This window comes from Saccostrea cucullata, unplaced genomic scaffold, assembly GCF_032062105.1.
Source record: "Saccostrea cucullata isolate Sc308-1 unplaced genomic scaffold, CSIRO_AGI_Scuc_v1 ctg1944, whole genome shotgun sequence".
Lineage (NCBI taxonomy): Eukaryota > Metazoa > Mollusca > Bivalvia > Ostreida > Ostreidae > Saccostrea > Saccostrea cuccullata.
The window spans coordinates 97,007-169,095 of record NW_026922325.1 but is presented as its reverse complement, the minus strand read 5'-3'; the positions used below and the strand labels follow the sequence as shown (position 1 = coordinate 169,095).

Below are 72,089 nucleotides of genomic sequence, written 5' to 3'. Positions count from 1 at the left end.
TCCAGGTAAGTAGTTTTTCTTTTAATCTCAAATTAAGAATTTAACTAGGATTTTGTCATCAGAGATTTTTGAGACGTATGCTTAATAAAACCCAGCCATGTTAATTAGGCCTAGGAATGTCCAAATTTCTTCCAACTCTTAAATGCAAAAATATTGATTTGTGGAAGCAATTTTGTACATTTATCTGGTAAATTGTTTTTAAAAAGAATTCTTTAAAACCAAAATAAATATTAAGTGTAAATGGCTGTTTTTACTTTCAAAAAAGAGAAAAACCATGTGATCATGATAAAAGGATTTGAAAAAGGGTGTGAAAAAAAAATGCTCAAAACCAGATATCATGGAAATGTGTCAAATCACTTACTCGTCGCACAGCGTTTTCTTATAATGTTCCCATTTAATTAGTCTGTTATGGACAAAATACACGTAAATGTCAATAGAAGTTTTAATAAAAGGAACATCTGCATCAAAAGCTCTACTAACGTAATTACCGATATTCAAAGACTTGGCCTCGTATAGTCGAGCCATTTTAAAACTGTCAAACATTAGAGTTCTATCATTCATTAATGGGTACATTGATCAAAACCACATCGACTTCAGCTTTAACATTAAGCCAGCTACACAAAGGAGCTAGTTTAGCCTCATTTATGGTATTTTAATTCATGTTAGCGGGAAGGCCAACAAGCATATGTTATTTGTTAAGGGCACCCAAAGATGTATTCGCCGGAAATTAAGATGTGCAGACGTTTCCCCAAAAGCAAAAAAGTGATAAAATTAATTATGCTATCCCTAGAAGCAAATCCGCGTCAGAAGTACGTTTATTTGTAATTAATTGAATACTTTCTAGATAACAGCGAATTATTTTGTCATAATGGGGATTCAAGCAAAATCGCCAGGAATTTTGAATGTGGTTTATTGCACGAACAGGAGTGATGGTTGTGCTGGATTGTTTGCCAGTAAAATGATTCTTTTGAAATACCAGTAACTAGATAATTTTGTTCACATGACGTGATGATGTTCGTGATCGAAACAAAGCTTTTAGGGTGATAAGATGTATGATTTATTACAGGCATATTTTGTACCTAATAAATACCGACATGATTAACATTGGTAGCATTATGAACACGATGGAGGATATGTTAATAAAACAAGCGCTGCCCATAAATGTTACATTGACGTCTATGGGCAGCGCTTGTTTTATTAACATCTGGGTACTTGTTCATGGTCATTCTGAATCTCTTGGTTGTGTTCTGTTGTTAAGGTATATTAAATAAAGAGTATATGATTTATTACAGCCATGTTTTGTTCCTAATAAATACCGACATTAACCATGGTAGCATTTTGAAATTATGATACTCCATCAAAGGAATTTACAAAACTTTTGATTATTGTCCATTTAATTGGACTTTAAATTTTACATTGACGTCTATGGGCAGCGCTTGATTTATTAAGATATTATAAAAAGTAATATAAATTTCGTACAAATATCCTGGTGAAAATATACATTAAGCACTCTTATTAATGGCCCCTATAATATGAAATAAAATGAAAGAAATACCAGATATTTTGAAAAAAAATTAATATTTTCCTCTTTTTAATCAAGGGCAGATAACTCTTCAAAACATTTTCCGGTGCAAAATAATCAGCTTCTTATTTGTTATCAGAGATGTGAATTTGGTTCATCGTTATCTAGCAGTGTATTTTTAGCTTTAAAAATTATTCAAAATCCCTTCTTTGTACATTAAAAATTTTTAATTACACGTACAGTGTATTTTAATAAACAAGGTAATAAATGGACAAATCATGAACAAATGTAATGGTACATGAATTAAACTTTGAATTACATCATCACATAGACTTGTTCTTAATTACCTGTTTATTTAACAATTCAAATAGAAACATTGCCATTGTCATTTATTTTGTTAACAGTTACACAACAAAATAACGTCTGGAAAAAAAGGCCTTAAGGTCACCTCACTTGCCTGAGTATAAAACTTAACAAAGGATCCATACAATTTTTTATAGAGCAATTTCGATTTAGATGAATATATGTTGCTCAAGAGAAAGAGAGATAGGATGAAAGGTCTAGTACTTGGAAATAAATCATTTAAGAAGCCCAATTTACTTGCCATCACTATTTAAAATATATGAAACCTAAAACAGATAGAATATTAATAAACATTTTAGTAAATGCTAACATTGATCTCTCTTAGTCTAAGAATATTCATTGTATAAAGCTACAGTACATTAATTTTTGTGTTTTCTTAATAGGTCTACAGAGCCATTATAAAAGAAGGTGCTGGTATAAATTTTTGCTCCTGTAATAAAAAAATCGGGTCATAGAATTGAACCTTTTTTGAAAATATGCATACTAAATTCTTATAAAAATAAAAATATAGTGTTCATTGGTCTTTTAATCATATTATCTACTGTGATTAATTAACAGACGCGAATAATGAAAAATTTATTTTTCTCTTGAGAGTGCAAATTTCTTACCAAATCAAGAGCTCTTAAAATTGACAAAATGATCAAGAATATCACAGATCGGGTATAAATAGCATTATTCGATCATTACATTTTGAACCCTGTTTGCCGATGAGATGTCCAAGATCAGAGATTTTTAAAGGGCTAATATATTTTCAATATCAAAATAGTAAAGAATTACTCGAAACAATACAATGTGTGAACAAGACTTAAACATGCCTCCCCCTCAGAAGCTCCAGAGGTGAGATCAGATACCTCTGACGAGTAAGTATTTCATGATGACCAATCATGATAAAATAAAGTATTGTACTATTATATTTGAAACCAATTAGAGTCCAATGGTAACAAAAGAGCCTCTAAACCAGAGGGCATGAAATTCAAAATTTTGGAAGAGGCACCTCTTGAAGATTTGTCTTCATAACCATGCACTTAATATGTCTGCTTTGTAGCCAGAGATTGACAGCATGGGATTTCTCTCTTGAAAAAAACAAGACTGCAGAATTTATTTCTCAATTTAATACAGAATAAATAATCACATATATTAATACAAGTTAGTCTTTCATTGTATTATTCAGAATTTCTTTAAACATACAGAAAAATATTTACCGGATGCTTCGCTGCCTGCGGAAAAATCGAAATTACGTTATAAATACATGTTCTGACGACTGTCAAAAACAAAAGACATTACTGTTGTCTCGAATAAAAAAGAATTGATTTCACATTATGTCTGACATTTATATTCATCATCAGTTAAAAACATGAATAAAGACCAACGACGACCTTAAGTACTAGTATAAACTTAACGAAGTTCCAACGCTAGTTAGCCCAAGTTTTTTTTTTTCTTGGGTTATTTTCTGCATGATCTCTTGAAGGGAATAATTTAGACATATATATTTTTATTAGGGAAAGAAGATTTAAGTATGTGTTGAAGGTTTTATATCCATTTCAGGTTTTATTTGAAAACTATTTATTATGTTTGGACAGTAAGACGTCTTTTTGTTGTATCAATGAACGATACAAAATTTGGAAGGTAAGCATTCAACGATTCCTAAAACATCAGAGATGGAATCAGGTGCCAAAAAGAAGCAAACACTGGTCTCATCCGCCCTGTGTTCCTTGTCATGATCTATCAAAAGGAAAAATTCATCGATAATTCCGAGTGTAAACAAGAGATGTTTTTAAAAACAATGCCCCTTCCCAAAATAATTGGATTTTTTTAGTTCAATGGGCAAAACTCTGTCAAAAATAGCCCGATCGTACCAAAAACAGAACTTGAACTATTAGTATATATCTTAATGATAAATATGTATACCAAATTTCATTTCAATACGTGCAACCTCTAGAAAGAAAATGAACGGAAACTGCAAATAACTGGAATTTTTCTAAGTCCAATGGGCATTACCCTGTCCAAAATGGCCCGATCGTACTCAAAAAAGAACTTGACCTATACATTCTTATGATAAATCTGTTCACCAATTTCATCACAGTATGTATAACCTATGCAAAGAAAATGAACGGAAACTGATGGCGGACATACAGACAGACTGACCGACCGGCAGACAGAGGCAAAGCAATATGCTCTCCCTTCTTCGAAGGGGGGCAAAATAAAAGCTTTGCAGTTGATATGAAAAACAATAGTTACTGTTCAGCTTGTATTTGCCGACAATGTCATAGAATAGACCACAAAAACTGCAAATTATGTTTTCAATTAAGCGAGACTTTTGAGTTGTTTTTTTTTTTCAATAGCTTGTATCGTTTAAGAAATAGTAAGTACGTTGCTCATGCTCTTGCTTATCGAATCAGCTGGGAGACAGTGATCTGTGTGCAGGTAATTATAGTATATTGCTCTGTAAATAAAAAACGATAGAAAAGTTGAAATTAACATTAATGAAGTTACAAATACCGTGTTTTTTTAGTAAGAATAAATATATGAAGATAACGAACAATATTCAAGATCAAAAGTCCATAAAACAATTCAAAACAGGAGCAGAGCAAACACGGACCTCCCAAACATCAGAGGAGGGATCAGGTGCCATTAAGTAAAACATTAATTTCAGGCGGATTTGTCATTTTTTGCTATCTCTACCAAGATATGTCGAGTGGAAAGAATGGAAGTAGCTATTTTGTTTTATTTATGATGCAATCAGTATCTCTAATTCTCAATATGCCACAGCTTCCGTTTTCTTTAGCTTTATGATAGAGAGTAAGGATCCCTACATTATTAGGGGAAAATGAAATATACACTACGTTTGACTGACCTTCCATATAAATCAATGAGTGTATTTAGAATATGTAAAAGTGGTTTTTATTTAGACAAATCATGATAAAATGTGCGACGATTTTAAATAGAAAGATATTTCTGATATGGGATCATTTAAATGCATGCTATATCAGCATTTGGCTTATTTTGTTTGCAAGGCTATTTTGGGAAACTGTGCAAAAGCGAAAAGTGATAACTTGTTTTAGACATTCAGCACATTATAGATCGAAAGTAGATGGTAATGATAACTTAATAATGGTTATAGGAAATGTGATTGAAATGATATTGAAAATAAACTGTTTTTAGTCATTTATCCAGTTTTAGTTCACCTGAGCCGAAGATAAATCTAAACTAGGTAAAGGGAATTCAAGTGAGTACGTTCAAATAAAGGGTCACACCCTTTTTCGAAGGAGATAATTAAAAAATAGTAAAAGTTTGATGGTGAAATTTAATCATATTCATTCAAGAACGATTTGTATAATTATGTGAGAACTTTATTAGGAAAGATAGAAGGACGTTCTTTAATACATGACCCTAGTGGTCATAAGATGTAGTAAGAGTTGCTGTAAATTGTGCTTTATAAATAAAATTAATTTTATTACATACAGTGTTTTGGTAACGATCCCCTAATAAAACTAATATCCAAATAACTGTATATGTCCATTCTCAAGGATCCTGTAGGGCAACATGGGGCTTATACACTGTAGGTATTTGAAAATGAGACCTGCGCCAAAAACTTTTATTCAGCACCAAAAACTTTAACCTGCACCAAAACATTAACCTTGTCATTCTTTTGCTGAAATTGCAGCATCTGAAACCTTGACTGCTACAATGAAACACACTAAAAGCATCTTCCATGCATCTCCGAATAACCTAGGGATTAGAAGTACTTGAAAAAAAAAACTGCACCAAAAACATTAACCTGGGACGCCGAGGGTATTGCATAAGCTCCGCCACACTCGTTGAGATGAGCTAAAAACCGCTTTCCCCGTGTTAATACTACCACAAACAAGTCGGTCGATAGTAGACTAGTAGTTCACTAGAGACAAAATTATATAACGCCAATGAACCTAGAATAGAATGTAATTAGATTAAAATGCTTTATAATTAAAACTTACATTATTGTTCCCCTCCCTTACAAAAAAGTAATATGCTAAACAAACTAATTAACTATAGTTATGGTGGCTGGAGGGTCAACAAATTAACCATCAGCTATAACTTACATTTGTTAGATATGATAGCTTAAAGGGATATGGACACAGTTTCAACTGATTTTTTTTAAAACCAGTTTTAATGTTTACAATTCCTAATTAAGGGAATTCAAATGATCAGCAAAAGATTTGACCATCAATTGTTGATTCAAAAAGGAGATAAACTTAAAATCCTTAAAATTCTTTATAATGTTAACAAGGCTCGTGCCTTGTTTTTGTTTACATATAGAAAATGTCACACTTATAACAAATAAGATTACGCAAATTATTAGAAACTGTCTAATGGTATTTAGAATTAACTTCTTCATTGAACCAGAAGTCTCTGTCGAGAATACTCTACTGGTTTATACTAAAAAAAAAGGAAGAGAAAAGTTGCATTTGGGACTTGAAACTTTACAACAGCAATAAATAGAATAATGATCCTTGAAGGCTTGATCAAGTCTTTTGGTGGCAATATTGCAATAAGACTACAGCTGTAGGAGCAGCTTTTAATAAACTTTTCAAGAATTTTCAATTTTATTTACCATAGCAACACCGTTCATCGAAATAAATTAAAAAACAAAATAAAGACAATAATGTATCTTAGTGTAGTCTATCTGCATGCCACATTATATCATGATCAAACTAAAACTATATTATTTTTTGATAGTATTTTAAAATCATTTCACAGAAATTTCTATTTTTAGTAACTGCGGGAACACTGTTCATCGAAATCAAAAACCGAATGCGATGCACAGAATTATATATCATAGTATAGTCTACTTGTGTGCCAAGTTATATTGAAATCAGACCAAAACTGTAGGAGAAGTAGCATTAAAATTTTAAAAGCATTTCACAGAAATTTCTATTTTTAGTAACCACGGCAACACCGTTCATCTAAATTAAAAACCAATGCACAGAATTATGTATCTTAATATAGTTTACTTGTGTGTCAAGTTATATTGAAATCAGACGAAAACTGTAGGAGGAGTAGCATTTTAAAATCATTTCACAAAAATTTCTATTTTTAGTAACTACGAGAACACCGTTCACCGAAATCAAAAACCGATGCACAGAATTATTGCTAGCGCTCTCGAGCGCTATCAACTACGTTAGTCCAAATTCCTTGAATACGCATGCTCGGCTTCACGGTCGTGCATTCTGGGAAAACTGTGAAAACGACTATAGTTAGACCGTACGATAACAATTTCGTTGCACCATATATTGTGTAGCTTACACTTTAAAGATAACTACATGTTTGTAATACTTCAAATTTTTCGTTTTTTTTTTCTGAGGGAAAGGCCCGAGTCGTTATCTGATTGTTCTAAACAAAGACAAGGGAGTTTTTTTTCCGTCTAAGCAGGACCAAAGATCTAGACTCTCATTTCTGATTGGTCAATTCAGCTAATCATACAAATTTCAGAAACAAGAATTTACACACAAAAAAAAAAAAAAAAAAAAAAAACCCGAATAAATCCATTATTTATTAAAAATATAAAATAAATTCTGATGTGTATGACTTTTAACCTAACATGACCCAAAGGACCAAGCTCCTTCACAGCTTCACATTCGGAACTCTCTGGGTTTCTTTATACAACATACACTTTTGAGTTATTTTACATACATTCCTTTTAACTCCCCTGTATTTCCTTTGCTACATTGCCAAGAAATTCTATTCCTAAACCAGCTCATACGATGCTTCAATCGGCATCTTCTCCATATTATATAGAGCCCCCCTCTCCAGTAAAGGTCATAAATGTTCCGTTGCGCCAAAACTCCAATAGGTCAAAACCCCTCTCCCCGTTTCTTTACTTATGTGTCTATAAAATACACTTCACAAAGCAATTCAGTCACGTATAGCATCGTTTTTGAAAGTGGAGTGGGGGGGGGGGCAGCCTCAGAAATTTTTTTTTGACTTACCTGAAAAAGTTGACAAGCAAAAAACAAAAAACAAAATAAAAAAAAACAACGCGAAAATCCTTTTTGGTGGGGGGGGGGGGGGGGTTAAGAGGCAACTTTTTTTTCAAAGCCAACTTCTTCCAATACCAATTTTTCTGCTTTCTATGCTACATTTTCCTTGAATTAACTTAGTGTACTATAAGGTGGGGGGGGGGGCTGGCCCCCCTGTTGCTACATGCCTGCAATTTTAACTTTATCACTCTCCATCCTTGATAAAAATTAAAGAATTCTGCAAAATAAACCACTTGATCACGGACTCTTCTTTCTGTGTTTAAAAATTGCTACAGCGCTAGCTCACCTATCTTTTTTAAAAGATAATCTTGTGTATCCTAGTAAAGTCTACTTGTGTACCAAGTTATACTGAAATCAGACCAAAATTGTAGGAGGCTCAAGTGAGCTTTTCTGATCACAATTTGTCCGTTGTCTGTCGTCGTCGTCGTTGTCGTCGTCGTTGTAAACTTTTCACATTTTCGACTTCTTCTCACGAACCGCTGGGCCAATTTCAACCAAACTTGCCACAAAGCATACTTGGGTGAAGGGGATTCAAGTTTGTTCAAACGAAGGGCCACGCCCTCATCCAAGGGGAGATAATTGGGAATTAATGAAAATTTGGTGGTATCTTTTAAAAATCTTCTTCTCAAGAACCACTGTGCCAGGAAAGATGAAACTTATGGGGAAACATCCTCAGGTAGTGTAAATTCAAGTTTGTTCAAATCATGACCCCCAGGGGTAGGGCGGGGCCACAATGGCCGACCAAAGTTTTACATAGAAATATACAGGAAAATTCTTTAAAAATCAACTTCTCAAGAATAACAAAGCCATAATTGATCATATTGATATGGAAGCATCCTCAGGTAGTGTCAATTCAAGTTTAGTTTGTACAAATCATGACCCCCAGGGGTAGGGTGGGGCCACAATGGCCGACCAAAGTTTTACATAGAAATATATAGGAAAATTCTTTAAAAATCTTCTTCTCAAGAATAACAAAGCCATAATTGATCATACTTATATTGAAGCATCTTCAGGTACATGGATTCTAGTTTGTTCAAATCATGACCCTCAGGGGTAGGGCGGGGCCACAATGGCCGACCAAAGTTTTACATAGAAATATATAGGAAAATTCTTTAAGAATCTTCTTCTCAAAAATAACAAAGCCATAATTGATCATACTTATATGGAAGCTTCCTCAGGTAGTGTAGATTCAAGTTTGTTCAAATCATGACCCCCAGGGGTAGGGCGGGGCCACAATGACCAACCAAAGTTTTACATAGAAATATATAGGAAAATTCTTTAAAAATCTTCTTCTCAAGAATAACAAAGCCATAATTGATCATACTTATATGGAAGCATCTTCAGGTAGTGTAGATTCTAGTTTGTTCAAATCATGACCCCCAGGGGTAGGGCGGGGCTACAAGGGCCGACCAAAGTTTTACATAGAAATATATAGGAAAATTCTTTAAGAATCTTCTTCTCAAGAATAACAAAGCCATAATTGATCATACTTATATGGAAGCATCCTCAGGTAGTGTAGATTCAGTTTTGTTTGGCGGGGCCACAATGGCCGACCAAAGTTTTACCTAGAAATATATAGGAAAATTCTTTAAAAATCTTCTCCTCAAGAATAACAAAGTCATAATTGATCATATTTATATGGAAGCATCCTCAGGTAGTGTGTATTTAAGTTTGTTCAAATCATGACTGCCGGGGTTAGGACAGGGCAACAATGGCCAACCAAAATTTTACATAGACATATATAAGAAAATTCTTTAAAAATCAACTTTATCAAGAATAGCAAAGCCATGGTTGGTCTAGGGCTGTATCAATATATCGATACGTATCGATATTCAAGAAAAATATCGTATCGAAAAGTAACTTCCAATACGTATCGGACAGGCATTTTTTCTTCAAATTCTGTTTAAAAGATGGGAATTTCAATCACCAAAGATTATATTTTACTTTTTTTGAATTAAAACCTTCAATAATTATATAATTTCTAAGGAAATAACCCAGTTTTTATTATTATTACAAAATACAAAGAGGAATTTTTTTTAACATGTTGATTTTACTGTCATCAAAAATTTTAATTGAAGTGTTATTTTTTAAGACAATGAGACAAGAACTTAAAAATGGGTAATAAAACACTTAATTGTTATGAAATGTATGCATTGAATTGATTTAGAAGCCTTTTCTGATGGACTTGTTTCAGAATCCAATATATCGCATATCGCTTTAAAAAATATTGTATCGTATCGTATCAAAATTTTTGGCTCAATACACAGCCCTAGGTTGGTCATGGGATTACTTTTGGATATAAACTATTCAATAATAAACCAATTTCTACTTTTCCCAGCCACAGTGCTCAGGTGAGCGATGTGGCCCATGGGCCTCTTGTTTTGATAATACTTGAATTAGTTAAATATTTGTAAACATTAAAAAAATTAGAAAAATAAATTTGAAAACTTTTAGCTGAAACTGTGTCCTTGTCCCTGTTGTCAACTATCATCTGGCAAAGAAATACATACTTAAAATTTGGTCATTTTAATATCTTTATTTTGGAGCTCTTCGTCAAAAGAAGATCAAAAAAGTCTGAAAATGGCCGCAACCCAGCCCTCTTTGACTAAAGTCAGAGTTTCTCATTTTTCACTTAAGTAGTTTAGAGTTTTCACTTGAGAACTTTAAAGTTTTCACTGTCAATGACCTTGGCAGCAAATACAAATTATCATCGAGTCGTATGAGTATGCTGACTGACCTTTTCCATTATTGTCACACTGAACTGACGACGGATTTTTCCTTTATTTCCCAATCATGACATGGATAACACGGCGGGTGTGACCGGTTGGCAGGGGATGCTCACTCTCCTTCATGGCATCCCATCCCACCTCTGATGCATTGGAGGTCTGTGTTTGCTCTGCTCCTACTTTGTATTGCTTTATGGACTTATGAGTTTCAATACTGTCCGTTATCTCCACATATTCCATTACTATCGGAAAGGAAAGTATCAAAGTTTTCACTATATTCATTCAAATTTATATATTAATTGAAGAAGAAAACATATTAAGTTTTGTGAATGTAATAGAGAGCAGGATCCGGTTGTATCAATGGTTCATTAAATTTAATGAATTATTAAGCCTAATGATTCATTAAATTCTTAATGATACATTAGTTAATAAAGTCATTAAAGTGTATTGTACAAAACCTTTATTAGAGTCTTACTACTTAATGAATCATTAAATATTTAAGAATTCATTAAAGATTTATTAACATTAGGGGAATATCCCACAATGCAATGCATTAATACTTCCGGGGGCGTATCCGTGGGCGTTTCCTTTGTTTACAAATAAGCTCTAATGTTTTTTTTTTAAATCAACCGAATAGAAATTATTGTAATTATGACGTGAAAATTAAAAAAAATTACGACATTTAACGAAGTCTGTGAGTGTCTTGAAGGATATAGGCCTAACTTTTGTATTTAGTGACGGAATTCAATTCAAATATAATAGAAATCAGGGAAAGAAAATTAATTCTAGCGAAATTCAACTTTTCACCGAACTTACGTAGCGAAATATCGATATCATAAATACATGTAGCGGGGGGGGGGGGGGGTTGTTATGGAAGGGAAATACAACCAAAAGTCAGTGTATTTCGCTTTCATTCTTATTCTGTCTACTTGTCTATTATTTGGTATTATACAGGCACCGGGGGGATGCTCCCGCTCCTTCCATTTTTTCTCTTTAAAATCTGGGGTCGAGACATCTTTTTCCTATTTATGTATTATTATATGCACTCTACCTGATTGATAATGCAACTCTTTTGTCTCAATAAGCTGTTCATATGCCTGCTTATTACATTTTTTCACTTTGATTTTTTCTCTTCATTTACTCCTATTTTGTTCTATTCTTATAATTTTTTTTTTAAAATTCAGTCATACAAACAATATGAAACTCTTTCAACAAATGTATATGTAGTTATAATCATAATAATGGGAGGGGTTCTAGCAAAATTCAACTTATTTCTAACAATACAAATAGAAGAAAGTATCAATATCATTAATAGCAAAGTCACGAAGAATGTTCAATACAAACAATAAAGAAAAGGATAAAATACGGGAGAGTATAACGGCGAAAAATGGAATTACGAAATTTACCTTTTTGCGAAAAAGATTCATATATGTATATTGTACATGTAATTATGTTCTGCATTTTTTTTTTGCATTAATTTATTAGTGTCTTTCCGACAATTTTCTAGATGCAGACACAGGTTAATTTTTAGATAACTTAAAATACGTTTAATTTATTTATAAAATAATATCTTGATGAGACACCATTTACTAAAATGTAACTGAATCTTTCAATTATGACCTCTAAGAAAAATAAATACTATTACATGTTTATAAAATGTTGGGTTGGTAGGCAAGATTTTAAAAAATAACACTGATAAAGGCATATACTCGTATTTCAAAGATATCATATTTAAAGACGGTTACAGTTTTTTTTTTATCTACTCAAAATATACCTTTCTCAATGCAATGAATAAATTATAACATTTTGACATTAGCAATGAATAAAAAAAAATAATAAACCGTTAAAATATCTCTGAAGCGATTTTTTTTATTCATTGTTACATGTACTTGTCATGGAAGTATCAGGCTTGTGGTAGTATTTTTCAAAAATGAGTAAAAGTTGTTTTTTTTTAAATTAATTTACATGTAAGAAAATGTTAACACGCAAAAAATGACAATCTGTGCAAATATTTCGTGATGGTAGGCTGAAAGATGTGTGTGTGGGAAAGGAGGGGGGCGGACTTGCTATTACAGTACATGTATATAAAATAGATCTCTGATATATTATTCATATACATGATTTTATTGATACCCGTAGACCTTAAAATAGGAGCTGAATTTTATTTTTTCACTGTTAACCTATAACCACCTCATAGATGATGACGAAAAAAATGACGTCACTTAGCTTACAAATATACACGATGGTATTTTGATTCACTGGGATTACAGTTGGGATTTCTATTGTGATTTGATTTAAAGAAGCATCTTTATACCTATAATTTTGTTGACAAGGTAGGTGATGTAATTGTGATAACGAATGTCTTATTGTCTATATTGAAGGTTCGACAGCCCGTCCATTATTTTCTTTTTAAAACGTATCATTTCCGAATTTCCTCGTCCATAATGTGCAGTGAAAAAGGATCACAAAATGCTCTGATTCTTCTCATTCTGCCAAGCAGGCAAAACATAAAGTAAGCCGCCATACTTAATGACCACTTAATGAAGCCCCCTTACCTTCATTAAAATTGAGGAATTTAATGAAGGTTTAATGCACCGACTCGTTCATTAAAACATTGATACAACGGAATTTAATGACACATTAAAAATGATCAGTTTAATGAAGCTTTAATCATTCATTAAATATTGATACAACCGGGTCCAGGCAGTTATATTGGTTTTAATATATGAAAACCTTCACGACAACAGCATTTGATTCAAATACTTTTGAATAAATATTTACATCTTTTATTTCGTACTTTAACTCAGAAAAGGGGTTCGGCAAATAAAATTTTCTGAAGATTTTTACGAATTTTGACTATTAATTAATTATGATATATATAATGTCCAGAATGGAAATAAAGAATATATAGCTGTTCAAAGTTTTTCCTGTAGTAAATAAAAGTTTTCACACTTGTAAAAGTTTTACTATAAGATGGTTTCTGTGTAAAAATTGGTGGAAAGGGATTTTGTTTTAGTTTTGCAAAACTTGACAGAGAAGTCCTGAGTTGTGTTTAGGTTAAAGTCATGTAAATGCTACATATACTACTTGTTTTCTCATATAACGTCTAGTGGAGTGTTACTTTGTCCGCAAAGGATATACACACAATTGTAAAGCAAAGCTGGAAGATCGAATACCAAAACAGACATTGGAAAAAGGAAAACGTTAACTGTCAATGTCATCAATTTTAGCTGAAGTTAAAAGCCAATTTGTACATGCATTTGTGAAACTGGAAGAATTTCAACTGCAGGAGAGGACAATTCTGAAATGGAAAACATCAAAATTTCTCCCTCCTCAATGCAAAAAGTTCTTCATATATAAATGTTGTCCAATTACGATATAAAATATGGCATGTCAGAGGTAAAGAGGAGTAAATAAAAAGAAAATAAAAGAGGAAGTCAAGGAGGAGATTAAAGAGGAATATATGTTACAGGAAGAAAAAGTGGAGATACACCAAGACTTGGATGAGGATGAGTCAAACTGGTCAACTTTCTAGGTTGAGACAGTGATTACCGGACAAATGGATAGTTTAAAGCTGAATCCGACTCGTAAATAGGCATACGCCATTTTCGATATCATTATCCTCGGTATCAACACCTGCATGGGTATACTCTTCGCATTTGTTATTCCTGACTGCTTTATTGTCACGGGTTTCGGCTTGGAATGGCGACACGTGTTCGTGCTGGTTATCTTGAATTAACTTTGTTTACATTTTATTGCAGTTACGGGTGTCTATGTTTGTTTGTATACTGTACTGACCTTACAGTTATTGTAAGTTTCTTCTGTATTTTAATTCCCTGCATTTAAAGAAGTATTACAGTTTTTTTTGTCGCTACCGAGTTCTGTATAGCATACGTCCGTCTACACCGGTGTTGACTGATTACAATGAACAGTGACTTAGTCAGGCCCTGTATCTGGGGGTCCTCAGATATAGCGAGAGTGCGGTCGAAAATGGCGGAAACATTCTGTTTATGAATCGTGTTCAGCTTTAATGATAAACATTGAACACCAACATCCGGAATATATCACAGCTGAAGAACAGGATGTTTGTCATAAAAATACAACAAGAAACAAATTAATTGAATTGCCATTTCTATTGGCATAGCAAAAATTAACCAACCATACTCGTAGGAAAATAAGGTCAAAATTCTGAATCCGCCATAGAGTCGGGAGTTAAAAGAGGATCTAGTTCTGTGGATCTGGTAGCTGACAAGGCAGGTGTTACTTTAATTCCAAAACAAACTAGCACTTCCCAGAATTTGACCAATTGACAAAATCATGCAAGATGGAGAGGTGAGGAGGACGGACAGTGGTCACAAAATGAGAGAACAATATAATGGTGTATCATAAAACCATTAGCAACACACAGCTGCTGAAGAAACTTAGGGCCAAGGAGAGACAACATATTACAGACAGCTCGTGGTCTAATAATAGTTACATATTTGTTTTAGATACAAATGGGAAGAAACACAATAAGATCGATAAAATGGATGACATTGATAAAAAACTTGGAGTAAAAACATTTTGAAAATGTGTACAAACAAGGGCAGCTTGAAGTACTAGGGTGAGTTTGTTGTTTAATGGAATAATTATATGCCTTAACAATGTAATATGTTCGTAATTTTCTATGGTTTTCTATGTTTGAGTGGTTTTATGTTTGGTCTTTCAATTAAATAAAGGCTTTGAAAACAGCAGATATACTGTCGGCACTCTAAGGATAAATTATATTTCATTGATTGATATAAATACTTTTCAAGCCCGGCGTATAAAAAAACATCTAGCATGAAAATTCGTAAATGCACAGAAAACATCCACACATGGACACTCCCATTATATTCATATGGGAAGCGGGGGGTATCATTTAGTGAGCTCATTGCTCACAGTACCTCTAGATTTTTTTGTTTTGTTTTGTTTTTTTGCATGAAATACTGCATACCTCTTTTGTGTCTTGCGTTAACTTCGTCGCACTTTATTTTTAAATTTACTTGAGCGCCTTCCAAATAGTTTTCATAAAGGGCACATTGTCGTCCAGAATTTTAATATTAAATTCATTTCAATAAAATTTGATGCAATTAACAAAAGTAGCATATCACATGTATGCAAGAAATAAATCTTTTCTTTGAGTACTTTCATATTTCACGTATCTGACCGTGTCATGCTTATACATTGGACGTTTGACGTTCAATAAAGACATTTTGCCAATTTTTTATGTATTTAAACAAGGAAAATTCTTGGAATACTACACTGCCTCAAAGACTATCTTGGAATTATAAATCTCCTTTAAGACAAAATAATGAATCCCTTGTCAAATTAACAACAATCATGTTAATTATTAATGTTGGAGGGATTGGGAATAAGTATTTCAAAATGTACTTGTTTCAGTCTGCGCACCTGATAATTGAGTTCGATTAGCGATCAAATGGACAAGGTAAGGTATCATTATAATAATAGCTTTTTATTGTACCAGAATGCTCCGTGTGTTCTCCTCGCGGGCTCAGGATTTTTTATTGATGCTTTGCGATAGCCACTAGTTCTTCAGACGTGCGTCATAGTTCAAAATGCCATGTCCTTAAATTAACGTAAGTATACTTAATATGCGCGCGGTGGTTGTTCATTGAATAATTCCTTAACTATAATCATGAAAAGGGTGTAAATATATTCTCATCTAATTTTTGTTATGTATAATTGTGTTGTAAGAAGCAAAAAAAAAATAAAGGATCAGACCCTGTAATAAGAATCAGTCAAAACGATTAGATAATGAACATCCTAACACTAATTACAAATAATTGTTCAGAGTTATGGCCAAGGTTAAATTTTTGTAAAGGTGTCAAAAACAGGTCAACAATCAAGGTTAATTACAAGAGTAACAAAGATGCTGTTTTCTACGAAAAGGTCTGTCACAAGGAATATACATGTACATGATAAAATTGAAAATCGTAGCAACAACCATTTGACATTTGTGGGCAAGGTTAAAGTTTTAGCGGACCAAAAATATATTTCCACTATATTATCATCAATGCGCCCCTTCCACGAAACACCAGAATCAAAAGTTTTAAAACGTTTGAAAGAAACACCTTTCCTTATTATCATATGTGCACTTTGTTCTTTAATTGCCCAATACTCAGGAGCGGATAGGATTATTTAATAGTATTGATATTTGTAGTACAATGTATTATTGATAAAGATCTATCCTCATACCAGAATACCTGAATCAGGGGTCATGAAACACATTCTGGAAGAGGCACCCTTACTCATCGTAACTATACACTTAGGAGTAAAAAAAATATTTTGAAAGAAATTGACGTGCATTTGCACTACATTAGCCCCTCTTACCATATCTCCAGACCTTGGGGTCATGGAATTCAAAATTAAAGAGGGAACCTGGCTTATGCTAAGCATGTAAAATGTACTTTGTTTAAAAGATACCCAAACGTCAATGTCACGAGATCAAAGTGTATCTAGAAAGGTCTTGTTACAGGCATCACACGGGTTTAATATGAAAACATTATCCCTTCTCATTCAAAAATCATGTCCAAGGTTAAAGTTTTCGAAAAATAGGTCAAGGTCAAGAGGTCAATATTATTGTGAATTTAGAAATGCCTTGTCACTGGTAATGCACATGTTAAATATAAAAGCTGAATCTCGTCTCATTCAAAGGTTGTAGCCAATTCAAAGTAATATTTCAATTTTTTAAAAGTTCGTCAAACTTCAAGGACATCTCTACATGTATATGAGTCAAAATTTCTAAAAAGCTGAGACAAACCTTCAACTGGGCTATCTAATGATAAAGACGATATCCTTGGGTCTAAAACTGACTTGATTTTCTGTTTATAATTTAGTTTAAGTTTAAATAAAACATGATTTTGATTCGTTCATGCAGACTTGGATGAGGTCAATCAGAGAACTCATTTCTAAACCCGTCAAACTTAGCCTATTCGGTCAAGGGTTTATGTGGAGCGGAGCGGATCATAAACTCTTGACTTAGAAAGATGGATTTTACTTAAATATTTTCTTTTAATTGAAACACATGTCCGTAACATTTTTATCCAATTTCGGATTGTTTTTAAAGCACATTTTTGAGTATTAACCTTCGTATACTGGAATATGGCAGATCCTACGATTTCCTTGACTTGTTTCTTCTTTCTGAGAGGTGTTTTTTTTTCAAGTTTGGAAAATGAAACGAGTGAAAGGGTGAAAGATCTGGCGAATATTATTTGTCTGACAAAACATTAACTTTCTATTTATCCCCAAAACTACTATATATATAATTTCTCTTCATGGCCTGTAGGTTTGGACGCTGTCATGACAAAATTTAATGTAGTGGATTCCTGATTCTGGTTCCATCCTCTCATAAACCTTTCGATTTTTTGCAAAAATTTGCTTTCTAGACTGCTCCAGAAATTGAAATGCCTCCCCGAATAAGAATTTGAACAAGACCTAATATTTACGAAAATGACATATAAAACTATTTTTGTGCTTCTGAAATTCTTTGCGTTTTTCAGACCTTGGCTGTTTTTGTCAAGTGCATCTTATTGTTGTAAATTTGTTTTGAGGGTTTAAAGCAATGAGATCAAGTTTCACTATCTGTTTGAAGTTCAAACAAACGTTGATAACTTCAATTTTTGATTTTTTAAAAAAAAAAATAATTGTTTAGATATTCTTGCACGCTGTTGTTTTCACTCATTTTTCCAAAAATATGGTGATCATTGAGTACTAAGCTTTTTTACTGTCAAATGATTCTTTAAAACATTATAAACTACCCCTAAAATGATGTCTATAAATTTTGCTATGTGTCTTAAATTCAATCAAACATCATCATTGATTATTTGTTGAATTTTCGCAAACATTACATTGGTTGTTGTAAGTATTTGTCGCCAAGGACGGTACCCATTTTTGATGCCTATTATATCACTTTTGTTCATTTGAATCCACCTGCTCATGTGTCTATAAAACAGACATTAGTTGCGGTAAATTTCACATATTTCATTGAATATTTCTTTGGGATTCTTAACAAGTTTTACAGCCGCTTAAATGAAGCGTTTAATTTCGCTCTTTTACTGATTCTTTACCATTCATTTTTAATGCAGTGTCTTGAATAGCCCTTGTTTTCCAGCTTTACACAATGAAACTATGTGATGAAAAGTGTTCACATAAACTGTTATAAATTCATTAAAGATTCAATAATGAGAGAAAGTCAAGCTTAATGTCATATGATTTCTTTGTGACAGACGGACAGAATTACAGACTGACAGACGAATGAGATTTTATGTCCCCTGGCTTTCGCGAAAGCGGAAGACAATAAAATGTTTTCGTTCGGTTGTAAGTACAAGAATTAACCTCGCAGAGAAAAAAATGTGGATTACTATTTTTCTGCAACAGCTGCGACGTTAACATCCGTACTGACAACCAAAGAAAGCATCTTATTGTTTGTTTATGCCTCCTCTTTTCCCATATGCTATGAAAAAGGACAAAAGCTAAATGTATATTGAAGATGAATTTTATTGATCAAAATAAAGGTTTTGGTCAATAAACAAAAATTGTAGTTAATATAAGCATCAAAGGTTGCCAACAAAAATGGACAATTGTTCTTTACACCTATAAAATATTTCTTACATACATGTATAATAATAACAGAACACAAACTCTATATTAACTACTGTTTGTCGAAAACAATTGTAAAACATGTATATACAGTTTTCTTCATACAAAACAAAATCCAGAATTTAACATGTAAATACAGAGAGTATACAATGTAGTTTGAATCGTATAACATCGGCAAAAGTGGGGTCAATCATCCACAGTTGAGAAGATCATATTCATAAGGATCTTTGAAACGACCCAAACTATGCCACTGCATGTACATCATTCATATAAAAAATGCTTTTACAAGAAGGAATGAACATGTAAGAAATAATTACATCAGGACATACACGCACATATATGCATAATATGAAAACAAGTAAGTATTTCTTAGTACAAGAGTTCTAAATAAGACAACAAATGAGTACTAGCCCCAGCAAGTAATCTTGCTTCATTGAAAATGTCTATACATACATAAAACATGTTACCGGCTCAAGCAGGTAACACTTCAGATATACTTTTATTACTGGCACAAGAAGTATTATAACATTTAAAAGTAATGCATGCATTCATAATGGTACCGGCCCCAGCAGGTACCTATGAAATAAAGCTTATGTTATCTGGCATTTCGGGGTATCGCTAAATGTTTCTGTTGACTCATTTGAATACCGGCCCTCGCAGGTATTCAAAAAAAGTTTATGAATCAGTAGGAAGAGCATTACTGTATATATTTATAAAACTTTGTTATTAATAAGTAGAGGTAAAATTCTAATATAGCTAACTGAATACTGGCCCAAGCAAGTATTCAACAACCATAAGCTAAAAGCCAATACCGAAAAGAGAGTCAATTAAGCAATGAATTTGTTTACTCACTAGTGGGCACATGATTTGATCTTATATACTTCTGAAATGCATTGGATTGCCATCGTCCCATAGCCCTAATCTGTGTATCCGTACATCCCTTAAGAGCCGCTGCTGTAGCAGCACCTATTCTAAAGCTGTGTCCCTTATATTTTGTACTGTCTAAACCACACATGAGCAAACATTTTTCAAGTGTATGATTAAACTTGACCCTATTTAGAGGTGAGCTGTTATCCAAGAGAAACAAAGGACCAGTAATATTTTTCCTTATATTTAAGTACTGTAAAAGTTCTTCTACTGAAGAAATTTTGCAATCTCCATGTGAGAAATGAAATAAACTTAGGTATACCAGAAGAGTTGTGCTTAAAAGTTTTAAAACAAACATTGACCTGACAAGCTTTTCCAGCTTTACATGTAAAAGTGACATCTGGAAGTTGGATGACTTCTTCATAATGACCCTCAGAGCCGACTAACTCTCCAATACGTGCAAATGCCGAAAATTCAAACAGAAACAAAGCCTTAAACATTTTTTGATTGTTTTCTTCCATAACCACTTGTGGTACACATGATACCAATTGGTCTAATATATGGTTGGTAATACGTAATTTAATATCAAATATATTGCCCAATTGATAAGCTCCAGCAATTAATTTTTGTATTAAAAATGTCTGTGTAGGATCCTGATAATTCAAAATTTTATGCACGTACCCTAATGCTGACAAATAAGTAGAGATGGGTTTTGGTAAGAATGCTGCAGAAAATAGATTTGCTACAAAAAGAGGAACTATGGATGAAGTCAAAGGCAGCACACGTGGTATACTGTAGGAAGTGCAGAAAGATACAAAAGCCCGCCAAGCTCTGTTATATGTTGCTGTTGTGAATGGTGCCATAGCTGCAGCTGTAAGCTTTTCAATGTCGTCCAGAAGTTTTGAGGCATCAGTGTTTCTGGCACCATGGTTGGTTCTACTTGTGCATCCAGCGCTAACTTCCGGAATTCTTGAACCTGCAATCGAGAAAGGCTATCTGCCAACTTGTTGTGTTTACCAGGTATATATTTGTTTTGCTCTAAATACAATATTATGCTTCAGACATTGCATGACCAAATACCTAACCATCTGTAACACTAATTGATCTTTCCTAGATAGCTTATTGATAACAAACTAATGCCTCATTGTCAGTAAAGAACAAAATAGAGTGATTAGCAAACAATCTTCCCCAAGTAGAAACTGCAAGTACTATCGGGTAAAACTCTAAAGTCATAATGTTCAAATTCTTCCAGTTACCATAAAACCATTGAGTTTTATATATTCCTGCAAAGCCTTTTGACTTTGCAGCATCTGTATACAACTGGAGGGTGTTGCTTGACAGACATTTCTCGTCTAAAAACAGTCTTACCATTATACTTTTCAAGAAATATCAATCAAAGAAAACATTGTATTGTTTGTATATACATGTATTACAATCATTGTCGTGAGACAACGCCTTAGCACACACGTCAGGATGTAATTATTAAAAGTTTTTGTGGGAGATAGAAGAGGTGGTTGTTTTTAACACATATTCATCCTGTGATTTTTTTTTTGGTATATGGAGATCTAACAACTGTATAACAAAGTGCACTAAGTTATTGGGAAAAGGTTTAAAGACGTGTCTAAATAAAACGGATTTTTGGCCGAAAATTATCAAAATAAAATTGCAAAGAAGCATGTGGTTTTTCTTCTTAACACGTGCAATATTTAGAAGGGGAAAAATATAATTGAGAACATCGGATCGAAGGTGATGACGTTAAACGATACCATTGTAAGTGTTGTTTAACAACACTCTCAAGATTTTCATTTCTCATATAAAGACGCCAGCACTTGCCAATTTATACCTATACTCGGCATTCAGGGCCGCTGAGCAGTGAGGTATCTTTTTCATGCCAATACCTACTGCATCGAGGGACCTCGGTTTATTAGGTCTCATCTGAAAGATCGGTCGTCACGTCACGCAATGGATTTGAACCCGCGATCAAATGCTCAGCTTCTCACTCTGAGAATCTTACAGCAGACGCTCTTACCACTGAACCACGATGAGAACTTTTTTTTCCCTAAATGCTTTCAATTAAGGTATATATTGAATTCATAATATCATTAAAATGAACATGAAATTATAACTTAATATTCACTTCCCATAGGCGTCGGAACGGGGGGAGGGGCTTAGCCCCCTTCCCCAGTTTTTTTTTTTGCAAAATAGACATTATATAGGCATTGAAAATTGGGATTTACCTTTTTTTTTGGTTTAGTCCCCCCCACTTTCGATTCGCCCCCCTTTCAGTTTGCTTCCGACGCCCATGCCTCCTAAAATGTAGGGGGGGAAATGCTAGCATGCGCCACACTGAAAACTCTAAGGTAGTTTTAGAAAATTACAAAATCACAATTTTTTATCAAAACGCTCGACATGCTAAAAGTTTATACAGTTTATACACAATATTTTTTGTAAAAAATTCTAATTCACTGTACATAAGTAATTTAAAGTTCATATTAACAAGATGTGTTCTTAACAGACAGACAAACAGAACAAAAACAATATACCCCACGGGATCTTTTGGTCCGGGGGCATAAAAAAGGTGCTAAGTTTCTGGTTGATAATACCTACATATGTAGCCCCATAGTATAATACCGGTATTAACAAGGTATCCCAACTCCGAATTTCGCGGAGTACTACCCCACTCACCCAAATCGTATGGACACTTTCAGAGGAAACGTAGGGGCAAACTGCTTCTTACCATGATAATTCATATACACAATCATATATATCATGTTGTCTTATAATTTTCTTAACTCAGCGTCAAAACTTTTCTTACCGAGTGGAAAAGTAGAATCACCATGAAACGGTACGTGCAGAAGCAAAAATATACAAGCATTCAAAGAATTGTGGTACTAACTGTTCAAAAGTTTAGAAAAAGGTTAAAGATTATAAAAATTAGATCAAACTCTTAGGTAAAGGTGAAAAATATTTATACCAGCTGAGAAGTCGTGTCAAAATAAATACACAGGTGAAGTATAAAAGCCCTAGCTCCAACTATTCAGAAGGTTAAAGAGTGGTATTTTTTATAAAAGTAAGTCAAACGCCAATGCCAGACAAAACTCCCGACAATTTGAGTAAGGAGGTGAGATCTGCCTTACAATCATTAAAAAATCGGGATGACATTGTAATTAAGAAAGCAGACAAAGGCTCTACAGTTGTAGTAATGGATAAAGAGACTTACATGGCGGAGGCCCATAGACAACTCTCAGACGAACGTTTTTATAAGAAACTGGACTCTGACCCTACTAAAGACTTAGATACATAATTTAGTGCACTGGTTTTTGATTTCGTTGAACGCTGTTACCATAGTTACTAAAACTATGATTTTATTAGGAATTTCTATAAAAGACTACTCCTCCTACAGTTTTGGTCAGATTTCAATCTAATTTGGCGTACAAGTAGACTGCATAAGGCTACATAGTTTAGCATTGGTTTTTGATTTTTATGAACGATGTTACCATGGTTACTAAAAATAAATTCTTAGAAATACTTTCAAATGGATACTCCTCCTACAGTTTTCGATTGATTTCAATATAAATTGGCACACGAGAAGAGTACTTTAAGGTACTTAATTCTATTTATTGCTGCGCGGGTATGTTAACGACGTTCGATCCTGATATTTAAAGTCTTAAACTTTTTTTGCCAAGTATATTTTTAGTTTCTACATACATAGCTTAATTAAAATTCAAATCAAAAAATGGGGGTCAATATGCTTCTTTTAGCGCTACAGAACATTTAATATGACCTTTCTGCACTGAAATTTGTGTCTTAATTAAAAATTACACCTTCGACGTTTTCCCTCCAATATTTTTATCCAATTAAAGCATGAAACAAAATAAACTTTAAGTTTGTTTAAAAAAAGACACTTAAAAATTGTGACTAAGAAAAAAATTCAAATTGCTTCGCATAATCAATTATGTTACCTTTCTGCACTAATAAAATGTTATTTTTCTGGCATTGAAAATATAATAAGCAAGAAAATTATTTTAAAGTCTTTAACTTTTTCTCATTTTAAGCAAATAGGTCAAAGTTATCTTGAATATTTAGAAAAGAACATCAAAAGTGGGGGTATATGATGTACATTTTCAGATATTATTAAAAAAGTGTGAATTTTACGTTAAAATAGGCTCAATTTTTTCCCAGATTTTCAGAATATATTTACTATATTTGTCACACTTTGTTGATATAATTTACGAGAAATAATTTAATAGATATTTCAGAACCAGCATAACATATTTCACTGCAAAAAACAGCTTTGTGTGCAACCAGCATGGAAAAATAGGCATCCAAAATTAACAGTACTGTTATTAGTTCAGATGGAAAAAAACCTGACCATTTTCGTCTAAAAAACCTTCCGCCACAAAATATAGTCCCTAGCTTAATTCTACTTGAATGGAATTTAATCGCGGTTTTTTTCATTGAATATAGTTTAATTTGCATTGTAGAATTCAGTTTTATTGTTAGAACCTAAAAATGATGCTTAATGTTATGAATAAAGGACCTGCGCGAAATACTCTCAAAATATCAAGATCGAACGTCCTTAAGGCAGCATATGGACCAGAATTCGGCGAATTAACACTTTTTTATAATTATGTAACACTAATAAATCGGAAAAGTCAAGCATAAAACTTTTGTTATAATTATGCATTCTATAGACTTCAATGGGACTTATTATACAGGAAGTACTTCACCACAACGTCATCACGTGACATCTATAATTAGAAAATATGCCTTAATGAAAAAGTGAAAAGTTCAACACTACCCCGGGAATAATTAATTTCAATTTGTAATAATAATTATGTAAAAACATCTCTGTACCATGAAGTGCTGCTAGAATCCTACTGTCCTATCACAGAAATAATTATTCAACACTTTCTGAGGAAACCTTCCCAAAATTTTTACATTTTGTTCATAACATCGAAAAAAAAGCATTAATTCCCGTAAACCATACGATTCTAGCAGCACTTTCCAAAAACAAAAGAATAAGAACTTTAGATAGAAAAAAAATTAAGTTTCAAAGTGTGCGGCGTAGTGTTGAACTTTTGCAACATATTTGTTACGAACGACAGAGGAAAGGCAAGTAAACACCCTCCCTGCTTTAATTTTACGAAGAAACTGTTGAAGTATATTACCATACCTTATTCATAAGCTTTATTCCCACAAGAATCACACATGATATTCATTCTAAATGCTTTTAAACTACGATTTCTTGTGTTTGTTTACATGAATTCTCGTTACGTTTCACTTTCACTCTGCTACTGCATGATCAACAGTTATGACGTCACGGGTTTGGTATTTAACCCCTGTGATAACTACAGAGACCCAGAAACGACAAAATTTTGTTTGTATTATGCCTCTGCATATTTTGATTAATTTTTACGACCTCAAATCAATCTTAGATATCGACTATAAGAAATTGTTATCTCTAAACTTCACGTCATATAGCTTACTATGACGTCATATCATACAGGTAAGTAGAATATTTGGTTGTAACCTTAACCTACCTGCGTGCCTGTTGCAAATTCAATTTCACCGGCGGATATAGAGGGGGCCTAGGAGCCCCCCCCCCCTCTTTTGTGTGCAAAATAGAGATAAGATTTAATAAATCATTTTTTTTTGGTGTGGCCCCTCACCTACCCCAAACTGGTCGGGTCCCCCTTTTCAAGATTCCTAGATCCGCCACAGAATTTAGCATTAAAATGTGCATCCTTCACGGAAGTGAAATAAGAGCATCTGAAGTATAATATCCATAACATAGTATACCAGGTTTCAAAATAAATGTCAAATAATGAAATCAAGTTTTACAAAAAGGGGGTTTGGGGTGGAGAGGTCCAATACTTCATGCGGGATTTGAACAAAGTATTTCTTCCTTCTATAATCAGCCTGTAGGCTGTCAGTAGAAACTACAATATATTCTCTGTCGGTAGTGACTATAAATTAAATTCCACGCGCTCTACAGAACCTGAGAATATTTATATCCTTTTGTTTACCTTTTCTTACCTTTATGGAACAAAATATGATTTATTCATCTTGTCCAACGTAAAGAGTGACAATGAAGGCAAACATTTTTTTTGTGTGTGCCTGTTATTGTGGTTAAGAACCTTAATTGAACAGGTTTTTTTTCGAAGAGGGGGTGGGATGGGGGTTAGAGAATTAAAAGACCAACATGCAATTGAATACGATTTCTTTCTTGGTCATGTTTTCTAATTATCGCTTATGATGGGTGCTTTAATTATGACCCGCCGAAAATGGCTGAACAATTGCCGACTCAGCAATCAATATAATAGTATAGCGGGGTTTCTTTAGCAGGTGTATAGTTAGGTGTTTTGCTTGCTCAAATATATGCCTATAATTTTGGCGGAACTTTTTTTTGGCGGAGTGACATTGCTCAAGAGAATAAATTCATATTTTAGATAAGTTTCAATAAGTTTAATAAACGTTTGAATACCAATTTACACAAAAGTTTAAGTAAATTTATACAATAACAAATGAGTGAAATTGCTTTCGAAACAGACTAATGAAAGTTATTTAAGGATATACAATCCTCAGCTAGGAAGGATAACTCCAAAAATAAATATTTAATTTAAAAAGCATGAAAATGAGGCTGGAAAATGAAAATTTTTCGTGCAACAATTTTCATTTTATTCATCTTTATACGATTTAATGTTTTTGGAAGTCTTAGCAAAGGTCTGATAAAAGTTGACATCTGTATCCTATAAAAGGAAAAAAAATCATACAGTTTCAGAGAAATAAGATTTTCTTGAACATAGCCTTAGATACCAATGCTTATTAGCATGATTTGAAATGAGAAGTGATTTGTGGTGTCTGGCAATGGTAGGAAGAGCCTTTTACCCTATGTATTATAGAAGACAAAAAATACCAAATAAGTATAAAAATCATGACAATTTCTCTGAATGACTGGATACCTATTGTTTTTTAACCTAAAATATATTTGTTGATCAATTTGCAATTGGAAAATGCATTGCTGATATTCCAATTCGCTTTTTCTGCAAAAATATTGGAAATCTGATAATTTTCCCTATATGATATGATAAACTTTAACCCTTAACTTTAAAGAAATACTGTGGATGAATTTACGTAATTTTGTGGATTTATATATATTTTATGAGTAATTTTGATTACGTAACTGCTTATTTTATAAATCTGAGGATCAGACTACCTTAAGTGATATCACTAGAACTTGAAGTACAAATTTCGATGCTTCGTGAATTCACCATAGCAGCAGATCTGTAGCTCGCTCAATTATCAGAATTTTACAGTAATTTCAAGCTTTTTTTCTATTATAAGCGTCCGCCCTAAAATCAACAATCTATTACAGAGAAACTGTGTCACCTGCGTAAGGAAAAAAGAGCATACCGGATCTAGAAACTGGGGGTCGAAGGTAAGGGGGGGGGGGGTGAGACACTTTAAGAGGGGCGGGCGGGGTCATAGGGAGTTGTGGTATAAAATTTTATCGCAGAAGTTAAAATGAGATATCGCTCGAAAATAAAAGAGTTACAGAAGGCCCACATTAATATCCCTGACTTCAATGTTCTATCCGGGAACATACAAACCGAAAAGGGAAAAAAAAACAATATTGAAAGAAAAATAGATTTTGAATTATTTGTAATCATAGGATAAGGTGTACTACATTATAAATCACAAATTCGTTTGTAGTTAATTTTTGGAATTCGCATCTCTTTAACAGAGTTTATGGCTGACTTTAAGAAAGGCAAATCAACTAAAAAACTAATTTTAACCTACTTTAACTTTTGAAGCAATTAGAGAACTCATATCTAATTATCAAAAGAGCTTTTCTTTGTTGTGGAATTGTGGTTTACATTTATAAAAAAGGTGATTAAATGTTTTCAAAATCATGACTTGCAATTAATTATCTAATGTGCAATTAACACAGAATTTTAAAATAAAAGTGCATTTATTAACCGATTAATTAAAATAAATGATTTACAGCTGTTTTGAAGACACATGTTTATAGGAAAACTATCAAACATGGAGTTATCAAATTGATATAAATCGGTAAGATCGTTATTTCACATTCTCTATCAATATTTATTTATTTTTTTCTTTATTTTTGAGAATTTACATGCACAAATAATTTTTAATAGAGGCGGGTATCACTCACTGCTTTTGTCCGTCGTCGTTCGTGTTCTGTTGATATTTGAACAATGTTAACTTTTTTCCTGAACCACTGTACCAATAGCAGCATATGTACACGTATTTTAATGAGTGCAAAGGTACACTTGATCCCCATGAAGAATATTTAATACATAACAGGAAGCCACCACCTGTCAGCCACCACCTGTCGGTGGAGGGCTGCAAATTTAGACCTGTCCTCTGCTTCACTGAGCAGAGGGATCTTTTCTTCCCTGCACATACTGCTACAAGAGACCTCAGTTTATTTGGTGTCACTCGAAGGACCATCTCCACTGGATTACTAGGGTTCTATTAACTGTGACGCCAGAACAACCTTGACATAAATGACCATCTCCATTCTAGCCTTCTATAAAATTGTAACATTTGTGAACCTCAAATCAGGTTTTCTGTTGTTGGAATGATCATGCTTTAATCTTCCCCTCCCTGCCCACATGTATTCGACATTTAGATATATCGACGACGTATTGTCAATTAACAATGGTTAGTTTCACTTTTATGTCGATGTATTACATGCCGGACTCCGACACATCTGTTTCATATTTGGATATTTCCTTTTAAAAGACGTTAATGGTAATCTAACAACCAAGCTTTATGATAAGCGTGATGGCTTTAACTTTTTCAGTTGTCAAATCCTCTTACTCATGCAGCAATATATCTTTTTCACCTGCAAACAGGGGGATCCTTGATTGCTCTCTCCAAATTTACATTGTTTTATGGACTTCTGATCTTGAATGCTGCTCGTTATCTGCATATACAAATATTTCTTTAAGCAAATAAACTTGCATATTGCACATGAAGGATAAGGAATGTTGCCTTAGAAATGTCAATTTTGTGGTATAAAGGTTAGAGGTTCTGTTTGGGGGCTCTTTTGATTATATTTAAGAACTGGAAGTTCATTCGTTGAAGGACTTTATCTCGTAATTGCGACGATGTGTGCAATGAAATAACGTAACACCTATTTTACAGCTTATGACATCTTCCAGAGAAAAGTGCACAAAGGTCTGTCAATTTTTCTTTTGTTTTTATATAATAATAATATTTGAAGGAAAAATAGTTGCGATTATTGTAATATTGACAGAAATTACGATGCTACCTTCTTTTTTGACAAATTTTATTGGTTCCATCGTAATTAACTACAAAAATTGGTCAATTCAATTTTCAATGTTTAGACAAAATGCAATCACGTACTGTTGTTAAAAGTTTTCATACTCAGAAGAATTGGATAGAAAAGAACGAGAGAGGAAACGTACAAAGAGACAAAACCTAATGAAAAAGTACGAGAAATACACAAAGTTTTTGAAAACAAACAATCATCTCTTCAAAATGAAGTCAAACACAAATTGTTAACGAACAGAAAAAGAAAAGACCCTTAAGGGTAGTCCTCAGTAATAAGTCGGCTAGAAATCTATAGAAGAAAGAATATAGTACACATGTATGACGATGCTTGGAGAAAGATTAAAATCAACAGTAAAACAACATCAACAAGATGAGAACATAAATGCAAAAAAAAATCACTTGGCAAGATATTTCAAGAGTAGTATCACACACAGGCACTTGTTTCGTATACGGGGTACCCCCTACCTATATTTACCACAACGTACCTAACTCATTTTCGGGCACCCCCGCTTCAAGCTCGTAGTTACTTATAAATCAATCATACACCTACATTATCTTGACATAGTTCGCTCCCAGAGATATTTTTCTATATTGCTGACGTTTCCTATAAAGATCTTTTGTTGTAAAATGCTTATTTATTTAAGAAATAAGGTATCATTTTTTGAGTGTTATTGGGATGTAAAACGGGTTGGCACATGATCAAATCTTCCATAAAGCCCTTCGGGCTTTATGGGATTTGATCACGTGACCAACCCGTTTTACATCCCAATAACACTAAAAACGGGTTGGCACATGATCAAATCTTCCATAAAGCCCTTCGGGCTTTATGGGATTTGATCACGTGACCAACCCGTTTTACATCCCAATAACACTCAAAAAATGATATCTTATTACTTATTGCCTGACGTCACGGCGTCAAGCAGTATAAGGATTGATATTTCCAAGATCCGAAAATGTGCGACCATATCTAAAGAGCTAGATTTTGTGAAAGCTGATTTACATTGGAATTCTTTACCTGCATTTTAAAAGAAACAGTTTTCAGAAAAAAGAAACATATTACTGATGCGAATTACTGCAGTGTTTACTTCCTTTAATCTTTTGCATGGAACAGATTATTCCATATGATTTGCCGTTTCAACATATCCGTGTATCCTTTTTTCGGCATTTCTTTACTACTGGATCAGTCCATTTATATTCTACGAAAGGGGTGAATCGCTCTTTTCGCGCCAAATGTCACTAGTAAGCTACCTTGGATTGTTCTATTGTATGAATGGGTGTGCTAACTTCCATGGAATTAAATAAAGTTTGTCCTTTTAATGCTTCAGAAATTCTATCTACAAGTTTTATACCATTCTTTCAAACAACATGTCATATACATCAGTATACATGGTATATGGACATGTAACACTAAAGAAATCATGTTTCTAATTTGTTTACCGATCCCGCGGTTGGTTTATTCCATAAATGGACGAGTCCAATAATAACAAACAACGCAGTTCAAGCCATCGTCTCCAGATGCATGATCTATTATGTCTTTGTTCGGATGCACACAATAAATAAGAAAGTAGTGAATAATCTTGGATACTTCTTTCTACAAAGCTAACTATTGAATTTACTTATTTCATTCTCAATATATCATGTATTATATGAAAGTGTCATCCCCCACCCCTTTTAAGGAAAAAACAACGAACACACATTACTACTGTTTACTTCAAAGGAGAAAATACACTCCAACAAAATGTGCTTTTGATTATATCCATCTTTTAAAATGTTCAAAATGCGTGATTTGATAACAGATTTCATAATAGGTGTTACAATGTACCTTGAAATCTATTTAGATCCAAGGGCAGATCACTCCACTTTCAGACCCCCCCCCCCCTCCTCTTCAACTACAAAGTTCTTTAGTATGCAGTGTAGAGATGATATTTCCAGAAGTTCAGTAAAATCAAAATTTCAATTACATAAGGTTCTCAAAATATAAAGTTAGGATATTTTTTAAACCCACAAAGTATTGCTCAAAAGGGTTATCACTCTTAATGCAGATAAATTGATTGATATAGTCAGGCAAGCTTTTTAAAAAGCTGTTACTTGTATTTACATTTGTGACTTATTCATACTTTAAACTTGCCTGCTTGTGACTTTTAACGTGTGAAATGCATTATTTTTCAAACCCAACGGCATGTATGTAATCCACTGACCGCGCGTCGACCCTTTATGACGTCACAGAGAAATTACGTCGAACGTTTATCGATACGAACATCTATGACCTCTTGACCCCGTACCTGTATTTATACAGTTATAAAAAGGCTTGCTTTCAGTAGTGTTATATAAAGGAAAACATTTGCAAATGTAAATATTCATCGATAATCAGCTGGAATCATATTAAGACAAACTATAAGCTACATTAGTAAATACGAGCTTGTAGCGGGGGTGCTCGAAAATGAGTTAGGTACCTTGTGGTAAATATAGGTAGGGGGTACCCCGTATACGAAACAAGTGCTTGTGGTATCACAGCACTGTTATGCCACCAAATATAGCCTAGAATATTTATTTCAAATATATCTGAGAAAGAAGCATACAATAAATCTTATTATGCAGAGTGAAAACAAGCATGAAACTGATGTAGATTTCAGCACCTTTGCTGAACTGCTCCAAAGGAATGCATGTTGACCTAACTGAGAATTTAAAGGTGTAGAAACTGCCTTAATGTGAGGAACAAGTTGTCGAGTTAAGAAAATGAAAACAAAATCTCTAGTCCAGAAACTGTTACTAGAATCACATTGTTAGAATTGATTCTGTGCTTTTAACCATCCAGTTAGAAGTTCTTCACTGTAAAATGACCTATAAACATGGGGATTAAACTTATGATGATAACAACGAAGTAATAATTCGTCAAAATTCTGATGATAGCAACTTTGATAAATATTTATTCTATCAATATGAGGATTTCTTCACTTTGCAACAAAAGTTTTTATCCATAGGAAATGTTAACTTGACCTTCATTACCGCACACGGAGTTTAAATATAGATTCGATACGCAAGAGCATGCTCTACGTATGAACAATTTCTAAAACGAGGTAAATTATTGACAAACAAGTTGACGAAACAAGAATATCAGCAGTCTAAAGTTTAAAGTCATCATTTCTTAAGTTCTATGGTCGATACAATGCCCTTGTCAGCAAATACAATCTGTCATTGAGTCAAATGCTCACTGACGTTTTTCATACTAATTGTCAGTCCATTATTTATACACTGAATTTCCGTTATTTCCCGATCATGACAAGGAGCGCACGGCGGGTGTGACCTGTCGGTGAGGGATGCTTACTCCTCCATTGCACCTGATCCCACCTCTGACGGTTTGGAGGTCCGTTTTTTGCTCTGCTCCTATTTTTTTTAATTGTTTTATGGACTTTGATATTAAATACTGTTTGTTATCTCCATATCCTTCACGCTGATGGTAATCTAAAAACCAAGATCTGTTATAAACGTGATTACTTTAACTTTTCTATCGTGAACTTCCCTTACCTGTGTAGCAATATACCTTCTTCACTTGCATACGGAATTTATATATTTCAGTTGATTCGATACGCAAGAGCATGGTCTTTGTATGAACAATTTTTAATAAATTATGACTAAGAAGTTGAAAAAACAAAAATTTCAGAAGTCTCGATTAAAGTCATCATTTCGGAAGTTCTATGGTCGATACAATTGTCAGCAAATACAATTTATCATTGAGTCAAATGCTGACTGACGTTTTTCATACTTATTGTTAGTCCATTATTTATACACTGAATTGACGACGGATTTTACCGTAATTTTCCCGATTATGACAAGGAGCACACGGCGGGTGTGAATGGTCGGCAGGGGATGCTCACTCCTCCATGGCACCAGATCCCACCTCTGATGTTTTAAGGGTCCGTGTTTGCTCTGCTCCTATTTTGTATTGTTTTATGGATTTTTAATCTTAAATACTGTTCGTTATCTCCATATGTTTCATACTACATTATTATTCTCATATACATCTCATATTGTTAATTTTATGTTGTGATAATTAAGCATTACTCTTTCTGTCCTCTGTGTTGAAATTTCTTCATATCATGAGCTGACATAAAAATCATTTTTGATAGCGCTTCATACTTCAAACTATTTTTCATTCGGTTCTGAAAATCAATATTAGAAATTAAAAATTTTCTTAGTGAAATGTATAGCAGAGGGTCAGGACCCCTAAACAACTCGTTAATGGTAACTTAACAACAAAAAATTGATAAGAATATGATGAATTTAACTCCAGATAGAATGATAAATATCAACAGGATAAAAAGGAGTATTTTATCAACATTATATTTTACGTCATCTTCGTAGAAAAGCTATTTTTGAACTAGCCATCAGGGCTTGTGCAGTAATTCTCTCAAGTGAACAAGGACAAGGAACATTTATCGTGTTTGAACAGAATATCAATTAATTGTTTTTGCCACCTTGACAGAATACGGGGTCACACTAATGTGTTGAGAATAACCGCAAGAATGTACAATTTCTCTTATACCTCTACAGTAACTCTGAGTGAGACAAAAATCAATATATCAGTTCATTTTAAAATCTGAACAATTTTTTCAAACCTTTTATTTGCAACTTGTGTCAAAAAATCAAAAAGACATATATTACCATTCAAATTGATTGTAATTATGGTAAGACTATTTGCGTAATTTACTTTACTCATCTCTTTTGCTTATCACATATAAATAATTTAGTATATTTAATATTTTAATTAATAATCATCATACCCCTAAGAAAATTCAAGCCTCTCTGTCTGTCATAATTATGTTCTTATCTGCATTTCTATTTCTTCAAATTTTATTTCTATACTGATTGACCTAGTTCTGTAGAAATCATTTAGACCTAAAGCGGGTAATTCGACCGAAAAAATCGCGTCATACCCCTACGTTTTAAACTACATGTATATTAAGCAAACAAAACCAGCGGGTCATATCGCCATTAACTAGCTCATCAACCGCGAGAAAACGAGGAATACATATGCGTGGATCGTTTGAGTGGCTGCTGCACTGAGTTTCGAAGACAAAACAACGAATCGCAGTTAACGTAATTGATGAATATTCTGCAACAAACGCTTTTCCGTAGTTAACTTCCCGATTGCATTCAAAGTCACTCACTTACAAGTGTATTTTACAGGCTGCGAAAGATATACATTTCCTCATGGTATTTGATGCCAGTGACATGAATGAGTTGTCTTATCTTTTTATATAACAGCATTTGAAGGATTTATAGGGTTTACAATAATGGTAGAAATAGCCAAAGTTGAACAGTTCCTACTTTCTCATTGGTTGTCAAAAATCAACTCAGCAAGTCCAACCACGGGTAATGAGTGAAGAATGAAAAAACCCATGGTTCTAGCAAAATTCTTAGGCGCTTGGGGGTGTAACACGTTTATTTCTTCTAGTTAAGGCCGGTATACACGATGAGATTTGTAGTATAATACAAGTATTATAATACTTTTGTATTAAAATACTTCCTTGTACACACGCTGATACAAACTTTATAAGATTGTAAATAAACTATGTATTCCCACGTGTTTTTCCCGCCGTATTTCTCTCTCTGTCAAAGTAATAAAAATGAAGGATGAAGATCTGATAGCAGTGTCTATCATCGTACTATGCACTGCTTTATATATTCCACAAGTCCTTTTCCCCTTCCCATTAAGCCACGAGTTTTTCGATGTATTTACTTGTAAAGTCTATCATTATTATTTACCATGTGCTTCTTTTTTTAGTAATGATAAAAATAGGATGACCCCTAGTGTCATTACATTTCATTGGTTGAAAGTGATAGGTAAGCTAAGACTTGTATTAGAAAATAGAGCATTGCTCTATTCTTAATACAGTTTTATAAGATTCGAAAAATCTTATGATACACTGTATTAAGAGTGTATACACAGTAAGATTTTGTATTATAATACAAATCTTATAATACAAATCTTATCGTGTATACCGGCCTTTAGATGCATTAGAACGATATGTATTTAAAGTAAAGTATTTGGAAAGAATTTATCGCGTCAGGTTGTTTAAAAAACAGAGACAATACATGAAACCCGAATCTGCCTCAAAAAGAGTGTCCCACACTTCCCTTTGTTGTTTTATGCATGCAAAATTTGTATTGACTTACAGGGTCTTTGGTCTCATCCGAAGGACCGGTCTTCATGTCCCACAGTGGGAGTCGAACCCGCGAAGTAAGGATATCAACTCGCTGTACCTACTGAGCCACGTGGGCGATTACCCAGCAAGCATTTGTTTCGGTACCGCAATAAATTTTTAACTCGTAGTATAATTATAATAACACAAGGCACCCAATTCCGAATCACGCGGAGTACCTCCCTCCCGCAGAATCGCACTCATTCGCACTTTCAGAGGAAATACACTTACATATTGTTTATAACTTTGTCTTATACGATAAATTATCTATACACCAACATAATATGGAATGCTTGTCTTTATTTTCTTAAGTCTCCGTACACAGCGTCAAAACTATGCTCGCCGAATAGAAAAGTCGAATTCAACCATGTAATGGTATGTGTTAATCCCGCACGGTGAACAAAATAAAAAAAGTGGGTTTAAAAATTAAATTCCAGTGTTTAAATATTGCAATGAGAAAATATAACTTGTTTACGTCTGATTTTTCCCTGAAAACATTACAATGTTTATCAAATTTAATTTTTGAAACAAATTTTTAGCCAATCAAATCTATGTGCAGGATTAGCACATAAATGTACCATTTCATAGTTGAGTGCTACTTTTCCACTAGCCGATCAGAATTTTTACTGTGTACGGAGACTAAAGAAAACGAGCAAATTCAAACAATTGTGGTCCGTCCCCCGCTTTCGATGTCTTTGTGGGTAAAATGTCATTTTTATAGCATATTCTGTCAAATTTGAAACCCTTTCATATGTCATTCAGAAGTTATCACCGAAGTTGATTTTTTGTCCCCCCGCTTTCGCGAAAGCGAGGGGACATTAAATTTCATTCGTCTGTCAGTCAGTCTAGCTGTCTGTCCGTCCGTCACAAAAACTTTATCCTTGCTCATAACTTTTGATTTAGTGGAGCTATGACTTTCATATTTCACATGTGTATTCCTTGTGACAAGACCTTTCTTTGGGTACCACCAAATTCGACCTTTTGACCTTGGTCTTGGAGCTTGACCCACTTTTACACAAAAATTCCAAACTTTTACTTTGGCCATAACTTTTGAATGGAAGATACTAGGACTTTCATATTTTACGTATGTATTTGTAGCAAGACCTTTCATTGGATACAACAACTTTGACCTTGACCTTTGAGATTTATGTACTTATGAAAAAACTTTAACCTTGACCAAACTTTTGAATGGTAAGGGCAAGGGCTTTCATACTTCAAACATATGTTATCCTTGTGAGAAGACCTTTCATTGGATACCAAGAACTTTGACCGTTTGACCTTGACTTCGAGTTTTAACTACTTTTTAAAAACTTTAACCTCTGTCACAACTTTTAAACGGTAGATACCAGGACTTTCATATTTCACACATGTATTTTTTGTGGCAAAACCTTTTATTTGATACTCAAAACTTTGACCTTTTGACCTTGAAGATTTACGTACTTATTGAAAAACTTGATACTTGCCCATAACTTTTGAACGGTAAGGGCTAGGGCTTTCATACTTCACATATGTAATCCTTGTGAGAAGACATTTTATTGCATGTCAAGAACTTTGACCTTGACCTTTGAGTTTGACCCTTTTTTCAAAAACTTTGACCTAGGCCACAACTTTTGAATGGAAGATACTAGGACTTTCATATTTCACATATGTATTCTTTGTAGCAAGACCTTTCATTGGATACCAACACCTTTGAACTTTTGACCTTGAAGATTTACGCACTTATTAAAAAACTTTAACCTTGACGATAACTTTTGAATGGTAAGGGCTAGGGCTTTTATATTTCACATATGTAATCCGTGTGAGAAGACCTTTCATTGGATACCAAGAACTTTAACCCTTTGACCTTGACTTTGGCCTACTTTTAAAAAACTTTAACCTTTGTCATAACTTTTGAACGGTTAGAGTTAGGGTTTTCATCGTTCACATATGTATCACTTGTGACAAGACCTTTCTTAAGAAACCAACAACTCAGACACTTTCACCCTGGAGTTTGACCTACCTTTCAAAATTTTATCCTCGCCTATAACTTTTGAACAGGTGGTGCTAGGGATTTTGTATTTCACAATCGTATGTCTTGTGAGCAAAATCCTACTTTGGGTAATAATATATTTAATTTGCATTTAAGAAAAGTTTAATCTTCGTTATTTTGCCATACGGGGTCATCAGTGTTTCACAAACAACATCTTGTTCCTTATATTGAGAAGAGATGGGGCTTTCATATTTGACATGTGCATTACCTGTGACAAGATAATTCCGAGCATGTTATGATTTTATTTACCCCTTGACCTTGACCTTCACGATTGACCTTATTTAAAAAAAAATCAAATTCAATGATAATTTGACTGTTTATAATTTTCTTTAAAGTAGGTCATACTTCAAGGTCTAGATCTGTGGGGTAAAAAATGATAGAGTATGAATTTGGAAAGGCCTTGTTACAGGCAATACACAGATCTAATATGAAATCCATATCTCGTTCAAACATCATGACTAAGGTTATAGTTTTTGAAAAGTAAGTCAAACTTCAGGGTCATAGGGTCTTAAATAATAGTCTATTAAGAAAGGTCTTGTCACAGGTAATACACATGTTTTATATGAAAGCCCTATCTGTTCTTCGTTCAAAAGTTATGGTCAATTCATTGTAACGCAATGCAAAAATAAGCTGTCCTTTATTAGGGCTACTTAGCTACCCCCCCCCCCAGAATTTAGTCATTTTCCTGTTTTTGGATTGTCGGACAGGCGTCTTTTTTGAAGATGTAATTAAATATAATCTGTCCTTGACTGTTATGGAAGTAAATAATCATAGATGCTCCCACTCAGTAAAACAGAATCCAATGGTCGTCCCTAGATAACTTGAAAGCAATACACTCCACTTTTTGTAACATTATGAAAACCTGAGATAAAAACGCTTTCTTGAGAGCCAATCAAGTTTGTTTAATTCAATTGGCTTCTGTGCGATAGTGATGCATTTCCTCAGTTTTGCAAATCATTCCGTATGTGGAGGTGTTTGTTTAGAATGGGGGGCATTAGATTAATATCAAAAGGAAGCTGACTAAGTTAACCACGAACCCGCTTTTCATATGTTTATAACACATTAGGACATTGTCTCTTGCTTTTGCTTTAAAAAGAAAATTAATTTCCACTCCTCTTTCAGTCATTTCGCATTTTACATAAGCATTATACTTTTGACAAGACTTATCCAAATTCATTTATAATTATGGATTTTGTTATTCAAGTTTCGGGAAGCCGGAACGTGCCGGGTGAAATAATACTTGATATCCACCATATTATATTCTGGTGGCCGCTAAATATTTCTCTGGTCGCCTGTTTCTGTTTTGAATAAAAACTGAACAATAATGATATAAACATATCTTTGGTGTTCGTGATATACCGGGTATGTTATTTATGTTCACCAATATTTAACTTGAATAACCTCAGCTCGTATACTTAAATTTACTTTAAACTGTCTTATGTAAATGTGGAGTCCGTATGAATACTAGTAAATAGGTTATTGTGTTAAAAGGTTCGAAGTTTGCAGTCTTGTATTGGGATATTTGATTAAAATTACAAACAAATGGATGAATTTTTATTGCTAATCATTTTTAGAGTTTAATGGGTGAGATAAAAAAGAATATGTTATCTTCTGTGAGTCTCTAAAATTCGAAAAAATTTGGAAGGAGAACTCTTTAATTAAGAGTCTGATTATGTAGATATACATGTATATTTTGTAAATATCAGATGTGGTCCACAGTACTCCTGAAGTTTCTACTTCTCTACTATTAAAGCTAAATATGGCGAATCTGAGCTGAAAAAAAAACACGAGATTAAGTCTAGATTAATAAGATTTTTGCTATTTGCGTTCAAATTAAATTTCAGAGATTTTGAATTCAAATATCCCCACGTTTCTATAGGTTAAATTGACTTTAAACTGTGTCTGATATTTTTTCCGAGTCGGAAAGTAATCGGTTATTGTTTAAAATCACGGATATCTATGAAACACGATTGATTTAAACTGTTTAATTTACAGGAAAGTCCTATCTTTATATAAAGTAACAAAAACAAATAGAAAGATCTTTTAAGGTCACCTGAGTCACTCAGGTGACCTATTGCTATCCGTTTTCGTCTGTCGTCGTCCGTCGTGTGTTAACATTTGAACATTTTCAGCTTCTTCTCTGAAACCGCGGAACCAATTTCAACCAACTTTTGTATACAGCATCTATGGGTGAAGGGAAACAAAACTTGTGAATTTCATGGTCCCTGACCCCTGGGGCCTAAGGGGTGGGGCCAAAACCAATAAAATTAATGAAATCTTTTAAAATCTTCTTCTTTACTCCTGGACATCAAGCAGGCAAACTGTTAGCATGAATGTAATGTCTATTAAGTCCTCTACCAAAATTGTGAAATTCATGGCCCCAGGGTCAGGGGTTCTAGTGCTAGGGCGGTGCTATATAGAGTATTAAGTGAAAATGAATTATTTCTTTGAAAATCCTTTTCTCTACTCCTGGGTATTAAATAAACTAACTAAGTACATACTTATGATGAGCAAGAGTGCCTCTTCCAAAATTTTGAATTTTATGGCCTCAGGGTCAGAGGTTCTGGTGTCATGGTGGGACTCTATTGATATTATAGTAAAAATGCATACATTCTTTGAAAATTTCTTCTCTGCTTCTGGGTATTAGATAAATTAACTAAGTACATAGTAATGATGAGCAAGAGTCCTTCTTTCAAAATTATGAATTTTATGGCCCCAGGGTCAGGGGTTCTGGTGTTAGGGCGGGGCTCTATTGATGATATAGTGAAAATGCATTAATTCTTTGAAAATCTTCTCCTGGGTATGAAGTAAACTAACTAATTACATAGCAATGATTAGTAAGAGTGCCTCTTCCAAAATTGTTAATTTTATGGCCCCAGGGTCAGGGGTTCTAGTGTAAGGGCGGGGCTCTATTGATTATATAGCGAAAATGCATTAATTCTTTGAAAATCTTTTCCTCTGCTCTTGGGTGATAAATAAACTTACTAAGTACTTAATTATGATTAGTAAGAGTGCCTCTTCCAAAATTGTGAATTTTATGGCCCAGGGTCAGGGGTTCTGGTGTTAGGGCGGGGCTCTATTGATTATACATGTATAGTAAAAATGCATTAATTCTTCAAAAACCTTCTCCCCTGGGTATTAAATAAATTAAGTGCATAGTTACGATGAGCAAGAGTGCCTCTTTCAAAATTGTGAATTTCATGGCCCCTGTTTCAGTGGTTTTGCCATTTGGTGTAAAGGGGGGGGGGGGCTCTTTTGATTATATAGTAAAAATACTTTAATTCTTTGAAAATCTTTTCCTTTGCTCCTGGGTTTAATGCTAATGATCCAAGTATATATATTTATGATGAAGAAAGTGCATCTAGCAAACTGGTTAATTTCATGCCTCCTGGGTCAGAAGTATCGGAGGGGGGGGGGGTTACATAGTCTAAAAATAAATTAATGCTTTGAAATCTGCTCTTTGGTATTAATCAACCATTTATGATGAAATAAAATTTATGATAAAATTTCGAAAATTTTCAAATATGTGGCCCCAGTAGTTCCTTTGGGTTGGGGTGCACTTGCCAACTGGTTATAAAGTGGAAGTGCATTTTCTCTTTGTTACTCTGATCTGCCTCTGGGTATTAAGTAAATAGCGTAAGCATGTCAAGTTTATAATTATGATAAGCAATGGTGCCTTATTCAAAATTGTGAATTTCATGGCCTCTGGTTAAAAACACGAACCAAATTCAATTGTTGGAAAGTTGTTACATGATATTTAGGTGACCTATAAGGCCCGTGGGCCTCTTGTTAATTTTAGTCAGTCTGAATTTATAAAAGATACGCCAAATAAATATGACTTAAATATTTTAGTGAGGTGTAAAGAAAGAGCTTAATACATGTAGAACATTTACTGGAATCCGCTTTGTATCTACGTTTGTAAGGATTTTTATGAAGTTTCGGAATCCAATATCGATATGGTAATTATTTTGGTTGGTTGGAATATTAAAAATATTCAAAATAGAATATATTATCTGTAGACAGCTCGTTGTGTAAATAAAGGCTCAACTATAAGTATGAAAAACGTCAGTCAGTATTTGACTTAATGATAAATTGTGTTTGCTTACAAGGTCATTGAATGGACCATAGAACTTAAGAAATGATGACAATAAACGAGATTGTTGATATTCTTGCTTTATCAACTTGTTTGTCAATAACTTACCTCGTTTTAGAAATTGTTCATACGTAGAGCATGCAATTGAGAGATATTAACCCCGAATGCAGGTGATAAAGATATATTTATTAATTACTACATAAGTAAGGGGGGAGTGACGGTTGAAAAGTAAAAGTCATCACGTTTATCATTAAGCTTTGTTGTAAGATAACCATTAATGTCTTTTTCTAGTAAAAAAATCCAACTGTGAAACAGATGTGTCAGAGTCTGTGTATCTTTTATTTCAAGCTCACCGGGATATATCTTGTCGGCATCAGAATGGAAAATACGATTGTTAATTGAAGTGCATCGTCGATATCGAAATGTCGAGTTGAAGGCCACAAAAAGTGTTTTCTTCTTTTCACGTAGAAGATTTTGGATAAATTCGGCATCATATGCATACAAAAATAGGTCTGCTAATAACGGGGCCCAATTGGTACCCAGGGGAATTTCCAATGGATTTATTGTTGGAAGGCATTATGTAATAATAAATCTGTGAAAGTATCACTTAATTTTATTCAGTAGTATGGAAGGCGTTGCAAATAGGAGATGCATACCTTTCAATATTATAAAAGCAATGGCAGTGTCCATTTTTTGAATAGCAGACAAACATGTTAACTCATAGAAATGACCATTAAAGACCAAGGTGCTCGCTATCTTTTTTTTTTGTCCGTCGTCGTTCGTCGTCAATCGGTAGTAAATTTTTGAACATTTTCAGCTTCTTCTCTGCAACTGCTGAACTAATTTCAACCAATTTTGGCACATAGCATGTATGGGTGAAGGGGAACAAAATATATGAAATTCATGGCCCCTGCCCTCTGGAGCCTGAGCGGTGAGCTAAGAACTAAATTACTGCAATCTTTAAAAATTTGTTTTCGCTTTGGGAAACCCGAAATAATTATTCGATCTAAAAATAAAACAGAAGATGCACAATGCCACCATGAAACAAAGATTCAGTGAGAGACACATTTTATTTCATTCAGTGATAAAAGAGGTGTTGCGAATGAGATGGGTACCCCCAAGCATAACAGACAGACGGACTGACGGACATTCCGATCACTATATTCCCAATGCGAGTGTATGAAAGTTATATATTAGAAAAAAAAATCATGTCGTTAAAATGAAAAGGTAATACATACCAAACAAGATGTGTTTGTGAAACACTGATGCCCCCGTATGGCAACATAGCAAAGATTAAACTTTTCTTAAATGCAAATTCAAGATATTGGTACCAAAAGTAGGGTTACCGTATTCTCACTGGAAATACAATTGTGAAATATGAAAGTGGCCAAGTTAAATTTTTTTCCTAAGTACGGAAATCTTCAAGGTCAAGGCCATTGGTATCCAATGATAGGTCTTGCCAAAAAAAAAAAACATATGTTAAGTATGGAAGCTCTAGTCCTAGTTTATCGTTCAGAAGTTATGGCCAAGTTTAAAAATTTTAAGAAGTAGGTAAACTCCAAGGTCAAATGGTCAAGTGTCTTGCTATCAAATGAAAGGTCTTGTCACAAGAATTAAATATGTAAAGTGTGAAAGCACTAGTACTAGCCCTTTAAAAGTTATGGTCGTTTGCTTTTTAGAGTAGGTCAAGCTCCAAGGTCAAAGGGTCAGAGTTCTTGATATCCAATGAAACGTCTTCTTACAAGAATTACATATGTGAAGTATGAAAGCCCCATCCCTTACCGTTCAAAAGTTATGGCCAAGGTTAAAGATTTTTCACAAGTACGGAAATCTCCAAGGCCAAGTCAAAAGGTCAAAGTTGTTGGCATCAAATGAAAGGTCCTTCCACAAACAATACATATGTGAAGTATAAGTGTCCTGGTATCTACTGTTCAAAAGATATAGCCAAAGTAAAAGTTTGGAATTTTTGTGTAAAAGTGGATCAAACTCCAAGGTCAAAAGGTCAAATTTGGTGGTACTTAAGGAAAGGTCTTGTCACAAGGAACACACATATGAAATATGAAAGACATAGCTCCACTGAATCAAAAGTTATGGGCAAGGTTAAAGTTTTTGCGGACAAACAGACAGACAGATGGACGGACACGACAAGAACTATATAATCCCGAAACTTCGTTTACGGGGGCATTAAAAAATATAATCACATATCCAGAAGTCAGACTGATAACTTTACAGTTTACACGTGATAATTATAATCTTTACCATTATAAATATGATTGCGTAAATGGAAAAGACGAATAGAAAAAGATCTTTGTCGAAATTGCAGCTACAGCATATTTTTTTTAACTGGATTGATTTCACTTTTGAATTGGTTATTAACTTATCCGATATTTCAGAACGATTTTTGTTGATACACTCTCCAAGTATTATAGTATATATTATAAACCCTTTAAAAACTAGCGACCCAAGGACCTTCACGGTCACCTGAGTATAATGTAATACTGTAAGGAATACAAAGATTGAAAGTAAAATGAAAACAAACTGAGCTATTGAATAAGGCTATGGTGCCCGTAAGTCAGAGAATAGGAAGACCAGGGATCATGTGATAATTCATACAATGTAGCTCATAAATTAGTTCCGTGCCAAATTTTGTTGAAATAGATATAGCGAACGAAGGGAAGCAACTTTAAATGGTCAAATAAATGTTTAGGGACGACATATTTCCCACGATAACCGATCAAAATGTGTAAATAGTAAACTAATTGACTCGTGGGATCTGAAATCATATAGTTTATTATTATACGAAGAGAAGTAAAAATTAATTCTTTAATTTAAATTGAGACGTACTTTAAAGATTTTTTTTGCACAAATTTTAATCTAAATTTGTAAGTGTTTCATTCAGGAATTGTTTTGGGGTCCTGATAATTGAGGTCTTATTTACCGTGATAAACTTCCTTAGACAACCACAAATTGGTTGGCCGCTCCTGTAATCGATAATTGGTTAGAGTCGCTTCCGTTTTTCAAGAATCAATAGAATATCAAACTTTCGATTGTTTGCTTGAGGTTTCGCACCGAATTTTTTCACAGTGGTTAAGATATATAATACTGGAGTTCAGCGTTTTAATTCGAGGTAGAATTCATCAGACAAACAAGGAAACGTATGGAAGTGACCATTAAAGACCAAGGGACTCGCTATCTTTTTTTGTCCGTCGTCGTTCGTCGTCAATCGGTAGTAAACTTTTGAACATTTTCAGCTTCTTCTCTGGAACCGCTGAACTAATTTCAACCAATTTAGGCACGTAGCATGTATGGATGAAGGAGAACACAATATATGAAATTCATGGCCCCTGCCCCCTGGAGCCTAAGCGGTGAGCTAAGAACTAAATTAAATGCAATCTTTAAAAATCTGCTTTACTCCTAAACATCAAGGTCAAACTGTGAACGTGATTGTAATAAACCTGCTGTCCTTTACAAAGTTTGTGAAACTAATGGCCCGGTTTGAGGTAGTCGTGCTAGGGTGGGGTTTTGTTGAATGTATGGCGAAAATACATTACATGTATTCCTTTTAGAATCACCTCCTCTGCTCCTGGGAATTAATCTAGTTAACCATGCACATAGTCATGATGACGAAGGGTGCTTCTTCCCAAATTGTAAATTTCATGGCTCCTCGTTCAAGGGTTTTGGTTTTAGGACCAGGCTCTTTTGATTATAAAAAAAAAATGCATTGATTCTTTGAAAATCTCCTATGTATTAATTCAGTGCTCTACCTCTGGGTCAGGAGTTCTGTCAGGGCAGGACTCTATTGATTGTATAGTGAAAATGCATTAATGTTTTTGAATATCTCCTCTGCGGTATAAATTCAGTGTACCATGTGCATAGTTATGATGAGCTAGCAAGGGTCCTTTCTCAAGCATTGCGAATTTCATGGCCCCTGGGTCTGGTGTTAGGGTGGGGCTCTGTTGATTATTTAGTGAACATACAGTGATTCTTTGAAAGTCATTTCATCTATTCCTTGGTATAATGCTGATGATCTAAGTACATCGTTATGATAAGGAAGGGTGCTTCTTCCACAATTGTGAATTTCAGTGCCCCTGGATCAGGAGTACTATGGGGGGTCTAAATATTATTTGTTGAAATTGTTTTGTTGCTTAGAAATGTTCTCTTTTGTATTAATCAAAGATTTATGATGAGGAAGGTACCTTTTCCGAAATTGTTAAATGTGTGTCCCTAAAATTAAGAGTTCCTGTGGGGTGGGGCACTACCGATAATATAGAAATGCATTTTTTAGTTTCTCTACTCTACCTCTGCGTATTAAGTAACAAAATTAATCATGTTCAGTGTAAAGTTTTGATAAGCAGTGGTGCCTCCTTCAAAATTGTGAATTTCATGTCCTCTGGTTTAAGACATGAACCAAATTCAATTAATTATTGCATGAAACTCAGGTGACCTATACGGTCCATGGGCCTCTTGTTTGTTTGGGTTTTAAATCTTTTTGTTTGTCTCAAAACTTAAAGATGTCAATTTTTTACGTGGTGACATAAACAACATTTGTTTAGTTGCAATACACAAATAAATATTCGACATTGATTTAACTTTGATAAGTTATATATTTTAAAAATTCCTTCTTTAGCAGTTTGTACTCTTAGAGAGTAAATGATTTACATCAGTTAAGCCTACATATTTATATATTGTGTTTACGTTCATCTATCAACCAGACAGATCTCGAGGCATTATATTGGTGTAAACAGATAAGGAAAATACTCCTTTTTATGGCAAGACCGATTTTTTTCTTCATTTTTTTTAGAATTAAGTTCTGACTATAATAATGTAAAAGTAGAATAAGGTTTCAGGATGGACGGAATAACCGGAGATCAAAGAAGGGAAAAAACATGAATAGGTAGACAGATCAGTGCAAGGAAAGGTTTAAACAGTCTTGGTGCTATGCCTTACAGGATTTAAAATGTCTTTGCCAATCCCCATTTTGTGTGGAAAACGTCACAATGTTTTAAAATTCGTACTTTTTACGTAGTGAAGCACCTACTCTCAAGAAAATGTGGTACAGACACAAGAACTGCTTTAATTTTTTCGGAACTTGATTTTCGTCTACGACGTTCAAATATCTAAAACACACACGAAATCTTGTCACTGCGCGGTAGAATACATATAGTGGGAACAGACGACATTCAAAAGGAAGATTCCATTGTTTAGATGCATAATGAAATATAATATTAATGAAAAGTTGCTATAAATAACCATTAACATTTGAATTATAAACTCACCTAATATCCTCAGTCAAGTGTGTAGTGTGTATCTATTTTTATGCCCCATTTCGAAGAAGGGAGGGCATAAATTGCTTTGCTGCTCTCTGACGGTCGGTCCACCAAGTTTCCGTTCACAACCGTTGCACGTACTGAAATAAAATTATCATGAAATTATCCAAGTCAAGGTCTGTTTTGGGTACGATTGAGCCATTTTTTAAAAACATATGCCCCTTGGAGTTAGAAAAATTCCAATGTTTTGCATTTCCTCTGCAGCGGTTGCACATACTGAAATGAAATTTGGTATACAGATATATCTAAGCATATCTAGATCAAGATCTGTTTTGGGTACGACGGAGCCATTTTTGACAGAGTTAGGCCCCTTAGCCTTAGAAAAATTCCAATAATTTGCAGTTTCCGTTCATTTTATTTCACAGAGGTTCCACATACTGAAGTGAAATTTGGTATACAGATTTATCATATGAATCCATATGGAGAAATGATGTGCAGTTTATTCAAGAAGTTGCTCCCACGTGATTTACTTCTCATTAATATTCATAAGATCCTGCAAAAACTCAAAATATACAATTTCTTTAATTTTTAAAAATCAACTCATGCAAGACTATCTTATTTTTATTTCTTTAAGCCCCCGTCATAGTTATATGGGTAGAATTTAGCGCGATTTTCAGTTGGCAATTAATGATACCGTTTGTTTTATAATAAGTAGGTTACACGGATGCAAGAAATTGCCGTTTTTAAATTGAAAAGGCGGTCGTAACGCTTCATAAAATGTTAAAAGATTTATATTTTGTAAAAATAGACATTCGTTTGCACCTATTAATCGGCGGAAGAACTTTGTCATCATGCAATAAACATTTACATTTCATCACCAAAAATGAGAAATACACTAATTCAGTTCTCCTATCTTCAATAAAACAAATTCTGTTTTGGGTAGGATCGAGCAATTTGGGACAGAGTTATTCCCCTTGGTCTCAGAATCTTTCAATTATTTTGGGGGCACAAGTGTTTTACAAACATCTCTTGTCACTTTACTTACAAAAGTCTGAATGATAGGAACTCTGTATTAATATATTATAACCTCACTCTACTTTTGTTTCCTTTATTATGATGGCATTAAAATAAATAAAGGTCAATAGTCATATTCTTGTGATATGATTTTTGTTCATATTTGTGAAAATATTCAATTCGTACCTAAAAAATAACACTCGAGGTTAAACACACACATCAGTCGGTAGAGCGCTAGATCTGTGATCGGAAGGTCATGAGATCGAATCATGGCCGCGACTGACTTTAAAAATCAACAGAAAAATAGGTAGCAACTGTTCACATTTGCCAATTGCTCGTAATTTAAAAGTAAAAGATGCGGATCCTTCAAATGAAAACTTAAAACCGAGGCCCCTTTTGACTGAAGGCATTGGCACGATTAAGATTCCACACTCCTCAATGGTCGTGAGTGACGAGTAAATGTCTAAACCTGAGGCCCTTCAACGGTTTATGTTTTGACGTCTCTATATAAGTGAAAACTTCTCTCAGGGGACGTAAAACAACATACAATAAACCAACCAATCACATATTTGCAAAATGATGTTTAACAACACGAATATAAATGCAAGAAAAAAAAATTGTAAAAAAAAAATGAAAAATTAAAATTCATTTCGAAGTTCCTCTGCGTCATTATACCTATTTGTTGCATATTAAATTTTGTATATTCTCTTGCCATATTTAAAACTGAGACGTGGAGACCGGTCCTTCAGATGACACCGTAAAAACCGAGGTTCTATGTCGCAGTAAGTGATAACAAGAAAAAAGTCCCTGAAAGCTGAATGACCCTGAGTGCCATGTATTGGATAAAATTTACAGATCTCCAACAGCAAATGGTGGTGTCTTATTTAAATGAAAAATTCTTGAAAGGGACGTTAAACAACATCACAAACATTAAAAATATATCTTTTTAAAATTTATTTTGAGCTATAAAATGGTGATTATGTCAGATAAGAACATTGTTTTTAAATTTTAACATTTCATAAGTAGTATTTTATATTAAATAACGTTACATTTCTGTCCACAGTCTTCCTTAAGGGAGACAATAAAGTTTAAACCCTGCTAGCATGAGAAACATCGTGATTCTCTCCCTGCACGTGACATATTGTAGACCAATCAACTTGACTGGATAAGACTCATGATAATTATGAATATAATACATTCAAAAGATAGTTGTCTCTTGTTAATAATGAATTATATTTTTTCTTTAAAGGAAGTGTGCACATTGCGATTGCTTTGACCTCATTTCTAAACTTGCATCTGACGCTCTTCTGAGATGTCTTCAGAAAAAAAGGGAAAATGAGGATATGAGATGCAAGTCTTCAATTCATATTTGTAAGTACTTTACTGCATATGTATTCAAAATGTTTAACCTTTTACTTTTTTTATTTTTTTTTCACTATTATTTACATATTAATTGTTTTGCGTCACATTTGAGAATTTTTGGTGAAGTGCTACATATGACGACACCCTGAGATTTTAAAGTCGTGGTGTAAGGATTCTTTATCGTGCCACCATTTGAAGTTGCAGCGGATTCTTTTCTTGTACCAGTTATTTTCGTCAAATATAGGCGTTTAGCGAATGGAAAGATATTTTGTACATTAAAGACATCCGTAACGCAGTTTTGATCTTTAATGTCATTTTCTCTATATAATTGAAGAGTTGCAATTATTGAAGGATTTTATAACACATTTTAAATTAAAAGTCATAGGAAATACCAGCTAATAATTTTTGTTCGTCTTTATTAAAAAAAAATTCAACAATCGCATCATTTGATGTTTCGTTCAAAACACCAGCTGTTAATTAATTTATTTTGGACATCTGATGTCAAAACTATAATATTAAGAATGTACATTTTAAAGTACATGTATACATCATGTATACATCTCATGTAAGATGTGTGAGAAAGTGAGGGTAGTATCAAAAGTCAAAGGCAGAGTTTTTTTGTTCCCGCTTCCACTGAAAGTGGGGAATATTATTTTCAGTCTTTCTGAGCTTGAATACTGCATGTTATCTCCATATGCTTCATGACAAATCTCTATGGCCTAAGGAAGACTCCCATCGATTTTGAGGTCAAAAGGTCAACGTCATAAATTTATAAAAAATTCTGTCAGTTTTAACAGTCGATTCCGCGCGATATATTGAGAAGCCTTTGAGCTGTTGCAATGAAATTTTGTACCACAACTCCCGATGACATGAGGAGGACCCTTGTCAAAAGATTAAAGGGCAAGGTCGTACATTCAAATATTCTGTCTGTGTGTAACTTTTGTTTCCTGGCAATATCTCAAGAAGATTTGGCAGTGCAGTTTTCTACCATAAATCCATTTGGCCCCACTAGCCCTGCTTAAAGCGCCCCTTCCAGCGCTCCTGGGTCGGCTCATGTTCTTTTTCCTTAAGCATGGGACACGGGTTTTTTTTCGTACTCTCTATAGCCAAAAAGAGTCTACATTGATTTGAAGGTTAATAGGAAAATGTCTTAAATTATGTCTTTTTTAGTCAGATATGGCGTATATTTGATGAGTTCAGACTAACTAAAAATTAGGAAGGTCTTTCTATTTGGTTTGTTACTTTATATAAAAATAGGACTTTCCTTTAAATAACACAATTTATATCGATCGCGTTCCAAAGATATAGATTTGAAACAATAACCAATTTATCTCCTCCTCGGCATTTAAATATCAGATAATGTAGAAACGTGGGGATATTTAAGTTAAAAATCAGTGACATTTTTAATTTCAACATAAATTACCAATATCATGTAAACCTACACTTAATTTCGTATTTTTATTTTTTTAGCTAAGATACTCCATACGTGTAGGTTTAAGGATATCCGACCCTCAACTAGGAAGGATAACTCCAAAAATTATTATTTAATTTGAAATGCATCAAAAATGAAGCTTGAAAATATTTTTTTTTTTCATGCAACAATTTTTATTTTATTCATCTTTATAAGATTCAAGGTTTTTGGAAGTCTAAGAAAAGGTCTTATAACAGTTGACATTTGTACCCAATAAAAAGAAAAAAATTAATACAGTTTTGGAGAAATAAAGATTTTCTTGAATCCAGCCTTAGATTCCAATGCTGATTAGCATGACATGAAATAAGAAGTGATTTGTGGTGTCTTGCAATGATTGCAAAAGCCTTTTACACTATGTATTATAGAATACATGACGGAAATAGAAGACAAAAAAATACCAAATAAGTATATTGATTGATTGTATACTGTTTAACGTCCCTCTCCAGAATATTTCACTGATATGGAGACGTCACCATTGCCGGTGAAAGGTAGCAAATTTAGGCCTATGCTCGGCACTTACGGCCTTTGAGCAGGGAGGGATTTTTATCGTGCCACACCTGCTGTGACACGGGGCCTCGGTTTATACGGTCTCATCCGAAGGACCGCCCCATTTAGTAGGGTCCAAATAAGTATAAAAATTATGACAATTTCTCTAAATGCCTATCCTTTTTTAACCTAAAATATAATTGTTGATCAATTTGCAAATATAAAATGCATTGCTGATATTCCAATTGGCTTTTTCTGCAAAAATATTCGAGATTTGACAATTTTCACTATATAATATGATTAATTTTAATCTTTAACTTTAAAGAAATACTGTGGATAAATTTATTGAAGACCTATTTTTGTATTCGTATAGATTATATAGTGAAAAAGCATTATTTCTTTGAAAATTATATAGTGAAAAGGCATTATTTCTTTGAAAATCTTCACTCCTCCTGGGCCATCGTCTCAAGCCACGGTTCGGAGTCCGCTTTCTCCAACCCTTGGCTGCTTGATCACATGCTATGACGTCATGTTCAGTCAATTACATTTTTTGTTTCCATCGCAATTGAAATCAACATTGACATCATCATTACTCAAAAATATTTAATTCGTAAACTGCATTGAAAGGTTGTGACAAAACCACGACCAGAATGGGAGAGGATCGTACATTTTGGCCGTGGTTTGCGACGATGCCCCTGGGCATTTAACAAACAAACTTAATGTATAGTAATGATGAGGAAGGGTGCCTCCGAAAATTTTGAACTTCATGGCCCCAGGGTCAAGAGGCCTTATGGTAGGGCGGGGCGCTTTTGATTATCTAGTATACATGTATTACTTCTTTGAAAATCTTTTCCTCTGCTCCTGGTTATTGAACGAAATAGCTGCATATAGTTAAGACGAGCAAGGGTGCTTCTTCTAAAATTGTGAACTTCATGACCCCAGGGTCAGGGGTTCTGGTCTTAAGGGGGTTCTATTGATTAAATAATGTCAATGCAGCTCCTTGGTATTAAATAAACTAACTATAGAGTTATGGTGAGGAAGGGTGCTTATGCTTAAATTGTGAATTTCTTGGCCCAGGGTCAGGGGTTCTTGCGTTAGGGCGGGGCTCTATTGATTATATAGTGAACATGCATTAATTCTTTGAAAATCTTCTCTTCTCCTCGGTTTTGAACAAACTAAGTTATGATAAACAGGGGCTATTTTTCCAGAATTGTGAATTTCAATGCACATGGATCGGGGATACTATAAAGTGCGGGGGATCTAATCATATACTGAAAATGAATTAATTCTTTGAAATCTGCTCTTTGATATTAATCAAACATTCATGATGAGCAAGGGTGCGTTTTCCAAAATTGTGAAATGTGTGGACCTAGGGTCAGGGGTTCTTGTGGGGTGAGGGCACTCCTGATTATTGCTTAATATTACTGATTAGTTAAAATGCATTTTCTGTTCCCCTTCTCTACCTATGGGTATTAAGTAACCAAACTAAATATGCCAAGTGTATAGTTATGATGAGCAATGGTGCCTCTTTCAAAGTCTCTGGTTTAAGACATGAACCAAATTCAATTGTCAGAAAGATGTTGCATGATGTTCCGGTTGCCTGTTGGGTCCATTGGCCTCTTGTTTTAAAATCTGAAATATATTGCCATCAATTACACTCAAAGATTTAGAGTTTCAACCCGTTTGTATTAAAAGTAGCATGTGGAGAGTAATGCATAGACTGATGTTGTTGATGGACTTTATATTTTACATCTGTCATCTATTGAAACTGTTTATTAATGTCTGTTAATTTGCAAAGTATGTGAGAGGTCTCGGCTTCAAATCCCTGTAGATTCCGTAGTTTTTTTTGTTTTTGTTTTTTTTTTTTGGTTTTTTTTCGGGGGGGGGGGGTACGAAAAGATACAATTAAACACATGAAATTAAGTTATGACGTGTACAAACTTTTTTAAAAAATAAATTCATTATTACAGAGTGATAAACATTTGATCAATATAAAGAATTTTCTATACACATTTTAAGGAATAAGCAATCATGTCTATATTTTTATTGGCATTTCTTTTTTGCTTCAGTATATACATTTAGTAATTCTGCAAAGTCGGTGAAGGGTTAGTTAGAATAATCTAACTGTGTCTCGGTACAAGCCCTCACCAGGACAATATCATTTTAACGATAGAACATTCTATCTAGTGAAGGGTCCGACATACATTCCGATCTGCGAATCTTCTTGTTTTTTAGCTCTACTGGTCAGAGAGCGTCCGTCCGTCTGTCTGTCTGTAAACAATTTTTCAAAATGCTACTCCTCCTACAGTTTTGGTCTGATTTCAATATAACTTGGCACACAAGTAGACTTCACTAATATACATAACTCTATATATCGGTTTTGGATTTCGATAAACGGTGTTGCCGTGGTTACTAAAAATAGAAATTTCTGTGAAATTCTTTCAAAATGCTACTCCTCCTACAGTTTTGGTCTGATTTCAATATAACTTGGCACACAAGTAGACTACACTAAGATACATAATTCTGTATATCGGTTTTGGATTTCAATGAACGGTGTTGCCGTGGTTACTAAAAATAGATATTTCTGTGAAATTCTTTCAAAATGCTACATCTCCTACAGTTTTGGTCTGAATTCAATATAACTTGGCACACAAGTAGACTACACTAAGATACAAAATTTTGTATATTAGTTTTGGATTTCGATGAACGGTGTTGCCGTGGTTACTAAAAATAGAAATTTCTGTGAAATTCTTTCAAAATGCAACATCTCCTACAGTTTTGGTCTGAAACCAATATAACGTGGCACACAAGTAGACTACACTTAGATACAAAATTTTATGTATCGGTTTTGGTTTTCGATGAACGGTGTTGCAGTGGTTACTAAAAATAGAAATTTCTGTGAAATTCTTTCAAAATGCTACTCCTCCTACAGTTTTGGTCTGATTTCAATATAACTTGGCACACAAGTAGACTACACTAAGATACCTAATTCTGTGTATCGGTTTTGGATTTCGATGAACGGTGTTGCCGTGGTTACTAAAAATAGAAATTTCTGTGAAATTCTTTGAAAATGCTACATCTACAGTTTTCGTCTGATTTCAATATACTGTAAACCAACTTTTATTCGCGACGACTTTATTTCGCGATTTACCGGGGGTACAATCGTTCGAGACGATTAATTTTCGCGATCAAACGTTTTTTTTTTAATCTGTTGTTAATACAACAGAGACTTTCAGGACCGGTTCGCGGCGAGAAATATTCGCGATGACGATGCTCTCGCGAAAATTTCTTGCACGGGAATAAAAGTTGGTTTACAGTAACTTGGCACACAAGTAGACTACACTAAGATACATAATTCTGTGTATCGGTTTTGGATTTCGATGAACGGTGTTGCCGTGGATACTAAAAATAGAAATTTCTGTGAAATTCTTTCAAAATTCTACATCTCCTACAGTTTTGGTCTGAATTCAATATCACTTGGCACACAAGTAGACTACACTAAGATACAAAAATTTACGTATTAGTTTTGGATTTCGATGAACGGTGTTGCTGTGGATACTAAAAATAGAAATTTCTGTGAAATTCTTTTAAAATTCTACATCTCCTACAGTTTTGGTCTGAATTCAATATCACTTGGCACACAAGTAGACTACACTAAGATACAACCAGAAGTCTCTGTCGAGACTAAAGCTCTACTGGTTTGTACTTATAGCAAAGGAAGAGAAAAGTACTTAAGCAGTTGGGAATTGAAACTTTACAACAGCAATAAATAGAATAATGAACCTTGATAAAGTCTCTTTATGTTCTTCGTGTAGTCTACTTGTGTGCCAAGTTATACTGAAATCAGACCAAAACTGTAGGAGGAGTAGCATTTTGAAAGAATTTCACAGAAATTTCTATTCTTAGTAACCACGGCAACACCGTTTATCGAAATCAAAAACCGATACACAGAATTATGTATCTTAGTGTAGTCTACTTGTTTGCCAAGTTATATTGAAATCAGACCAAAACTGTAGGGGGAGTAGCATTTTCAAAGAAATTTCACATAAATTTCTATTTTTAGTTACCACAGCAACACCGTTTATCGAAATCAAAAACCGATATACAGAATTATGTATCTTTGTGTAGTCTACTTGTGTGCCAAGTTATACTGAAATCAGACCAAAACTGTAGGAGGAGTAGCATTTTGAAAGAATTTCACAGAAATTTCTATTCTTAGTAACCACGGCAACACCGTTTATCGAAATCAAAAACCGATAAACAGAATTATTTATCTTAGTGTAGTCTACTTGTTTGCCAAGTTATATTAAAATCAGACCAAAACTGTAGGAGGAGTAGCATTTTGAAAAATTGTTTACAGACAGACAGACAGACGGACGGACGGACGCATTACTATCGCATAAGCTCTTCTGGTCTCTGACCAGTAGAGCTAAAAATTTACATATTAGTTTTGGATTTCGATGAACGGTGTTGCCGTGGTTACTAAAAATAGAAATTTCTTTGAAATTCTTTCAAAATGCTACATCTCCTACAGTTTTGGTCGGAGTCCAATATAACGTGGCACACAAGTAGACTACATTAAGATACAAAATTTTATGTATCGGTTTAGGATTTTTGATGAACGGTGTTGCAGTGGTTACTAAAATTAGAAATTTCTGTGAAATTCTTTCAAAATGATACTCCTCCTACAGTTTTGGTCTGATTTCAATATAACTTGGCTCACAAGTAGACTACACTAAGATACATAATTCTGTGTATCGGTTTTGGATTTTGATGAACGGTGTTGCCGTTGTTACTAAAAATAGAAATTTCTGTGAAATTCTTTCAAAATTCTACATCTCCTACAGTTTTGGTCTGATTTCAATATAACTTGGCACACAATACTACACTAAGATACAAAATTCTATGTATCGGTTTTTGACTTCGATGAACATTATTGCCTTGGTTACTAAATATAGAAATTTCTGTTAAATACTCTCAAAATGCTACTCCAAATACATGCAGTTTTAATCTGATTATAATATAATGTGACATGCAAGTAGACTTCACTAAGAACATAGAGAGATTTAATCAAGGATCATTATTTTATTTATTGCAGTGGTAAAGTTTCAATTCCCAACTGCTTAAGTACTTTTCTCTTCCTTTGCTGTAAGTACAAACCAGTAGAGCTTCAGTGTCGACAGAGACTTCAGGTTTTTCTTTAACTGGGGGACACAAATTCTCTGAATTAACTTGTTCATTACGTAAATGGCAAACTAATAATCAGTACTTCGGGTTTGAAATAATTAGACGTTTTCCTTAATCTGGTCGAATATACATCTATTGAGAAGTTTCAAAGGTATCGTCTATCTCATAACAGATATTTTCCTCATATAGTTTGAAAAATATGGATTGGCTAGCATTCTGGATTGGCTAATAGTATTGAAACCTCTTTACAGGGATTGAACAATTTGATTTTAACGTCTTTTTATAGGTCACCTGAGTGACGTCAATTGACCCTGCCTGTTGTCGAGAACCTTGCATTGTTCGTCCTGTGTAACGATTAAGATTTTCAATTTTTCAAAATAATCTTTACTCCAGACTGTTGCATTTTTCTGCCAGTGATCTTACACTTACTCAAATGACCTTGAAATAAATTTTAATTCCTGTCAGACCCAAAGTTTATAAATAACATTCGATGACGTAATGAGAAAAGGATGTTTATTGCATTTCTGATAGAACAGAGAAATTAAATCACGTAGGATGCATTGGTGTTGCATGATTTTGCTCATCGTTTCCAAGCACGCATGTTTCATTAGTCAAGAAAGACTTAAAGGAGGACATCCAAACAGAGTGCAGTAAAATGTGGTCGATACTGACCCGAAAGTCAGTGCAGCTCTGCAAGGTCTTGCCGCGGTATTATGCCCCACCCCCTCTCCATAAGCAGTCCAAGGTAGTCCTTATGATTCCAAACAGAGGAGAGTTGGCATACTTGAGCCTTGATGTAACTAGTGTGTGCATTGCTTAAGGTCTTGCCTGCATCCGTCATTATAAGATGGCGAATTCCTCCATTATTACTAATATGGAAGTAATATGTCTTCACAATAGATGACGCATGGCTCACAAATGTCAGATGGGAATCGAAATAAAAACACCAATTTTCTTTTTACAGATGATGCAACAGAATTGCTGTTTCTCCAACTTTAAAATTGTGAAGTGGAATTTTTGCTGCGTTGTGTTTGGAAGAATAGATACTTTTGTCCTGGTTAAGTTTCAATAGGTTTGTAGCCATCCTTCAACCAATATCTGCTATTCAAGCTTCTATTCTTGAAAAATAATTATTCCACCCTTCCATTGGTCTTATAACGAGGGAAATTGGCGAGTCATTGGCATAACATTCATAGTACATTCCATGTTGACGACAAATGGCCCCAACAAATTTGGAAACCAAAGAGTGGAGTTTAGTTCCAGCAACGACCCTTCTAGGAGGCCTTTAAGGCTACTCAGTTTATTTGTTTACATATCAACTAAAATTTATTTTTGGTCTTATTCTCTTTGTTATCTGGCCTCTATACAGATGAAACTGGAGGTTATTTTTCCACGACTGCCCGTTCGTCCGTCTCTCCATCTGACTACCTACTACTAATTATTAAGCTCATTTCGACTTTGACTTACAACTATCACCATTAACTACTGTTGAAACTCCTTGTATAGATGATGGAAGTTCAGGTTTGTCTCCCTTTGCTCTTGTCCTTAAGACTCTCCTAACCGTCCAATCTTTCGCGTCACTTTCAGACTCTGTTTCAGATGAATCCATTTGCTAGCACACTGTTGTTTAGACTACTTCCTCCCACTCTTGCAATCCAGAATAAGGGAAAGGCATATTCCTATAAAGAGTCCTTGTTCTGCCTGGTTTACCCTCAGCTTTAACCTTAAACACAGAAACATCTGGATTTGGCAATTCCTTCACAGTTTAAACAGTTTCCTCCCATTTATCAGCTAACTTGCTTTTATCCTTTAAACCAACATTCCCCACTAAAACTCTATCTTCAGGCTTTAACATGGTCTCTCTTACCTTAGCATCATATCTCTCTTTGTTCTTTAATCCTGACTTCCTTTCTTCTTCAGATGCGATCGCATATGCTGACTTCATCCTCTGTTGCAGTTTTTCCACTAAAATAAGTATCACCTACATTCCCTTGGTCAAGTTCGAGGAAAGAATGTATAGGTAGTCTTGGAATCCAACGTAACCAAGGGTACCCAGCATCTTTAAGAGTGTTTGATGAAACCTCTCTGCAGATCCATTGCCCACAGGATGGCATGGTGTCGTGCGTTTTTTTTTTTTTTTTTTTTTTTTTTTGAATTCTTAGCAGCTTAATTACAGAGCTCCTTGATGACTCAAATTTTTTGCCTTGGTCACTGTGCAGCTTTTCGGGAAATGCATTATGAAGGATGAAATTCTCGAACAAGGCTTTAGCAGTCACGGTAGCCTTCTGGTTGCGGGATGATACGGCCTGTGCAAAACGCGTATAGTGGTCGGTAATAACCAATATATCATCCATCCCTCCTCTACTTTTCTGTAGACTTCAAAAGTCAATACACACCAATTCCATTGGGTGTGCGGTCTCAGTTGGAACTAACTCAGCAAAAGGCTTTGCTTGAGTTTGCGTCTTGTACTCCTAGGGCAACTTTCTATTTTCTCAATTATCTCCCTTTCCGGCCCTGATATATATTACGTAATAGAAATAATTTTAAAAAACATTGAAACTTAATCATTTAATTACTTACACTGGTTACATCCATAAGGGTTAAAAATTCACTAATATGAGAATCGGGGTTTAGTTCACCACTAGTATTAATTTCGTTTTTTTTTTTTTTTTAAATTTTTTAAAATCTACCTTTTTAAAAAAAAACGAAAAAGAAATTAACAACAGGCCCTTGAAAACGGGGGGGGGGGGGTTAAAGAGAAATAACAGCTGGAAAAAATCTTTGACTGGCCCCCATAACAAGAGAATTCTCTTTAGTTCAATTTATATTAGGGTTGGTATGGGGCTTGAAATGAAGGATGAAGGTCAATTATTGGATTTCAATGAATTTTGGTAATAAATATGGTTATTCAAGAATATTCTTAAGTCTACTTGGGGGATGTCTCCTACAACCACCCCCTCCACAACCACCCCCTACCACAAGATATGTATTCCTAATATAATGCCTGAGTGGAAGTTGGTAGCGAGTGATTGATTATATTTTGATTAATTTATGCAAATCGGTTTTTTTTATTTTGGTGGATTTGGTTGCCCTTAGTTGCACAAAAAGATTTAATTGGTGAAAGTCGTGATTAACGGTCTCTACAAAATCTGATATATAATAATTTTATAAAACTGACCCATCATTTTTTTTTTACTTCAATGAACATTTAAGAAATGATTACAAAAATTACAAATTTTTCAAATATCTTAAATTGTTATTCCTAACCAGAAGTCTCTGTCGAGACTGTAGCTCTACTGGTTTGTACTTATAATAAAGAAAGAGAAAAGTAGCAGTTAAGACTTACAAAAGCAATAAATAGAATAATGATCCTTGATTAAGTCTTTTTTTGAGGCAAAACTGCAATAAGACTACAACTGTAGGAGTAGCTTTCAATAAAATTTTACAGAATTTTCAATTTAAATTACCATGGGAACATAAATCATCAAAATCAAAAACACAAAACTGATAATTATGCATCTCAGTGTAGTCTGCTTGTGTGCCAAGTTATATTAAAATCAGACCAAAACTGTAGGAGGAGTAGCATTTTGAATGTATTTCAAAAAATTTCTATTTTAGTAACCACGGCAACACCGTTCATTGAAATCAAAAAACTATAAATAGAATTATGTATCTTAGTGTAGTCTACCTGTGTTCCAAGTTATATTGAAATCAGACTTAAACTGTAGGAGAAGTACCATTTTGAATGATTTTCACAAAAATTTCTATTTTTAGTAACCATGGCAACACCGTTCATTGAAATCAAAAACCGATACACAGAATTATGTATCTTAGTGTAGTCTACTTGTGTGCCAAGTTATATTGAAATCAGATCAAAACTGTAGGAGGAGTAGCATTTTGAATGATTTTCAGAAAAATTTCTATTTTTAGTAACCATGGCAACACCGTTCATCGAAATCAAAAACCGATAAACAGAATCATGTATCTTAGTGTAGTCTACTTGTGTGCCAAGTTATATTGAAATCAGACTTAAACTGTAGGAGAAGTACCATTTTGAATGTTTTTCAAAGAATTTTTATTTTTAGTAACCACGGCAACACCGTTCATCGAAATCAAAAACCGATACACAGAATCATGTATCTTAGTGTAGTCTACTTGTGTGCCTAGTTATATTGAAATCAGACCAAAACTGTAGGAGGAGTAGCATTTCAAAAAATTTATATTTTTAGTAACAACGGCAACACCGTTCATTGAAATCAAAAACCGATATACAGAATTATGTATCTTAGTGTAGTCTACTTGTGTGCCAAGATATATTGAAATCAGACCAAAACTGAAGGAGAAGTAGCATTTTGAAAAATTGTTTACACGACGGACAGACAGACAGGCGGACGGACGACAGACGCATTACTATCGCATAAGCTCTTCTGGTCTCTGACCAGTAGAGCTAAAAATTTAGAAAATCACTTCCTGTTCATTTTTTAAGTGACGTCAATCGGAACAAGATGCTGTCATGAGACAGTAATACCCGCACTAAGGTGTTTTCCTCTAAATACTCACTCCTTCATATTGGGCTTTCCAAGGAAAAAGTCAAAATAATTTTATAATTAACATAACGCATGTATTCGTCAAATTGAGCATAAAATTCTCAGGTGACCATGTGGCCTTTGAGCCTCTTAATTATATGTATTTTATAGCGAGCGCGAAACGAGCTCAATGAATAGAGGAAATTTGGAATGAAATCTGTACATTCGTCAGGCAAATTTTTGTGTGAAACATTCCCAGAATTCCTTTACTACCCAATGTCCTTTGCGCGAATAAATAAATAAATAATAATGTAAAGTATAAAAGGCTTTCGGTTTGTAAAAGTCTTTCAAAGAACCAAAAAATAACTCTGCACTGTTTTTCGACCAAAATTGCAGTAAGTCTTTTAGACTGGCAGTACCTGTCTCATTCGTACGAAACGACTGTATATCGAGGAGCAAACAGCCATGCCAGTCTATAGGTCTATAGTTTCAACCAGACGCTCGGCTGTCTCCGTAATCTCCGATGAGCACCGTGACGTCACAGCTAGTCGAGATGTCTCGTGCGGCTTGATGTTCGAAGTGGCTGATCAATTTTTCAAGTGTTTTTGATGATACAACTCCGCTCGCCCCAACGGTTTCACCGTAAAACAATGATAGTGGGGTCTATGTTTTCTAAGGGGGAGGATGTGCAAACTCTTTAAGTCATTTTTATTTGCTTCAGTATACAGTCCTATTTAAATAACAAAGCAAACTCCAAGGGGGGAGGGGGTCCAATCTCCCTAGCCACTCCCTGTCCCTGAAATTACAATTAATCATGTGTTGATATTGTGACTCCAAAATACATGTAGTCGAGTTTTTTTTTCCATTTGACTACATACATATTTTATATGGCTTCCATATTTCAAGGCCTTTTATTTGGGTACCACCAATTTTAACCTCTTGATCTCTTGACCTTAATCTTGCAGTTTTACCCGTTTTTACAAGAAAAATACCCAACTTTAAACTTGGGCTAAATTTTGAACAGTTGGTGCTAGGGCTCTCATGATTAACATGTGTATTCATTGTGAAATTTCAACAGGTATTAATATTTTTTTACCTAGACCCTACAGTTTGACCCACTTTAAAATTTAACCTTGGCAATAATTTTGAACAGGAAGTACTAGGGATTTCTTTTTTCACATGTGTATTCCTTGTGACAAGAATTTCCTTTTGATAACAATTTCAACCCATTGACCATGACCTTGGAGTTTGACTTGCATTTGAGAAACTTCAACCTTCGCCATAAGCTGCCATACGGGGGCATCAGTGTTTCACAAACACATCTTGTCTTCATCATTTTTAAGTGGTGTGTCTCCATATGAGTGAAAAATTCCCAAAAGAGATGTTTTTACAACAAACAAATTACTCAAAAAAAAAAACCCCATAAAAGTATACATGTACATGTTTTTATTCAACGGATATACTTCTGGTCATATCTCTTCTTCTCCCTTTGAATCAGGTATGATGATATAAATATTTTAAAAATAATTATAATAAGAGCTGAAAAGGTTTTGCATCTTAGAATTGACTTAGTTCTGTGGTTGAATTAGCTATAAAAGTTTAGCTTTATTTTGCTACTCAAAGCACCTTGATTAACTATTTTCAATCATACTCTTTTCTGAAATGTGCAGTTTTTTCAACAATGGATACATGTCATACATTTTCAGCTTGTCAAAAAAAATGCATGATAAAAACCCCACTTTTCAAATACTGTAACCCTTTCCATATACATGTATTTGTGAATCATACGGTTTTAGCTCATTTTTCCGGTTTTCGTGATCACATTTCGTCTGTCGTCCATCTGTTTGTCTGCAAACTTTTTACATTTTTAACTTCTTCTCTGGAACCACTGGTCGCCCGCGTGGCGCAGTGGTTAGAGCGTCTGCTATAGAGTCGCGAAGTAAGGAGTCAATCCTTACGTCGCGGCTTCGAATCCCACTGTGACACGTGGATACCGGTCATTCGGATGAGACCGTATAAACCGAGGTCCCATGTCGCAGTAGGTGCTGGCACGAAAAAGAGATCCCTCCCTGCTCAATGGCCCTTAGTGCCGAGTGTAGGACATACGAGTGAAAAATTCTCGAGAGGGACGTTAAACAATATACAATCAATCAATCTGGAACCACTGGGCCAATTTTAACCAATTCACGAAATATGGAGGGACTTTTTCCATCGTAAATCTTCTCACGAAAAGCAAGGACATTTATTATCATTAAATCGCATTTGTGTGTCAGTCTGTCCATCTGTCACAATAAATTTAACCTTGGTCATCATGGTCATATCTTTTGAATGAGAAGAGACAAGACTTTCATATTGAACATGTGTATTAGTATAAGTATTTACCTGTGACAATACCATTCTAAATATACCATGATTTTTTTTTACCCGTGATCTTGAAGTTTGACCTACTTTCAAAAAAAAAAATTAAATTGTTTTAAATTCATCATTTTGAAAGAGAAAAATTAGGGCATTCATATTATACTTGCATGTATATTACCTGTGATAAGACCTTTCCTAATGTATCATGACTTTTGACGTTGACCTTGAGGCTTAACCTACTTTTGGACAATGTTGCATTTCCTTATAACTTCTGATTGAGAAGAGATATGACTTTCACATTTGACATGCACATCACTCTTAACAAGATATTTCCGAGCATGCTATGAATTTTTACCCCTTGATGTTGATGTTTTACCTAATTTTCAAAAAATTTAAATATCCCAAAAGATGATTAGGCCACTGTGTAAAATGTAGAAGGAGTCCAAGGAACAAGGGACTTTATACATAAAAACGTCATTTTTTTAAACCTTAATTGACCCCCGAGGGAAACTTAAAATTATGAAACCTTACTGCACATCTACATGACACTATCAACCATCACCCAAAAGATGATTAGGCTACTGTGGAAAATTTAGGAAAAGTTCAGGGAAGAGGCTCTTGGTATTTAAAAAAAAACACGTCATTTTTCGACCCCCATTTGACCCCAGAGGCAAAATGAAAATTCCGAAACCTTACTGCACATCTACATGACACCACCAACCATCTTCCAAAACATGATTAGGCTACTATGTAAAATGTAGGAGGAGTTCAGGGAAGAAGGGGCTTTTTGCATTTATAAAACGTCATTTTCGACCCCCATTTGCCCCCTACCCCCCCCCCCCCCCCCCCCCCCCGGAGCAAAATAAAAATTCCAAAACCTTACTTTACATCTACATTACACCACCAACCATCTCCCAAAACATGATTAGGCTACTATGTAAAATGTAGGAGGAGTTCAGGGAAGAAGGGGCTTTTTACATTAAAACGTCATTTTTCGACCCCTATTTGAACCCTCGGGGCAAAATAAAAATTCCGAAACCTTACTGCACATCTGCATGACACCACCAACCATCTCCCAAAACATGTTTAGGCTACTATGTAAAATGTAGGAGGAGTTCAGGGAAGAAGGGGCTTTTTGCATAAAAAAAACTTTTTTGACCCCCATTTGAACCCTTTCTTTAGAAAGTGCGGGTATAATAAGTTGCTTTTAGTGGGCGATAAGATTGACTGCTTACTTTAATTAAAATTACCCCGGTAATCATTAGAAAGCACGTCGTCCTTAATTCTTACAAAGTTAACTCACTTCATTGATTAATAACCTTAGGTAAATTGTCTTTTGTGGCGCTTAATACCTATATTTTAATACCAAAACTGCAGAAAACATTACATATTTCATCAGATCCTGGTGGCAGAAGGAAGCTTAAAGAGACATTCTGTTCAAGTCCTGTACGTCGTGGTTAATAGCTCTTCCATGGCAACCATCCCATTTCCGGTCATTAAAGAAATAATTTAAACAAATGTGTCCTGTATTGAATTCAATTGCCTGACTATTTTTGCCACCTATGCGAATTTTAAATAATAAAAAAAACTATGATTGAGAGTGATCTCTCGTGTAGAATAATCAATAAAGTGTATGTTATAGAGATATAACAAAATCACGTGTGCTTCCTTCCTCGGGTAGAATTATCCCTTCAGTAAGAAAGAGAATCAGCTTTGTTGAACATTGCATTAAAGAAACAGACAATTTGTATGTTGTTTTACGTCCCTCTCAAGAATTTTTTCACTAATACGAAGACGCAACCACTTGCCGGTGCATGGAGAGCTGCGAATTTTGTTCTATACTCTGCACTCAGAGCCACTGAGCAGTCTGAGGTCCTTTTCGTACCAGCAACTCATGGGCCTCGGTTAATACGGTTTCATCCGAAGGACCGATCTCCACGTCCCACAGTGTATATTTGTACGTTTTCATGATACGTAATATATCAAAATCGTAAAAAAGCCTGGAAAACTTGATATTTCTGACTACCGGTTGGGGTTTTATAAGTAGGATAAAACCAGTATTCCATTCTGATATTACAGGTTTTATACTTTATTTATAACTCTAACTGGAGAATTGAGAACCATAGGAGAAGGAAATTATTCCAAATTGATATTTTCTAATTTCTTATATCATAAATTGAGCAGAAATCGGCCGTATTGAATACAAAATGGCCGCTATGCAAATTAGCATTTAATGTACACTATTTCACCATATAATGAAGGACAGCACTGATTGGAAGAAGGAAGAAGTACAGCTCAACAAACTTTTTAAGCTCACATGGTTTTTCGCACAAATTAAGGTTACATTGTTATAATGTAATTTGTGTGTTGAGACATCAAAATACATTTTAAAAGTATTTGTTTACATTATTTGAGTTTTATTTCATTTACTAAAACATAATTCATACAAATCAATTTCTAGAACTTTAATATATTCTTGGCTGAAAAATAACAATTATTTCCATTTGATTTTTTGTAGTTTCTTGCCAATTGCAGTTGTCTTTTTATCCGTTCTTTTGAAAGCAGTAGCTCTTTGCAGAAACATAGACACGGGCACAGTACAGCTACTGTAACTTGTATTTTCTGTACATTCTGACTCTTTCGCTCAGGGTGATAATAGTATTTTTCATCTGTTTGACTGCTTTGTATGTCAATAAGGTGGCATTTTTCAGAGTCACCTTCTAAAAATTTAGAATCATGAAAGATTCATCCCACAGCAAAATTTTAACGTTTCAAACCGTAAATGCAGAAGAATTTTCCTTTTCATAGAAAAAATCTACTTTTAGAAAAATAAACAATACTTCATTATCCTTGCCTGTAGTATGGTTTCTCTCTGCAATGTTATCCCTTTTCGGTGCTACATTTCGACAAAACCCAGATGAGTATGGTAAATGAGCAAAGATTTTTAAAAAATACTCACCTTTAAGAAGAAAATTAAAAATTTTCAACTACGTTGTATCAAAGAAATCACGTTTTATATCATTTGTAAAAAACTTATTGTAGAGGCCTATAGTAGAAACATCGTATTATTTATTGATAAATTCCTCTCTAAAACATCCACTTTGGAAACTTAAGATAATACTTTAAAGGACATTTATGCTTGACATTATATATGTAATACAACGTAGGGCTATGTCATCGTTCTGAGGTTCGAAAATAATAATTTTTATTACAAAAATGTTACCTTAATTTGTGCAGAAAACCATGTGAGCTTAAAAAGTTTGTTGAGCTGTATACGAAAAAAATATCGATCACAATTTCAACAATAACATTCTCTTATGTAATGTAATGTTATAAAGTGTTTTTTCCACAGTGTGAAAGAATATCAAAACGATATTTTGTCTGAGAATGTTGTGGAAAAATGCTCCCTGTTGTGTCTTAAGAAAGAAGTGTAAACAGACATCCTGGTAAACTAAGTTTACAATGTTCTCACTCACACAATCTATGCAATGCTATATGTATTGTATTTCATGACGTCATAACTTTAATGACGCTACATTTGTGTCACAAAGTTTGCCGAAAAAGACAGAAAGAAGGGGAAATTATAACAGGAATTGTTACAAACAAAAATTTAATAATTTGTAGTTGAATGTGACCAAAAAAAATCGCAAATGGTACAGGTTTCTTCGATATTATCACTAGTACAAACCACGAGTGAAAATTTCCAAAAAGCATGTCTCACGAGGGAAATAAGTTCCGTAACCAACTACAAACCACTGAAGTCCTCTATGTATTCAAGTAATCTATTGAAAATCCCAGTACACTTGTCAATTTTAATTATCGACTAAGAAAGTATTGCAAGGATTGTATATAAAGTCAGTAATTATACGTATATTACATATTCTTTCATTCATTGAGGTAAGTCGAAAGCTTCTGCATCTAAAATTATACTTCATCTGCCTTGCTTTGTTTTGGTATTTAAAAAACCTTAAAATTTAGTGTTGTTTTCCTTTGAAATAATTTTCATACTAAAGGAAGTTTTTTTTCTTTCTTCTACAGGTATTCATATATTTCAACACGGCGATAATATGTCTCAGGACACCAACTCCACCGACTTCAAAGAATTTTATGTACAGGCTCGGTTTATAACGGGGCTCATCCTATACCCCATATTCTGTGTCTTGGGTCTTATCGGGAATGGCCTAGGAATAGCAGTTATGCTTCAAAAACAGATGAGGTCATCTACAAACGTGTATCTTCTGGCCTTAGCGATTTCTGACGGTATTAAAATCATTTGCGACGCACTATATTTCATTGTGGTACTTTCTTTAGAATTAGATCCAAAATTTGGAAACAAATTGTACATATTTTTGTACCCATATGCACATTATGTTTTCAACGCGTCTCTTTGCATATCGGCCTGGTTAACCGTGGCTGTGGCGGTAGAGAGATACGTGTATGTGTGTCACGTCCACAGGGTTCGAACGTACTGCACTTTGTCTCGGGCCAGAACGATATCTTTCAGTGTGTTCATTGTGATGAGTCTAGCCTGCATTCCATACGCTTTGCGATACAAAACGGTCGAAAGCCAAAACAATTCCACCTCGTGGACCAGTTACGACTTGAGCCTGACCGACTTGTGGGTGGATCCAAAATTTTCTTCTATATTTACATGGACCCAGTATTTTATTCGAATCATCATTCCACTTACTTTGCTTATTGTCCTTAATATATTCATTATGTATGGGATTCGTAAATGTCGTATTGGAAGAAAAAATCACAGAATTACAGTCATGCTTATCGTTGTCATCATAGTTTTCATCATATGCATTATTCCAGACGCCATCATGTCCACATTCCTGGGATTTGGATATTATGAGGAGGATTTCTTAGCGCGAGCAATCCGAGAAATCACCGACTTGTTTCTGCTTATAAACACAGCCATTAATTTTGTTATTTATTGTGCGTTCAACACAATTTTCTGGAGAAATTTCCAGTCTCTGTTTTGCTCTTGTTGCATCTCGAAAGGAACATTGTTGGAAAATTCTCATATGAGACAGCTGTCATTATGTGGTAGAGATCTTTCCAGGAGGTCACTGAAGAGTGTCCATGCTGTCAAAGAAGAACGTCTCCTACCAGAGCCGGCTGAACTTTGATAAACATTATGTGGCATATATATTTTGTATTGGAGAGTACGATTAATATTAATTGTATCGAGAGTATATCAAAACTTTAAATCAGAAATCATTAAAATTCAACCGGTGATGTTTAAAAGTAGATGTTTCTGTATCATTTTGATTAAACCTTATGCATTTCTGCATAATACATTGTGTACCACATTCAGTACATTGTCAATTATTTTGAAACATAAATTTATGTAAAACATAATTATGTAATCTTGTGTGTTTTTTTTAACTTTAAAAAAGAAATGATATTAGCATTCTTCGTCCTTTAGTGCTTATTATTACAGATGTATCTTATTAATATTATGGCACATATACTAGTTTTGTCATTATAAGTGCTACATGTACTTACAATGGGATCAAAAACATCTAAAATCTTCGTATATAATGATTATTTGATTATTATTGAACTGATACATACTCTTTCGGAAAACCTCGCATTTGTTTTTATTTTAGAAAATTTCAAAGTTATCCAAACAAAATCATATATACTATAATGCAGATCAGTTAAAATGCAGTGTCTTTCTCTTAAATTTATTCATTGGTTTTATTTACATTCTACGTGCTGCGTAACCGATATTTCCATCGTGCACTTTCTGGTTGTCTGGTTATCTGGTTGTCCATCAAGTTCGTGGATATAATGACTTTTTTTTTATCAAAATGATCCCAGTCCTAGACATACGTTTTGCTTACCAAAATATTTTTAAGATCCTGTTAAGAATGGTTTGATTTTGATTGTTTGAACTTAATAATTTTTATATAAAAGTCGCAGTCTTAAAAGAACGGAGGTAGTGCATATAAGGCCCAGACTTAAAATGCCGTGCACTTGAAAAGAAAGTGTTCTGTCAAAAATTATTTTCTTAATCACGAAAGTAAAAAAAAATCACAAATGGAGCGATAATTGTCATTTTCTGATATCATTAGTGTTGTTTACTATACAAATAGTGGAACTATTCAGAAAAAGAAAAAAAATCCTTATAGTCCAAAAATTAATGGAACTAATTGCAACAGTTTCAAAAATTAGTTTTTATCAATTTATAAGATGATCTGATTAAATAATAAAAAGTAAATAAGAATAATTATTAAAACTTCTCCTTTTAAACTGAAATTTGGTTGCTTTGTGTACCTTGGTTGCCATGGGAATACAGTATTTCAATTACTTTGAATATTAAAAGTATTAATATTATTAAGTCTTAAAACGCTAAAAGCAATATAATTGACAACTGGCACACAAAATCCTACTAATGCCATAACGAAATTGCTTCGAATACTTGTATCATTAAAGGGTAATTAAAAATACATTTAAATTAATTTTAAATGCAAAGAGTCTTAATATTTAATATTGATATGAGTAACTTGACTAAACCCAATCACCAAAAGAAGGAAAACAATTAACAAGTTTGACGTAACATAAGTAGATTATAGTAATATTCTAAACCAGAAGTCTCTGTCGAGACTGTAGCTCTACTGGTTTATACTTTAAAACAGGAAGAGAAAAGTAGCAGTTGGGACTTGAGACTTTAAATCAGCAATAAATAGAAAAATTATCCTTGCCACTCATCAAAATAAAAATCGATGCACAGAATTATGTTTCTTAGTATAGTCTACTTGTGTGCAAAGTTATACTGAAATCGGACCAAAACTGTAGGAGGAGTAGCATTTGAAACAATTTCACAGAAATTTCTATTTTTAGTAACCATGGCAACACCGTTCATCGAAATCAAAAACCGATGCATAGAATTATGTATCTTAGTGTAGTCTACTTGTGTGCCAAGTTATATTAAAATCAGATCAAAACTGTAGGAGGAGTAGCATTTGAAACAATTTCACAGAAATTTCTATTTTTAGTAACCATGGCAACACCGTTCATTGAAATCAAAAACCGATGCACTATTTTATGTATCTTAGTGTAGTCTACTTGTGTGCCAAGTTATACTGAAATCAGACCAAAACTGTAGTAGAAGTAGCATTTTGAAAGAATTTCACAGAAATTTTCTATTTTTAGTAACCATGGCAACACCGTTCATCGAAATCAAAAACCGATGCACAGAATTTTGTATCTTAGTGTAGTCTACTTGTGTGCCAAGTTATATTGAAATCGGACCAAAATTGTAGGAGGAGTAGCATTTTGGAAAATTGTTTACAAACAGACAGACAGACGGACGGACGACTGACGCATTACCATCGCATAAGCTCTTCTGGTCTCTGACCAGTAGAGCTAAAAATGTCAGTGTTGCTAAAGTAACACAAAAGATCTACATTAATGTAGTTTGAAGATAAAGTACAGTATAAGGAAGAAACATACATGTACTTCCAAATATTTACATTCGCTGTGTTTTTCTACTAAGCCACCTGTGAAATTGATTTGAAAACCATTTTCGTGTAAACTCGCGTAGAAATATACACGGAGAAACTTGCGTTAACGTGACGTCACAATGAGGCTGAAGCGACGTTAGTAAAAATGCAACCATATAGGGCAGCGAGAAATTCAAATATTTAGCATATTTTAGTTGCTCCCAAACATGTTAAATGCAAATATAAGGAATGTTTTTCAGTTTAGTGTGAATTATTGGTGTGTGAATCGCGCTTCATGAAATATGTCTACGTAAAAAGTCTGTGTGATTCACACACCAATAACTCACACAAAACTTAAAAATATTCCTTAAAGCCGCTTGGTCCGATTCTAAACGCTAAAAATATGTATTCGTTTTTCCTCTTGAAAAATAATTGTCCATAAATTTTTTCAACTTTTGTCAAATTATATCCCCAAAGTCTTTTTCTTTTAAAAGATATCAAAATTCAAAAGTTAAAAAAATAATTTTTGTTAGGTCACACAAAAAAATAATCCTGTGTTGATCATTGTTGATATCGCGTGAAATCACCTTCGAAAAATTAAATTTATCGCTTACATGTTTATCTCATGAAGAACAAACCCGAGCAATTTTCACAACAAAGTACATATATTACCTGTACACGGACAATATTTTAGCTCCTTTAAAAAAATCATTTAAAATATCTGATTTTCCTTTATTCTTTAAATATGCATATTAATATAAAAATTACTATGGATTATATTCAATTAATTTCTTAATTTTGAAAAGATGTATTATGACTAAGGCTTCTACTAATAGAGAAAAAAATACTCGGGTTTGAATTACCTTCATTATTAGATATATCCGATAAACTTATTTTTTTCACAATTGACTTCACAACAGATCTTAACTTCCGTCAGGAACTACTGTTTGTCAATAAGGTTTTTGATCTGCGTTTTCCATGTAAGGATTGTTGTAATAAACTATTAAATCAATCTTATAATATAATTTATTTTTATATATAATCTATGCAATGACGTACTTTTATTGTGTAAGATAATATGTGCCTGTTTCGGGTTAAGCGGCTTTAAATAAATCTTTCAAACCTTATGAAATAATTTTTTTTAAAATCAGAACGTGATGTACATGTTGCC

The 72,089-nt window shown here is 34.0% G+C and overlaps 1 protein-coding gene across 1 annotated transcript; it reads left to right on the top strand.

Moving 5' to 3' along the window:
• Positions 1-15,122: 15,122 nt before the first annotated feature.
• Positions 15,123-68,766, top strand: LOC134261615 (sex peptide receptor-like). Its single transcript, XM_062744039.1, has 3 exons — positions 15,123-15,231; positions 49,321-49,442; positions 67,500-68,766. Exons 2-3 carry the CDS (start codon positions 49,415-49,417, stop codon positions 68,594-68,596), a joined length of 1,125 nt encoding a protein of 374 aa, XP_062600023.1. The 5' UTR covers positions 15,123-15,231; positions 49,321-49,414; the 3' UTR covers positions 68,597-68,766.
• Positions 68,767-72,089: the final 3,323 nt, after the last annotated feature.

Bases quoted from the DNA above. Each gene is read 5' to 3' on its own strand.
- LOC134261615 (XM_062744039.1), top strand. From the start codon at position 49,415: ATGAGATGCAAGTCTTCAATTCATATTT. The intron at 49,443-67,499 runs GTAAGTACTTTA...TTTCTTCTACAG, and splicing joins CAAGTCTTCAATTCATATTT to GTATTCATATATTTCAACAC.